General features: G+C 42.5%; 1 protein-coding gene across 1 annotated transcript; it reads right to left on the bottom strand.

Moving 5' to 3' along the window:
• Positions 1-35879: 35879 nt before the first annotated feature.
• Positions 35880-71659, bottom strand: RSAD2 (radical S-adenosyl methionine domain containing 2). The gene is made up of 6 exons (XM_029595818.1): positions 71042-71659; positions 59650-59811; positions 54867-55096; positions 47550-47699; positions 40543-40575; positions 35880-36462 (listed from the first exon to the last, which is right to left on the bottom strand). Exons 1-6 carry the CDS (start codon positions 71382-71384, stop codon positions 36298-36300), a joined length of 1083 nt encoding a protein of 360 aa, XP_029451678.1. The 5' UTR covers positions 71385-71659; the 3' UTR covers positions 35880-36297.
• Positions 71660-72089: the final 430 nt, after the last annotated feature.

The raw sequence follows: 72089 nt of genomic DNA, 5'->3' as shown, positions 1-72089 counted from the left end.
AGCATGTAAGAATGCGATTACATTGAACAGGGCATAGAACTTGGATCAAATAAAAGGGGGATAACGAAAAGGTTAAATTAACGATGGATACATAAGACATTGTGTTTTAAGCTGAAGATCTAGGTACCTACTGGAGTTAATTTAAGGACCGGGTACATTGAGTAAACTTGGATTGATCAGCTGCAAAGTTGGAATGCTAAACTATATGGATAGTCTGATTAGATAGTCTGATATTTAGCCTGCTGGCTAGTAAGGTGATGAAGGAGGTACGTCATTGGCATAAATGAAACGCTTGTTCGAATAGCCAAGTTTTTAGTCTCTTTTTAAAAGTGATCAGGCATTGTTCCGACCGGAGTTCTGGAGGTATAGAGTTCCAATGTGTAGGACCTGCTGTGGACATAGCTCGTTTACTTAGAGAGGTTTTGGTGTGTGGGGCAAGGAGAGTGTCTCTGTATGCTGCTCTCATCAGTCTGGAGGGTAAATGTGGTCGAAATGAAATGTTGAGTTCCAGTGGAATGAGCTTGTGGATGGTTTTTTGTATGATCGTTAGTGCTTTGTATAAGATTCTGAACTTGATTGGGAGCCAATGTAGGTTTCTCAAGATAGGGGTAATATGATCTCTTTTGTTGGTCTTAGTCAGAATCCTGACTGAGGCGTTTTGCAGCATTTGTAGGGGTTTAATGGTGTTAGCTGGGAGGCCGAGTAAAAGAGAATTGCAGTAATCGATTTTTGAGAAAATGATTGCTTGGAGTACTGATCGGTAGTCTTGGAAATGGAGGAGTGGTCTGAGTCGTTTTAGGACTTGCAATTTTAAAAAGCCCTCCTTAGCAGTATTATTGATAAATCTCTTTAGGTTTAATTGATTGTCCATGATGACTCCAAGGTTTTTCACTTGAGAGGAGAAGGATGGTTTACTGGTAGGGTTCAAGTTTGGCATTGCATAGTTACCGTCCTGTGAGATGAGGAGTATTTCCGTTTTATTGGAATTTAGGATTAAGTTAAGGCTTGTGAGCAGGTTATTGATGGATAGAAGGTAGTTGTTCCAGAATTCTAGGGTTTTTTGTAGAGATTCTGTAACCGGGATGAATATTTGCACATCGTCTGCGTAAATGTAATGATTTAATTTTAGTTTGGAGAGGAGCTGGCATAGCGGTAAAAGATAGATATTGAAGAGCGTCGGGGATAATGAGGAGCCTTGAGGGACTCCCAGAGAGGAACAGACGGGGTGTGATTCATTGTTGTTGACTCTGACCTTGTAAAATCTGTTTTGTAGAAAAGACTTGAACCAGTTAAGAGCGGTGCCTTTGATGCCGATGTCGGCTAGCCGTTCCAAGAGTATTGAGCCGTTTCACTGTGTCGAAGGCGGCTGATAGATCGAGGAGTATGAGTAGGCAGGATTGTTTTTTTTAATCAAGATTCATGAGTATGGTATCTGTTAAAGAGATTAATAGAGTTTCAGTGTTTCGGGCTTTGCGGAAGCCGAATTGCGAGGGTGCTAAGATTTTGTTTTCGTCCAAGTACTCCGACAGTTGCTTGTTTACCATTTTTTCTAGGATTTTTGGAGATGAAGGGGAGTTTTGCAATAGGTCGGTAGTTGGCAGGGTCTTCTGGAGACAGGTTAGGTTTTTTCAGAAGTGGTTTAAGAATTGCGAGTTTCAAGGGGTCTGGAACTGAGCCTTGCATTAGTGAACAGTTGATGATGTCTGCGATTGGTTTGGCGACGGTTTTAGGGATGGCGATGAGTAAGTTGGAAGGGATCGCAAACGTGGGGTGAGAAGCAGGTTTGAGCTTCTTTAGGACTGCTTCAATCTCTGAGGAGGAAGTCAGTTCAAAGTTTTCCAGATTTGTGTTCTGTTGAATATGTGCAGAGTAAAGGAGAGGGGGAGGAGGTCCCTTATTGGCATTTAAAGGTGTGATCAGATCGGTGATTTTTTTCTTGAAGTATGTTGCTAGCTCTGCTGGCGGCTTGATCGTCTGGGATGGTGGGGGGGGGGGGGGGGGGGGTGCAGATTTGGTGAGAGACGAGACTAGAGAGAATAAAGCTTTTGGATCGAAGATGAAGTGGTGGATTTTCTGTGAGTAAAAGTCTCTCTTTGTTTGTATGATGGATATCCGGTAGCGGTGCATGAGAGATTTGTATGCCTCCTGGTTCGATGAGGATGGATTTTTTCGCCATAGGAGTTCCTTACTTCTAAGCTCTTGTTTGAGGGTTTTAAGTTGTGGAGTGTACCAGGGTTTCCTGTTGTTCGAGTTTGAAAGAGTGTCTTTGGTAATTAAAGTGCAAGTAAGGTCTGCAATATTCTTCGTTATCTTGATCCAGGAGGATGTGGCTGAATCAGCATCTGAGAGATCAAGTTTGTTTAATGCTGTGGATAGGTGTGGGCTAATGGTGTCAGGGTTGCATAATTTCCTGAATTGAACCGAGGATTTTTGTATCGGTTGGGGAGTAGGTTGGTTGTTCTTCAGCATTATAGAAATCAACCTGTGGTCCGACCAGGGGACTGGGGAGCATGTCGTGGATGAGGTGGGGTTAAGGCTTTCGTTTATGAAGATTAAATCCAGGGTGTGTCCTGCTTTATGTGTTGGACCCTTAATGATTTGATTGAAGCCCATATACTTAAGCGTGGTGAGAAATGTTTCACAACTAGAGGATTGAGGTGATTTGTCCACGTGGAGGTTAAAATCTCCCAATATTATAGCAGGGGAGTCTATGTTTATGTGCTTGGCTATGAGTTTGATTAACGGGGACGGGTCCGATTCTAGGCTTCCTGGTGGGGCATATGTAAGGCAGATTTGAAGGTATTTAGACTTGAAGATCGCTACTTCGAGAGAGGTTGATGTGTTTGTAATCTGTAGAGATAGACCTAGTTCTTTCTTTGCAGCTAATAGCAGACCGCCGCCTCTTTTTTTAGGTCTGGGGATAGAGAATATGTTGTAGTAGTGTGTGGGGAGTTGAGTAATTAGTGCAGTGTCTTCAAGTTTCAGCCAAGATTTGGTAATTGCGCAGCAGTCTGGTTTTGTTTCTATTAGATAGTCGTGTAGAAGGTGAGTTTTTTTTCGAGAGTGATTGTGCATTGAGCAAAGTTAAGGAGAATAGTGTGAGGCCCAGAAGTTGGTTCAGGGGAGAAGTCATGATTGGAATATATCTCTTTTGAAAGAGGTTGGGTGTAGCGTGGTGTTTTCGAAGTTTCTCCGTTGGTTGTAAATGATCGGGATAGCGAACATGTGCATGATGAATACTGTTTGGGAGGCATGCTGGAGTTGTCAGTATGAATGCTGGGGAAGTTTGATTGCTAGAGGCATCTGGATGAGTCTGTGTGAGTCTGGAGAAGATTGGATGTGCAGTAGCAAGTTTGGAGATGTTTGGATGAGCGGGGAAAAAGATGTCTAGGTGACATCTAGATGGAAGTGCAGGAGAACAGTGGATGGATGCTTGAAGAGTCTGGGTGAATGCTGGAGGCATCTGGATGACTGCTAGCAACGTCTAGGTTAACGGCTGGAGTCGTCTTGATGAGTGCCGGAAGACGTCTGGATGGATGCTGGAAGCATCTGGCTGAAATGTAGGATGCGTCTGGATGAATGCGTAGGCGTCTGGGTGAAATGTAGGAAGCGTCTGGATGAGTGTAAGAAGCGTCTGAGTGAATGCTGGGAGGTCTGGAAGCATTGAGTAAAAGCTGGGGAGGCTGGATAGAAATTTGTAGGCGGCTGGATGGTTCTTGGAAAGAATGTCATAGATTGGAGTATTGCAGAAAGTCTGTTTAGGTTTGGAGGGCATGTGAGGACTCTGTTATGGGGGCCACTGTCTCTATGATTCTGTATCCTTGGGCCACTGGGCGTATCGAAGAGCAGGCCCCTTAGTTCGCTTTCCTATGGGTACACTATGTTGCAGGGCAAAATTTCTGTCTGTTTTGTATAGGAGACTCGGGCGTCTTCTCATGGGCCGACTTAGTGGGGGTGCAGTTTTTACTCACCAAGTGTTTTGTTTCTTTTTTTCTTCGGTTTATGAAGTTTCCAAGGTGACGTCTGCGGTGCTTCTGTGTATTATTGTAGGGTTCCAGTGGAGGTTGTAAAAGGATAGGAGGGGGTTAGTTGCGGAATGTGAAACAGGGGATTCAGCGCTGGCCTACGGATCTGCACGAAGGGGCGCACAAAGGGGCGGGCCCCTTTGTCGCGCTTCTTCGACGCGCGGCGCCTAGGATCGCGCTTGGGTTTTAAGGTATCCAGGATCTATGCCTTTCCCCTATGCATAGGCAGTTGGTATCATCCTAAAAAAGTGAAATTCATCTACCAGCTACCACACAAATTGCTTACAAGTCCTTTACAATATCACACATCTGGAGTGAAAGTTAGGAGCATGACACACATAAAGCAATTGGTACTAAATAAACAAGGTTGATTTCCAAAAAAGCCCAATGAATTAGTGATGGCAATGGAGGGTGATTTAAACTATGGATGATTATTTGATCTAACCGATAACCTGTAATACAAATTCAATAGTTTAAGGGAACAGAAGTTTATACCATTTGCAAGGTAGTCAATCAGTTTTATTTTAGCAGCCTAAGTATACAAGGTTTAATGTGATTAAATATAGTTTTTGTTTAATGTTTATAAGTTTACAGAGCAAAGCACTGTAATGGAAAAAGCATAAACTCATGGGTTATCTATAAGTCAACCTGCATTTGGCAAATACACAATGCCAAAACTAATTAACACAACTGAAAGATTAATTAAGCCAGTTTAATCTCCTGCAAAGATCCCGGACCTGTCTCACCGCACAGCATGGGGGAATCCAGAAACACTACTGTTGAAAAATGATGGGTTATCACAGTCTCAAGGAAACTAGAACCCAAAGATCTCCTAGTTTTCTCTGTGAGGTAGGTCAGCAGGAACAGGGTAAAGAAGGACTTTTTCTTACCAAAGTTCCAGCAGGGATTAAGGGGCAGATTTTAAATACTTGCGCGAGCGCATACTTTTGTTCGCCGGGGTCGGCGCGCACAAGGGGATGCACATTTGTGCAACCTGCGTGCGCCGAGCCCAGCGCGAGCTGCCTGTTCCCTCTGAGGCCGCTGCAATTTCGGGGTGGCCTTGGAGGGAACTTTCCTTCGCCCTCCCCCCACCTTCCCCTCCCCTCCCTTCCCCTACCTAACCCACCCCCCGGCCCTATCTAAACCCCCCCCTTACATTTGTCGGCAAAGTTACACCTGCTGAAAGCAGGAGTAACTTTGTGCGCATCGGCCAGCTGCCCCACTCCGTGGTCTGGTCCCGGGGGCTGTTCCGGAGGCCGCGGCCACGCCCCCGGAACACCCCTGGGCCGAAACCACGCCCACGTCACCACCCCTAAACGCCGCGCCCCGCCCCCTAAACACTGCGTCATCCCGCCACGCCCCCGCCAGGAAGCCCCGGGACTTACGCACGTCCCGGGGCTCTGTGTGCACCGGCGGCCTATGCAAAATAGGCGCGCCGGCGCGCGCAGGGCTTTTAAAATCTACCCCTAAGTCTATTCCATGTTACCGTTGCTAATGGCAGTGGCTATTCTCTAAGTGAACTTAATAGCAGGTAATGGATTTCTCCTCCAATAACTTATCCAATCCTTTTTTAAACACAGCTATACTAACTGCACTAACCACATCCTCTGGCAACAAATTCCAGAGTTTAATTGTGCGTTGAGTAAAAAAGAACTTTCTCCGATTAGTTTTAAATGTGCCCCATGCTAACTTCATGGAGTGCCCCCTAGTCTTTCTATTATCCGAAAGAGTAAATAACCGATTCACATCTACCCGTTCTAGACCTCTCATGATTTTAAACACCTCTATCATATCCCCCCTCAGCCGTCTCTTCTCCAAGCTAAAAAGTCCTAACCTCTTTAGTCTTTCCTCATAGGGGAGCTGTTCCATTCTCCTTATCATTTTGGTAGCCCTCTCTGTACCTTCTCCATCGCAATTATATCTTTTTTGAGATGCGGCGACCAGAATTGTACACAGTATATAAGAAATGTACACAGTACAATGCAGTTCCTAGAATCTAATGTTGATTTTGATTGGATGTCACCACTATTCTGAGTCCAGATGTATGTGAATATTCTCACTGTGGAAATGGGATTCATCAGTGGACATTTATCAAACTGGTTTCATGGCTAGATACAAAGTTTCCAGCAAAGAAATGATCAGCAGTTCATGCAACCAAGGTATACTAGTTCATGGGGAGTTGTAGACAGACATCTAATAGGGAAAAACAATTGCAGTTTCTTCTCTAATTCACATTCTCATATGAAGTTGCTAAGATCATCACGTGGCTGAAAATATCATCTTTGTGTTGCTTAGGCCTGCACTTTGGTTCAGTTTGTGTGTACAGCTGTAGGCTCAGGTTCCATTGTGTACATCATTGTTTCAATTGACTGGTTTCTACCCTACAACAGCAAGTCTTATGATGCCCTCTTTGTTACCTGCCACCACAGGTTAGGGCTGTTCAGCTTGGGGAAGAGACAGCTGAGGGGGGATATGATAGAGGTCTTTAAAATATTGAGAGGTCTTGAATGAGTAAATGTGAATTGGTTATTTACATTTTCGGATAATAGAAGGACTAGGGGGCACTTCATGAAGATAGCAAGTAGCACATTTAAGACTAAATGTAAAAAATTCTTTTTCACTCAACGCACAATTAAGCTCTGGAATTTGTTGCCAGAGGATTTGGTTAGTGCAGTTAGTGTAGCGGGGTTTAAAAAAGGTTTGGATAAGTTATTGGAGGAGAAGTCCATTAACTGCGATTAATCAACTTGATTTAGGAAATGGCCTCTGCTATTACTAGAATCAGTAGCATGGGATCTTCTTAGTGTTTGGGTAATTGCTAGGTTCTTGTGGCCTGGTTTGGCCTCTGTTGGAAACAGGATGCTGGGCTTGATGGACTTTTGGTCTGACCCAGCATGGCAATTTCTTACGTTCTTACATTGTTAAGCATTACTAGTCAGAACAGCATGACATAAGAGATGTCGTTTATCTCTGGCTTATACTAGTTGTACAACTGGGGAATGTATACATGTAATTGTGGCAAAAGTGTGCATGTACATGGAATGCATGTACTTTTGTACTCTGTTTTATAAAAGTATATCGGGCGGATTTTCAAAGCCCTGCTCGCGTAAATCCGCCAGGATTTACGCGAGCAGGGCCTTGCGCGCCGGCGCGCCTATTTTCCATAGGCCGCCGGCACGCGCAGAACCCCGGGATGCGCGTAGGTCCCGGGGTTTTCGGAAGGGGGCATGCTGGGGGCGTGTCGGGGGGTGTCGGGGGCGGGGCTGAATGACGCGGCATTTTGGGGGCGGGGCGCGGTGTTTCAGGGGCGGGCCCGGGGGCGTGGTTTCGGGCCGGGGCATTCCGGTGGCGTGGCCGCGCCCTCCGTAACCGCCCCCGGGTCCGGTCTCGGCGTGCCATCAGCCTGCTGGCACGCGTGGATTTACGTCTCCCTCCGGGAGGCGTAAATCCATGGATAAAGGTAGGGGGGGGGTTTAGATAGGGCCGGGGGGGTGGGTTAGGTAGAGGAAGGGAGGGGAAGGTGAGGGGAGGGCGAAAGAGAGTTCCCTCCGAGGCCGCTCCGATTTCGGAGCGGCCTCGGAGGGAACGGAGGCAGGCTGCGTGGCTCGGCGCGCGCCGGCTGCCCAAAATCGGCAGCCTTGCGCGCGCCGATCCAGGATTTTAGAAGATACGCGCGGCTACACGCGATTCTTATAAAATCCAGCGTACTTTTGTTTGTGCCTGCTGCGCACACAAAATTACGCGATCGCGCAGTTTTTCAAAATCTAACCCTATGTGTATAACTTAGGCACTAACTTTTTCACCTCTTCAATATGTAATTTACCAGCAATTAGGCGTGGAAGGAGATATATAACATCTGGACATTTCCTCGGCCCAGAACACCACAATACCTGCCAGAAAGGGATTATTAAGAAAGAATGGAGAATAAAACAGAGAATATCATAATGGCTCTGTATCACTCCATCGTGCAACTTTATCGTGAGTATTGTGTGCAGTTTTGGTTACCACATCTCAAAAAAGATATAGCAGAATTTGCAAAGTTATAGAGAAGGGTGACCAAAATGATAAAGGGGATGGAACAATTCCCCTATGAAGAAAGGCTAAAGAGGTTAGGACTCTTCAGCTTGGAGAAGAGTTGGCTGAGGGGAGACATGATAGAGGTCTATAAAATAATGAGTGGAATGAAGTGAGTAAACATTGTTGTTTACTCTTTCGAAAAGTACAAAGATCAGGGGGTCATACAATGAAGTTACTAGTTAATACATTTAAAACTAATAAGAGAACATTTTTTTTTACTCAACACATAAGCTCTGGAATTCATTGCCAGAGGATGTGGTGAAAGCTATTAGTGTAGCTGCATTTAAAAAAGGTTTGGACTAGTTCCTGGAGAAAATGTCCATTAACTATTATTAAGGTAAAGTTACAGAAATCTACTGCTTATTCTTGGAATAAGCAGCTTGGAATCTATTTACTCCATGGGATCCTGCCAGGTACTTGTGACCTGGCTTGGCCACTGTTGGAAATAGGATACTGGACTTGATAGACCTTTGGTCTGACTCAGTATGGCAAGTCTTATATTCTTATGTTCTCTGCTGTGCAAACCCAGTTTCCATTCCCAGGAAATAAACATGCTAGTGAAGGAGATGATGAAAGTCCAGACCTTTCTATATAGAACGTCTTTAACCAGAGTCCATTCCTACTAGAAGAAGATGTAGAAAGCTATTAGGAACAAGATTAATGCAGTTTTCCACAATAATCAAAATGTTGAGGACCTGCGCCCCAAATGCCATGACCTGCACCATAAGGTAAAAGATAAGTAGGCAAAACTACTTGCTGAGAGCCCCTCAAATCACATTTATTTATTTTAAAAATGTTTATTACTCAGTTTCCAGTATTGCAATTCATTGTATCATTTTTACTCCAGCAGAAGACCAGGTATTCAGGACTATTACTGAAGTGAGTGTTGTTGGGGTCAGCCTGCAAGATAGCTTTGGATCTGAAGGTGCACACAGTGTGTGTTTCCAGTAGACATTTAAGGGATGGAAGACATGGTCACAAGAAGAACTAACTAGATGATTATATTCATTAATACATGTATATAGATTACAGCTGCAGAGCTCTACATATAAACCATAAAATTGTGCTTTCTTAACATCAGATACTGTTTTTGTCTCCACTACTTCCACTGGGAGGTTTCCATGCATCCACGACCCTCTCTATAAAGAAATATTCCTGAGATTACTCCTTAGTCTACCCCCTTTCAACCTCATCTCATGAACCCTCATTCTGGTGCTTCCTTTCCATTGAAAAAGGCTCACCTCCTGTGCATGGAAACCTCTAAGATATTTGAATGTCTCTATCATATCTCACCTGTCTGTCTCTTACCTATCCATACTCATCCCTTTACCTGGTAGCAAACAGCCACTCGGCAGAGTCACTTGTAGTGCCAACATTACTTGTGCACCCAGGGGAGCATTAATGTGAGTTTTTCTCTGCAGCATATGAAACATAAGAAATGTCATACTAAGTCAGACCAAAGATCTACCAAGCTGCATATTATGTCTCCAACAGTGGCTAAACCAGGTCACAAGTATCCAGCAGGATTCCAAAGAATAATTCCAATCCTTTTTACTCATAAACAGGGATAAGCAATGGCTTTACCAATTCTACATGTCAAATAACAATTTATGGACTTTTCCTCAAGGAACTGTTCTAACCCCTTTTTAAACCCAGTTACAATAACTGTTTATACCATCCTGGCAACAAAGTCCACAGTTTAATTGTCTACCAAGTGAAAAAAAAAACTTTCTTTGATTTGTTTTAAATGTACTTCCTATTAGCTTCCTGGTGTATCGCCTAGTCCTAGTATTATTTGAATGGGTAAATAACCATTACCTATTTACCTATTCCACTCCACTTGACATTTTATTGCCCTCTATCATATCTCATCTCAGCCATCTCTTCTCCAGGTTGAAGAGCCCTAAACTGTTTAACCTTTCCTCATGGGGCAGCCATTCCATCCCCTTTATCATTTTGGTCACCCTTCTCTATACCATTTTTGGTTCCTCTATATCCTTTTTGTGATGAGACAACCAGAACTGCACACAGTATTCAAAGTGCCTTTCTAAGTAATTCCTAACATCCAATATTTTTATTTTTGACTACCTCTCCTAACTTGGCTGAGGATTTCAATGTATTGTCCACTGGGGATGTGCAGAAGAAAAAAAAATATTGTTTGTTTATTTGGTTCATTGAGACCCATATTCATTTCACTAGTTTCATTACGAAAAAAAAATTCATTTATTTGTTTAATTCATTTTATTTGTTTTCCATTAAAACCAATGGGGGAAGCTGTACAGTCTAGTCTGGACTTCAGTATAGTGATTTCTTCTCACAAGTTACATTAAAATTGATTTAAAAAAATCATCAGAAGGGGAAAGAACTGCAAGGTATTTTAGAGTGTGGCAAAGTGGCCTCAAAAGTGACATAAATAATAGCCTAAGGCTCTGCAAAAGGATAAAGGGGTACCAGGCTTTCAGGATTGGCAGGAGTTCTTTAAAGCAAAATGAGTGGTGCAAAGAAGGAGAAAGTTCACCCCAAGGTGCAAAAAGAGGATGGCAGCGCAGCAATAGTGTCAAGAACTCTTGATGGCATCATGAGAGGCAAAGTGGCACCAAAAGTGGCATCAGCACCCTAAGGCTCTATGAAGGAGGAACAAAACAGAAAATGTAGCAGGAAAAATTCCAAGTTACAGATAAAGGGACCTAGAAACAGAAAGAGTGGTATCAAGATTTCAAAAGCATAGAAGAGGTGCACAATATGACCCCGACTGGCAAGAAGAACGCAAAGAGTAAGAGCTGCAGTATGCCAGGAAGGTACAGCGGCAGAAAGAAGTTAAGAGCCCCAATGTGTAAAATCTGTGCATGGCATCAAGGACGAGTGAGTGACACAAGGATCCAAAGGTGTAGGATGAGGGGCATAGCATTAAGGCAGAGTGGCATGGGAGATGCCAGTCATTCTGCTGGAGCATACAGTCTATCTAAGAGGGGGATGTCTTCCTCTGAAAGTATGGCTGCATCTTGCGGATTCACCAGTTCAGTAGGATATGTTTGTGTCATGCATGTTAAAGGTAGGTAGGTATCCAAGTGCACTGTACAGTGGAACTGCGAATGGGCCATGAAATCAGTTATGGTTCATGAAACAGTGCAGCAAGTGTGCAAAAGACTGGAGCAAGAGATGACATGAAGGTGATTACCATGTATGAAGAATGGTATTAAATAGGGATGTGCATAGTTTTTTTGATGGATGAAAATATTGTACGATATTTTCTAATCCATTATGTATCAGGGGTCCCTGAAAATGTGGTTTTCTTATTATTTTTTTTTGGGGGGGAGGAGAAAGGGCTCACAGAAACCCCCCCAAACCCACCCCGACCCTTTAGATCTAATTATTTACAATCCTCCACCCTCCCGACCCCCCCAAAAACCTGCCTAAAGTCCCTGGTGGTCCAGCAGGGGTCCCGGGAGCGATGTCCCCCTCTCAGGCTGTCAGCTGCCACTAATCAAAATGGCACCGATGGCCCTTTGCCCTTACCATGTGACAGGGGCTATCAGTGCCATTGGCTGCCATGGTAGGAGCAATGGACGGCCAGCGCCATCTTAAACAGTCTGCACATTCTATAAGAATAGACAGAGTAGTGATTCGTTGATTTAGAATAATGCTTCACTCTGATATGTTCCCTTAGGTTATCTGGTTTCCTTGCCAACAGTTCTCGGTTACTCTCTGATCTCACACATGTCATAAGCATGAAGGCTGGTTGCTCTGGAAACTCCGATATACTAAAAACAGAAAAGCAGATATCCCTCAAATGAATCAAAAAACAACAACACAGAAAAAGGATATAAACAACAAATGTTGTAATCAAACTTCTTAAAAATAAATTAAAGAAAAATCAAATCAAACAAAAAGAACATGGCATCAGAATTAAATGGTGTCAATCAGTGTATATCCACCGCCTCTCACCACATAAAAGGCCCCAAGCAGTATTAGCTTAAAACACCTGGTTTGATTCATTTGCCGGTTCTAATAACTTATACCTTTCTGAAACTAAACTGAAAAATCCTTTGAAATAAATCATACATAAGAACATAAGAGCAGAACAAATTGCCATGCTGGGTCAGACCAAGAGTCCATCCTGTTTCCAACAGAGGCCAAACCAGGCCACAAGAACCTGGCAAGTACCCAAACACCAAGAAGATCCCATGCTACTGATGCCAGTAATAGCAGAGGCCATTCCCTAAGTTAATTTGATTAATAGCAGTTAATGGACTTCTCCTCCAAGAACTTATCTAAATCTTTTTTAAACCCAGCTACACTAAGGGCCAGATTTTCAAAAGGTTACGTGCTCGGCCTATTTTAAAAAGGCCTGGCGATGTATGTAAAGCCCTGGGACGCATGTAAGCCCCAGGGCTTTACAAAAGGGGCGGACCGGGGACGGGAAGGGGCGGTCTGGGGGTGGTCCAGGGGCCTCCGCACAGCCACTGGGCCGGGGATCGCTGAAGTAAGTTTTAAAACAAAAGAAAATAAGTCATCAAAGGTAGGGGGGAAAGGGCAGGGAGGTAGGGGAAGGGAAGGTGGGTTGGGGTAGGAAAGTTCCCTCCGAGGCCGCTCTGATTTTGGAGCTGCCTGGGAGGGAACGGGGTGCATGCACAGGTAGCACGCGCACATGTTTGCCCGCTTGCTCCTTTTTAAAATCTACCCCTAACTGCACTAACCATATCCTTTAGCAACAAATTCCAGAGCTTAATTGAGCATTGAGTGAAAAAGAATTTTCTCCAATTAGTCTAAAATGTGCTACTTGCTAACTTCATTGAGTGCCCCCTTGTTCTTCTATTATCCAAAAGTATAAATAACCAGTTCACATCCACTCGTTCAAGACCTCTCGTGATTTTAAAGACCTCTATCATATCCCTCCTCAGCCATCTCTTCTCCAAGCTGAGCAGCCCTAACCTCTTTAGTCTTTCCTCATAGGGGAGCTGCTCCCTCCCCTTTATCATTTTGGTTGCCTTTCTCTGTACCTTCTCCATCGCAACTATATCTTTTTTGAGATGCGGTGATCAGAATTGTACACAGTATTCAAGGTGCGGTCTCACCATGGAGCGGTACAGAGGCATTATGACATTTTCCGTTTTATTAACCATTCCCTTCCTAATAATTCTTAACATTCTGTTTGCTTTTTTGACTGCTGCAGCACACTGAGCTGACGATTTGAAAGTATTATGATGCCTAGATCATTTTCCTGGGTGGTAGCTCCTAATATGGAATCTAATATCATGTAACTACAGCAAGGGTTATTTTTCCCTATATGCACTTGTCCACATTAAATTTTATCTGCCACTTGGATGCCCAATCTCGCAAGGTCCTCCTGTAATGTATCACAATCCGCTTGTGATCTAACTATGAATAATTTTGTATCATCTACAAATTTGATAACCTCACTCATTATATTCCTTTCCAGATCATTTATAAATATATTGAAAAGCACAGGTCCAAGTACAGATCCCTGAGGCACTCCACTGTTTACACTTTTCCACTGAGAAAATTGACCATTTAATCCTACTCTCTGTTTCCTGTCTTTTAACCAGTTTGTAATCCACGAAAGGCCATCGCCTCCTATCCCATTTCTTTTTAGTTTTCTTAGAAGCCTCTCATGAAGGACTTTGTCAAATGTCTTCTGAAAATCCAAATATACTACATCTACTGGTTTACCTTTATCCAAATTTTTATTAACCCTTCAAAAAAAATGAAGCAGATTTGTTAGACAAGACTTTTCTTGGGTAAATCCATGTTGACTATGTTCCTTTAAACTATGTCTTTCTATATGCTCTATGATTTTGATCTTTAGAATAGTTTCCACTGTTTTTCTTGGCACTGAAGTCAGGCTCACTGGTCTATAATTTCCCAGATTTATTTAAATTTATTTATTTAAATTCTTTTACTATACTGATACTCAAGACGAAGTCTTATCGTACCGGTTTACAATAGAACAGGGGGAAACCAGTTAACAACTATATAGAAGGTAAAGTTACATTAAACAGGGAGCAAAAACATGGGAGCTGGAAGACGGAAAGATTTTAAACGATAACAACTGGAGAGTGATAAAATGGTCAATGAAAGACAATAGAGTAGCGAGACATAAACAGAATGATTGAGCTCGGCTGTAGATTTATCTTAGGCGATTATTAACATAATATATCTTGTGGAAGGAGGAAACATGGAGAGGTAAGCAAGGTGGGGTGGTGGCAGGGCAGGGACTGAGAAAGGGGAGGGGGGGTAGGAGTTGGGGAAGAGGTCGGAGGGTGAGAGTCAATGTTGGTTGATAAAGGTTCCTTCAACGGTAAGCTTGTGTGAACAACCAGGTTTTCAGTTTCTTTCTGAAGGAGAGATGGCATTGTTCCTGGCGTATGTCTGGGGGAAGCGAATTCCAATGGAGCGGACCCGCAGTCGAAAGTGCTCGTTTATGAATGGAGTTGTGGACCAAAGATTTGTTGGGGGGGGCCTTGAGAGAACCTTTGTAGGCGGATCTGATCGGCCTTGCTGAAGTCTGTAGTTCGAGAGGGATGGTGATCACCCCTGGAACCCTTTTCAATATTATGGTTACATTGGGCACTCTTCGGTCTTCAGGTACAATGGATGATTTTAATGATAGGTTACAAATTTTAACTAATAGATCAGAAATTTCATTTTTGTGTTCCTTCAGTACCTAGGATGCATACCATCCGGTCCAGGTGATTTGCTACTCTTTAGTTTGTCAATCTGGCCTACTACATCTTCTAGGTTCACAGTGATTTGGTTCAGTTCATCTTAGTCATCACCCTTGAAAACCATCTTCGGAACTGGTATCTCCCCAACATCCTCATTAGTAAACACAGAGGCAAATAATTAATTTAGTCTTTCTGCTATGGCCTTATCTTTCCTAAGAGCCCCTTTAAACCCTCAGTCATCTAACAGTCCAACCGAGTCAATCAAAGTTTTCTTGCTTCAGATGTATTTAAAATAGTTTTATTATGAGTTTTTACCTCTAAGGCCAACTTCATTTCAAATTCTGTCTTATCAATGTTTTACATTTAACTTGACAATGCTTATGCTTTTTCCTATTTTTTTTCAGATGGATCCTTCTTCCAATTCTTGAAGGATTTTTTTTTGGTTAAAGTAGCCCCTTTCACCTCACCTTTTAACCATGCTGGTAATTGTTTTGCCTTCCTTCCACCTTTCTTAATGCGTGGAATACATCTGGACTGTACATCTAGGATTGTATTTTTAAACAATGTCCATACCTGGTGAACGCTTTTAACCTTTGTAGCTGCACCTTTCAGTTTTTTACTATTTTTCTCATTTTATCAAAGTTTAGGGATGTGAATCAGGCTTCTGACGATTGAAAATATCGTATGATATTTTCAAAATCATCAGAAATCGGGGGCTCCCCGAAACAGATAGGAAAACCCCACAAAATTGTTCATGGGGGATTCTCTTATCGTTTTGGGGGAGGGCGGGAAAAACGGCACACAAAAATAACCCCTAAATCCACCTGACCCTTTAAAACTAATCCCTTAGCTTCCCCCACCCTCCCGACCCCCCAAAAAACATTTTACAGGTACCTGGTGGTCCAGTGGGGGTCCTGGGAGTGATCTCTCGCTCCCAGGCCGTCGGCTGCCATTAATCAAAATGGCGCCGATGGCCCTTTGCCCTTACCATGTGACAGGGTATCCATGCCATTGGCCGGCCCCTGTCACATGGAGAGAGCACTGGATGGCTGGCACCATCTTTAATAATGGCGCGGGCCATCCAGTGCTCCTACCATGTGACGGCTACCAATGGCACGGCTACCAATGGCACGGATACCCTGTCACATGGTAAGGGCAAAGGCCATCGGCGCCATTTTTATTAGTGGTAGCCGATGGCCCGAGAGCGGGAGATCGCTCCCGGGACCCCCACTGGACCACCAGGTACCTGTAAAAAGTTTTTAAGGGGGTCGGGAGGGTGGGGGAAGCTAAGGGATTAGTTTTAAAGGGTCGGGGTGGGTTTTTTGTTTATCGCCTCGGGCGCAGCCGATAAAAAAAAAACCCGATCAGGCCGGACCAAAAGAAAAACCACGATGTGAATCGGAACCGGAATCAGAACCGATTCCGGTTCCAATTCACATCTCTATCAAAGTTTCCCTTTTGAAAATGTAATGTTAGAGCTATAGATTTACTTATTGTCCCCCTTCCAGTTATTAGTTTAAATTTGATCATATTATGATCACTATTGCCAAGTGGCCCCACCATCGTTACCTCTCTCACCAAAATGTGTCACCCACCACTGACGTGTGAAACAACTCCAGAAAAAATGTATGTAAAAAATATATTTAAAAATTACTGAACACACCCAAATGCCCAAAATGTTAAAAAATTACTTATCTGACAATGTCAATGAAACCCATAGACAAATTGAAGCCACAGGTTGACCTTTTCTCAGGGCTTTCCAGGGCTCAAAACTCTTATGCTTGAAATAGATCTTAAGACAATGAAACTGATGGAGAAAAAAAATCCTGTGCAATTGAGGAATTTGAAGTGGGGAAAATGTCTGACACCAAGCTATTTAGTGCCTTAAAAACAATTTATCAATTTGTAATAGCAGAATGCTATAATGAAATTATATCACTTGCTTAGTCCACTGAACACTCAGGGTAAACAGCAATAAAGTATTTCCAGAGTTCAAGAAAGAACTAAATTTAAGGCAGTCCCTCCTTAGAACAGGAAGAGAAAAAGACCAAACTACAGCTCTAGATAATTAGCTTGCTCTTTCACTTTCACCTGTATTGAGCTGAGGGTAGGATAACACTTTAGATAACTGCATCTGAAACTCCTTTTGTTATCTTGCAGAATCATCTGTGCTTAAAGCTAAAATTAGTTGCACTACTGTAGTGTTTTTGACCACATGCAGAACCCACAAAGACTATACAGTATAAAAAGCAGGCAAGGATCACAAGGAGAAAAGGGCAAGGAGATATTTTGTATATTACAAACACAAACATCATATTTTGAAAATAACCACAATTCAACTAAAATATGCCATTCTTTTCAACTGAAACATCCTTAAAACTAAAACCACTAAGAGTTCTAGCTGAAATAGAATTCTTTCCTTTCAGCTCCTATTTCAAATTCTGTTTACTGTAGCTAGAGACTGGTTAAAAATACAAAATCTCTTTCGTGCTCTAAGAGAGAGAGGTCGATGTTCAGTAAGCCAGCTAGTGGTAACCTAGCCAGCTAAATGTAAACAAACAAAAAGAGCTAGAATTTTCAAATATCAAAAACTTGTGCAGATAACTTTAAATATCTGGCTGTGGCTGGCTAGAACTATAGACAGCTAACCTTGTATCCAAATATTGCCATATAGCCAGACTATTTAGTTATCCATCTGTATATTCAATATTGGCACTTAGCTGGACAACTGAGTTATCTGTTTATAGATATAAAATTGCCACTTAGGCCTGGATTCACTAATACCGCCGGGCTCTTTGAATCACGCGATACAGGGGGGCGGGGAGGCAAAGCGGGGTCCAGGCCTGCGAAAGCTGCAGCAATCGCACATCTGCATTGCGATCGCTGCTGGCTTTCACACCCAATAGCGCCATCATAAAAGGTGGTGCTATTGGGCGCGAAATTGGCAGCGAAAAGGGTTCTTACCTTTTCGCTGTCCGCAATGTCTTTGAGGCATCTGTCCCGGTGCCGCCCCGATTCCTCCAGTTCCGGTCCTGACGCCGCCTCGACTCCGCCCCCCATTTAGTGATCATTTGCGATCACTTTGGAAAATGACCCCCTTAGTTGCATAAATTTGTTGTCCTGCAGTACGGCCATGATAGGGAAGTATGTCCTCTACTGGATATGTTTTCATGTTCCAAAATAGTTGCCTGCAGTGAAAAACCAAATTTTTTGGAGGAACTAAAGGAACTTCTGGCCAGGCTGCTGCTAAGTCCCAGTAGAGGGAACATTTTGGCCAGGATAGCTGCCTGGAAAAAAATAAGGTGGGTCTTCAATAAGTAAGAATCATATGCATCTGGGGTACTTGTATTAAACTGTGTAGAAAGGTGGAGTATCACTTGTAGCGGAGCTGAACTACAGGGCTTACAACCATTTTGCCTCCATCCTAATGGGCTTGCTAACTTTAGAGATGGGGGTGGGAGTGGCTCCCATGTTAGGAGCTGTGCAATCAGGGGACGGCACAATGGTGATGATGGGGAACTGAGTAATCACAGTTTAGTCATGGCCTGGCCAAACATGTATCCTGTGGCAGATGGTTGCTGAGATGTACTTTTGACATTCACGTGACACAGCTCTCACTTGCAGATGAGCATAGGCCTTTGGAGTGTGCCAGAGTGAGCTTGGCCTGAAGATCAGGTATGGTGGTCGATAGGGGTATAAAATTTTACTTTATGTGCCTGTAGAAATACAAAACGATCTTGCTTTCTGAGCGGTAGCACTCCAGGAGACCTTACAATGTGTTTATGTTCGACGGAGCTTAGAGGAGGGGTGAAGAGTCATGCGCTATCTGGTGGAGGAGAACAACGTACATGTTTGTTTTACATGTAAACTGCATTGATCTGTTAATTGAGTTGTGGTATAATCAAGCTGAACATTTAACTTAGCTAAACAAAGTTTATGTAAATAGGTGTTTAAGAATTGTTTTCAGTGTCCAACAGTGATGGGCTATTTCAAAATGTTTATATACCATGCTGTTTCTGCCAGGCAAACCTCAAACCCAAGGGACTTAGAGGAGCTGAAAGCCAAATTTAGGCAGCTCCGGAGGAGGAAGCCCGGTCTGATCCAACAAGCTTGGGAGAAACTTGAGACTGCAGAGAGAGAGAGGGTAAGTGTTTCATGTTTTAGTGGGCCTGTGAGTATTTATCTATTTCTAGCAATAAGAAGCTGTTTTTATCACTTAGATGTAGTTCTTGGGTTGCTCTGTAGCGCTTTGAGACAATTAGCATGGGAATGCTAGTTTGCTGGAAAAGTATACCAGGCATTGCCCTTTACTAAAGATTGTCTTGAAAAAGTGTTCACTGCTCAGGAAAAAAAAAAATACTTGTGATGCTGAACAACCTCAATCACATAAAAATGTACAAGTACAATCTGACAGAGGAAATAAAGTTCTAGCAAACTGCTCTGGCTGCACCCAAACAAAGCTTTAGGTTTTCCCCACATACTGGTTAGAATCTTATGTATCAGCTTTGACACAATCTGTGGTCATTCGGTTTATTTCCCATGTTTTAGCAAGCCAAGCTCCATAGCTTCCTGCTTCCTTCACAGGTTTAGCCCTCATAATAAACCTCCCCTCTCTGTGACAGTAGCTATGATCAATAAGGTAGTAGCTACAATAAAACATCCAGCTGAGTTTTTTGACGCTTTCACATTATGTATGATGTATTTGTTAGTTCATATTACTATATGATTCAGGGCTAATAAAATATAGGATTTTGCTGCAATCTGGTCATCTAACGATCACAAGTTTAGCCTTGCCTGGGAAGGAAAAAGTGTGCACTACAGCCTTAAGAGCTTTCATTCACCTTAGTAAAGGAGAATGGCTGGTATACTTTTCCAGCAAACTAGCATTCTCATGCTAATTGTCTCAAATCGCTAAAGAGCAAACCATAACTATATCTAAATGATACAAAACAGCTTCTATTGCTAGGAATAGGAAAATACTCACAGGCCCACTTATCCTCTGCACACTTTTTCCTTCAAAGGACCTGACCTGACTGAAATCTGATTTACTCTGCTACACAAAGAATGATCATGCCAATAGAGATGTTTATGAAATACAAATATGGTTAGGCAGTACATATTAGTCTAGGGTTTAGGTAGACATGTAAAAGTTGAAATGTGAATGAAAATGGTCAGCTGCATTTATCCAAGAGCGCACAGTATCTACATCAAACTGAATTGTTGCTACTTTGAGGGAAAGATGTCAGATTGTAAATCATGAATTCAAAAAAGACCTGTTATATGGATGTCAATTGTCTGAGTGTAGCTTCATACGATGCTGTAAAACATGCAGCTATCGTGACTGTGAAGCCTGTGTATAGGCTTTAAAAATCATTAGGTACCCCAGTGTTGGAATGCGAACTTTTGTAGTGCTCACTGTCCACTGTGCAATTGTTGCTTAAATGATCACGTGGATACTGTTGCAATATTCACTTATCTCAAATTTGTAGTCGGTCTTGCCTCAGCCGACATCCTGATGTTTCGGAGGCTGGCTCCTTCTTCAAGGGCTGGATGTGCGCAAGAGAGACCCGTATTCCAGTGAAACATTAGATGTTGTGACAGTGAATTTGATTACTGTGCCAGCAATGTTCAACTTGTTAAGTTTGTTTAGCGGTCCGTGAAGCTCCGTGAAAGACAGGCGGCTGCTCCCACGACTCTGTGCTGGCCAGCACAGAGTTGTGGGAGCATTACATTGCTGGCACAGTAATCAAATTCACTGTCACAACATCTAATGTTTCACTGGAATACGGGTCTCTCTTGTGCACATCCATCCCTTGAAGAAGGAGCCAGCCTCCGAAACATCAGGATGTCGGCTGAGGCAAGACCGACTACAAATTTGAGATAAGTGAATATTGCAACAGTATCCACGTGATCATTTAAGCAACAATTGCACAGTGGACAGTGAGCACTACAAAAGTTCGCATTCCAACACTGGGGTACCTAATGATTTTTAAAGCCTATACACAGGCTTCACAGTCACGATAGCTGCATGTTTTACAGCATCGTATGAAGGTACACTCAGACAATTGACATCCATATAACAGGTCTTTTTTGAATTCATAATTTTTTCATGTTATATTGTTCGGGTTTATAAATTTAGATTGTAAATCATGGCACTAAAGAGCTTTATCATGGGATATTTCTGACTAGGCTCTCTCAATTAGGCCTGGATGGGACAGTTATATCATGATTTCAGTCACATCTAATTGATAGACAAGAGTGTCCATATGAGTTTTGACTCATCAGGCTAGATTCTGATTACATCTGGTGTCCTGCAGGGCTCAATATTAGTGCTGGTTCTGTTTAACATTATATTGGCAGCCAATGTGTGAAGTTATGCAGGTTAGGTGTTTTTTGTTCTTTATCTACGCTGATGTGTATTTTGCATTCCCACCTATTACGGTAACGACTATAAAGTTTTGTTTGAAACCTGTATGCAATCAGTAGAGATATGGTTGACAGAACATATATGTAATGTCTCTAAAACCTCTATTGCGTGGATAGGAAAGAAGACAGCTGATTACTGTCTACTACAGATTATCAAGTTTTGCAATTTCTGATGTTCAGTGTAGCCCAAAACTTGGGGGTTTTATTTGACTCGAATCTCTCTTTAAACAATCATATAAAACAAATAATCAAGCTAGCTTATTTTAAAATGAAACTACAGAAGCCATTTAAAAGGCTGTTGCTTGGTGATTTATTTAGATCAGTTCTACAAGCCTTGTTATACGGGCAGTTAGACTGTTGTAATAGTCTATCTCAAAAAAGCTTAAAGGTCTTGCAAATGATCCAGCATGCTGCTGCTTACATGTTGTCAGGAGTAGCTTGTACAGAGCATATTACACCAGTTATGCACAGCCTAAATTGACTACCGATTGAGTTTAGAAGGCGATTTAAAACAGTTGTTTTAATTTACAAATTATTGTATTCAAGTGCGCCTTGTTCCCTAGCAATTATTCTAAAGTTGCACTCCACTGAATGTCAATTACATTCCACTAATACTCAGTTATTGACGAGCAGGGAAAAAAAAATCATTTTTGTTTTTCAGTTCATTTTTGGGAGTTTTTTTCCCCATGAATTTTGGTTCATGGATTGCTTGATTCATTTCATTTGTGTGAAAAAAAAATGAATCAAGCAATTAAATAAAAAACCCCAAATGGCCAAAAAACAAAAATGAGCCCTCTCTCCCATCCTCTCGGAAAAACACCGGCGCTAGGATCCCCCTGGCCCCCACTTACCCAGTGGGAGGGGGGATCACCATCTCGGACTAGGCTGAAGACTTGGCATTAGGGTATGTCAAGGCTTCGGCCTATCCCTAGGCCCGATAGCCAGGCCTCAGCCTAGGCCAGTGCCTGGACCAGGGTCGATGCTATGGCCCAGTCCAGAGGCCAGGTCCCAACACAGGAACCTCAGCCTGAATCCAGGCCCAATGCTGTGACCAAACCTAGAGGCCAGGCCCCAATGCTGGGGCTTCAGCCTGGACCCAGGCCTGATGCTGCAACTCAACTCGGAGGCTGGGTCCCCAACACTAGGACCTCGATCCGGATTCCGGCCTGCACTGCAACCAGACCCGGAAGCCAGGTTCCGATGCCGGGGTCTAAGCCTGGATCCCTGACCGATGCCACGACCCAACCAGGAGGCTGGGTCCCAACACTGGGACCTTGACCCAGACCCAGGCCTGATGCTGTGACCCGACCCAAGCCTCAGAGCTCCTATTTAGCTCCTCTTCAGGCTTTGGCTTGCGTGTCGAAGAAAGAAGAGGACACCTGAAGAGGAGCTCCGAGGCCTGGGCTTGACCCTGTGCCAAGGTCCAGGCATTAGATGCCAGCCTCCTGGCCAGGTCTTGGTGTTGGGCCGTGGTCCAGGCTGCGGCATCAGGCCTGGGTTCAGTCGTCAGGACCCGGCCTCCAGATTGGGTCGCAGTATCAGGACCTGGCCTCTGGGCCAGACTAGTGAATTGGGCCTGGGGTTGGCCCTGGCCTAAGCCGAGGCTCCAACATCGGGACCCAACCTTTGCCGGATACCCAATGGATCAGGTAAGTTTTTGTTTTATTATATTAATTTTCTGGGATCTCGGCCAAGGCCCCGGCATTAGCTCGTGCCTCCGTCAAGACTCCTGCATCACACTCGAGCCTAGGCCACAGCACCCTGCTTTGGACCTCAGCCTATGCCCTAGAAGAGTCCCTGTCTTTGGGCCTAGACTGAGGTGCCGGCGTCGCAGCTGGGCATAGACCACAGCCCCTGCTTTTGGCCTCGACCTATGCCCTAGGCGAGGCCCCAGCTTTGGGACTAGACCTAGACCCAAATCATTAATTGAAAATGAAATGAATGAATAAGGTTTGTTTCATTCAGGGGAGGGGCCCCCAATTAATTTCAAGACCCCCTGAATGAAACAAATTAGCCTTATTCGTCACATTTTGCAGTTTCATTTTAAACAAATGGACATCCCCATTGACAGTTCCCTCAGTCTGGGCATATAAATTGCAGGTATCATGGGTACATAAGTGTTGGGAATCCCCCCTTATCATCAGGTTTGCCTTCCTCTCCGCAGTCTGCTCCATCCTGGTCCAGGCCACATCGGGGCCTTCTCAAAGCGTTCTCCCCATGAGGGAGACGCCGCCGGCAGCTTCAGGCAGCTCCACCCCCTAGGCGCGCGTGTGCACGTCTGTCCAGGACTTAAAGGGGCCGCGGCAGGAAACTTCGGCCCGGCCCCAAATCCCACGTCATCACCAGGAGCCTATATATAGGCTGTCTCAGCCCTCTTTACCTCACCTTGGCTTCTAGTTGCTGATCCTGCTTGTTCCTGACTCCGTTCCAGCCTTCCTGCCTGCTCCGTTCCTGCTCCCGTGTTCCACTAGTGAGCTATGAACATAAACAGGACTTGTGTTGAATTGAACATCGGTAGAGGAAAATGAAGAATGATAACTTGAAAATTATATATATAAGAATCAATGTCATGATGAAAAGATAGCCAATTCTTTCTAAAATTGAAAATTCTTTAAATAGCCCATTAGAACTAGTTCATATTGTAAGACAGCTAACACATGTGCTTTATCCTTGTCCTTTTGGATTAATAAAGACAGCATAAGATGTTTTATACAAGATAATTCAGAGTATTGTGAATAAAGCTTTAGCTGAAGCTGTCCTCCCTATAACCGGTACAAAAAGATTTGACAGTAGATTCAGCAGAGTCTCCAACTATTGACCAGTCCCAAATATCCTTGTGCTAGGTAAAATTATTGAAAATGTGTTTTGTCACAACTAACATGATTATTTGAATAGATGTGCTGTACTAGACGCCCAACAATATAGCAGCCCTAAAAACCATGGGACAGAGGCGTTACTATTAACCCTGGTAGATTTTCTGCATCACGAAGTAGATCAAGAAAAGTCTGGTATACTGATACAATTAAATGTAATAGCAACAGTCAACACCATACAACATAATCTACTGTCAAGTTGTTTAGCCCACATTGGATTGGAGAGTACGGTTCTTGCCTGGTTTGAGTCATATCTAGCAGACAGACAGCAATGGGAGCAGTATGGGGAAGAGTATTCTGCTTGAAATTAGATGTTAATAGGTGTTCTGCAGGGATCATCATTATCCTCTGTGCTGTGCAATATTTATCTTTCACCATTTTGTACTCTAAGGGGGTTATTTTCCAAGCCTCTTTATGGGTTTTTCACATGCAAAAAGCACTGTAACGCATGGTGCGATGCTAATTTGGAAAAGGGGAGGAGTTTGGGCCGGGATTTCTGACCTAGTGGGCTGGCTTCGCAATTTGTGAAGCCACATCGTACAGCTTTAACGCGTGAAATAACTACATCTTTTTCATTTGTGTTAAGCTGTGCGAATTGGCTTTATCGCACTTTGCGATGTTTTCGCAAATAGCGTTTTCAGAATTTTAAGGAGAGTGAGAGAGAGAGAGATGAGATTTGTTCAATGTTCTCTCAACCTAGTGTTGCGTCCATCTGTCTTCGACGGCTTCACCCTGCCTATGGCAAATATCCTGGACAAAAAGATGCTTCTTCAATTTCATCCGATGCATCCACACAAACCTAACCCTGGTAAAATGGCTGGAAGCTGTCCTTTGAAGGTGGGTACTGTTGCATCCGTCAGTCTTCGACGGCTTCGCCCCGCCTACCTCTCTCTACTTGCGGCTCCTCCCGCTCACCTTGGACTGATGGCCGCCGCGGCTTCTGTTTGCTGACCTCTCTGGTGTCCCTGGACCGGCTTTGGTGCTGCCTCCCGCCGTGCTCCTTCAAGGTACCTCTAGGGCGCGTGCGCGCATGCCACCCTCATCTTTATTTCCACATTGGCATGAACCTCAGGGGCATCCCCCTGTTCTGACATCACGACTCCAGGGTATATCTGCCTACTACTTTTGCTAGCTCATTGAGTTAGCAACTTCAGGATTCATACGGATGGGATTTGCTCTCCATTCCTAAGCTACTCTGCCACTCCAGCTCTAACTGGAACTCTTACTACCCTTTGGAGGTCACTAACGGGGTACCTGCTCCTTGGGGACCTCTCTGCTTCTTTCAGGTGCTATCAGGAAACTGGTACTCGCTCCTCGAGGGCCCATGTTCCCTCTGTTGCTGCCTGCAACTTGGAAGAACTAACTACGGTCACCACCTGTGAGTACAGAAACATCTCGCTCTACAGTACCACTTCGCCAGAATCAGGTACTCACTCCTCTAGGGCCTGCCCTCTGCTCCGGTGCCAGACCTCTCGTCTAGTGGAAACTCTGCTACTGCTAGTGAGTACTAGGGGTGTGAATCGTGTGCTCGATCGTCTTAACAATCGATTTTGGCTGGGGGGGAGGTAAATCTTATCGTCGTGTTTTTTTTTTGTTAAAAATCGTTAAAAATCATAAATCGGGGGAGGGCGGGAAAACCGGCACACCAAAAAAACCCTAAAACCCACCCCGAACCTTTAAAACAAATCCCCCACCCTCCCGAACCCCCCCCAAAATGTTTTAAATTACCTGGGGTCCAGTGGGGGGTCCCGACGCAATCTCCAGCTCTCTGGCCACTGCTGCGTTGAGAAATGGCGCCGGTGGCCCTTTGCCCTTATCATGTGACAGGGCAAAGGTAGCGCCGGCGCCATTTTGGTTCCTGACTCCTGACGTCACGCGTGCAGGAGATCGCCCCCGGACCCCCGATGGACCCCCAGGGACTTTTGGCCAGCTTGGGGGGGTCTCCTGACCCCCACAAGACTTGCCAAAAGTCCAGCGGGGGTCCGGGAGCGACCTACTGCACGCAGGCCATATTGCCAATCTTCAAAATGGCGCAGGCGCTACCTTTGCCCTTACTATGTCATACGGGCGACCGTCGCCCGTATGACATAGTGAGGGCAAAGGTCACGCCGGCGCCCGTATGACATAGTGAGGGCAAAGGTCACGCCGGCGCTATTTTGAAGATTGGCAATACGGCCCGCGTGCAGGAGGTCGCTCCCAGACCCCGCTGGACTTTTGGCAAGTCTTGTGGGGGTCAGGAGACCCCCCAAGCTGGCCAAAAGTCCCTGTGGGTCCAGCAGGGGTCCGGGGGTGATCTCCTGCACGTGTGACATAGGGAGTCAGGAACCAAAATGGCGCCGGCGCTACCTTTGCCCTGTCACATGATAAGGGCAAAGGGCCACCGGCGCCATTTCTCAACGCAGCAGTGGCCAGAGAGCTGGAGATCGCGTTGGGACCCCCCCACTGGACCCCAGGTAATTTAAAACATTTTGGGGGGGTTCGGGAGGGTGCGGGATTTGTTTTAAAGGTTCGGGGTGGGTTTTAGGGTATTTTTGGTGTGCCTGTTTTCCCGCGCCCTATTTAACGATACAATACAAATGCCCCTGACGATAAATCGGGGGCATTTGTATTATATCGTGCACTCTAACGATTTTGGACGATTTTAAAATTATCTGATGATAATTTTAATCGTTCAAAACTGATTCACATCCCTAGTGAGTACAACACTACCGAGTCTCTCTGCTCTGAGGGATCAGGTACTCGCTCCTCGAGGGCTTGCTCTCTCTGTCTCGGAGCTCTCCTATTCTACTTGGGATTCTAAATGCTAATTCTGCTGTGTGCTCATAACTCTCAGTCTCTTTCCACTACAGCACTGCTTACAGAGGATCCATTTCCAGCATTCTGTGAGAAACGTGCCCAGCCGGGCTCTACAACCACTACTCACTACTGCCACCTCTGGTGGTTCCATATACTGTTTAATAAAAGATTCAAATCTGTTTGTCTGTCCGGAGTTTCGCCTGATGTGGTACCTCACGGGACTTCCCCCCGTAGGCGTGGTCAGTTACCACAGTGTCCAAGGATCCACCCAAACACCAATAACCCTAACACCTAGCTTGATGGACTTTCTACCTGGGTAAATCAAGCTAGGTTGAGAGAACATTGTACAAATCTCATCTTTGTGTGAGTTTCCTCACTCTGAAGGTTATCAAATCTTCACAAGAGTGTACTGTTCTGTTCATACGTCTCACTCTGAATGTCAAAGTGGCCCCTAACCCCTACACTACTACCTAAACCTCACCTTGAGTAACTAGGTGGGCCTCATTTAGAGGTATAAATATCTAACTACTATGAGGGCCTTATAGCTAGGTTTTCTCTCTCACTCTCTCTCTCATCACAATTCGCAGTAATACCTATTTGAAGTGTTAAGGTAGCACACAATAAATAGGCTATTACCATAAAACATGCCCCTCTTCCTTTCACATGCAATAGTTTGATGAATCCTGGCCTAAGGGATTGGGACTGTTATATTATATATATGCTGATGATGAACAATTTTACATCACCTGTAATAATGGCTCATTCCTGGGTCTTGAATTTCATTGCTATATGAATGAAATAAGTAATTGGCTGAAAATCAAACACTTACTTCTGACTGCGGCTAAAACCACATTAATATGGATTGGTAGAATCTCACCCCTGGATCTTTTAATTATATGGGTACAACTTTACAGATTACCATTGAGGTTTGCAATCTAGGAGTAGCAATTGACTCCAAATTAATTTTTGTTTCTCATGTTAGACTAATTGGGGCAGATTTTAAAAGCCCTATGTGTGCCGAACCTATATTGCATAGGCCCGGCAACGCGTGCAAGCCCCGGGACATGCGTATGTCCCGGGGCTTGAAAAAAAGGGCAGGGTGTGGGCAATCTGGGGTGGGGTCAGGGGCATGGCCAGAGGCCTCTGTAGGCAGGCGCAACTTGCAAAACAAAGGTATGGGGGGTTTTAGGTAGGGCTGGGGGGCGGGTTAGGTAGGGGAAGGGAGGGGAAGGTGGGGGGCGCGGAAGGAAAGTTCTCTCTGGGGCCATTCTAAAATCAGAGCGGCCTCGGAGGGAACAGGGAAAGCCATCGGAGTTCCCCTAGTGCTTGGCGCTCGCAAGGTGCACACCCTTGCGTGCGCTGACCCCGGATTTTATAACATGCGCACAGCTGCGCGCACATGTTATAAAATCGGGCGTAGATTTGTGCGCGCCACGTTGCAGGCAGAAATCTATGCCCGCGCGTAGGTATTAAAATCTGCCCCATAATTAGAAAGGCTTTTTTTCAAGTTAAAGGTGTTGATGACACTAAAGCTTTGATTGTCTTCCGTGATGTTTCATACATTATTGCAAACCATCTTATAAGGACTAATTGTAATAGTCTATATTTTGGGTTCCCAAAGTATCATTTGTACTCTATGCAGTTTTTACAATTTGCTGCAGCCCATTTAATATTCAATATAAGTCGATTTAATCACATCAGTCTGGCACTTAAAGAACTACATTGGCTCCCTGTAACTCAAATAATTCATTTTAAGATAGTGGTCACAGCTTTTAAATTACTAAATAGTAAGAATCCTTGTTTATTGGCTAAAGTACTAAAAAAATATGTACTGCAATGAGCATTTCACTCACAAGATACGAACCTTTTGGAAGTATCATCTCTAAGAAATTATAGACTACAATCTACATGGCTGAGTACTTTCTCATATGTTGCTCCTCTATTATAGAATACATTATCCAGAGAGCTGCATTTCATTCAAGATATTAAGTTATTTCGAGAGCAAGTGAAGGCTTTTTATTTTAACAATGTTTTTAAATCATAATGTTAAATGTAAATTGTGATGCTATTATTTTGTTTACTGTGTTATTTTAAGTTGCTTTTAGTTGTATCCACGTCAATCATAAGGTGGAGACAGTGGATTATAAGAATAGTTAAATACATAATTAAAAATCAATTAAAAAACCTTAGACTTAATAGGCATCAAATAAATATTTTTAAAAATCTATTCAAATTTAAAAAGCCTTAAATTGGGAGGTATACCTACTCCTTAATCAGCTTTTAAAACTTTAGCAACTCAATAAAATTAAAATGCAAACAGAAGTCCAGCAACAAATTGGGGGCTATCCAGTTTTTTGCACTGAATGCCACATATATGATTATCTAGCTTTGGTGAAAGGTTGAATATGTGCATCTAGTATAAAGAGCTCCTGGCTTTCTGGAGGTCCAAGTGGCAGACCTGGAGTTCCTAAGGAAGACAGGGTTGCCTTCAGAGATATACCTTCAGGGATATAGTAGAGCAAGGCTCCCATTATTGGAAGCTCTAGTTTTCAGGAAACATGTAGGGATTGGGTCCAGTGGGTGGATAGCAGGTTTAATTTTTGTAATTATTTGGTTCGTTTCAAGTTTTGATACTGTGTTGAATGTGTTCCATTTTTTTTTGCCTATGTTTTTCTTCTTGTACTTTTGTTGGTAAGCCGGTGGAGAATTATATTTTCAACCTATTGATTTTGTCTAGCAACGATGTGGCATATTCATGGCAGGAGTTCTTTGTAAAGTTGTGGTTATTTGAGATTGATGTTGATGAGTCCTTGATTAGGTTTTTGAGTGCTTTGAATAGTAATTTTGAGTTAAATATAACACCATGAATCTGTTTAGCATAATAGTCTTTTTTTGCTTTATTGATTAGTTCACGGTAGGGATGTGAATCGGCCTTCGGACGATTGAAAATATCGTCTATATTTTCAAAATCGTCTGAAATCGGGGGCTCCCCCAAAACGATAGGAAAACCCCACGATATTGTTCGTGGGGGTTCTCTTATCGTTTTAGGGGAGGGCGGGAAAAACAGCACACAAAAATAACCCTAAACCCACCCTGACCCTTTAAAATTAATCCCTTTGCTTCCCCCACCCTCCCGACCCCCCCAAAAACATTTTACAGGTACCTGGTGGTCCAGTGGGGGTCCCAGGAGCGATCTCCTGCTCCTGGGCCGTCGGCTGCCACTAATCAAAATGGCGCCGATGGCCCTTTCCCTTACCATGTGACAGGGTATCCGTACCATTGGCCGGCCCCTGTCACATGGTAGGAGCACTGGATGGCCTGCGCCATTTTTAAAGAAATGGGATAAATTGCTCTATTTTCCTGTGTGGCCCCATACATATGAATATATTGCAACACAGAGTTGTACATTAGTATTTAATAACCTGCATGTATGAGGTACATGCAGATTATAAAATACAAGAATGTCTACCACCAAACATACGTGCTTATGTGTGGTTATTTCATGAATACTTGCAGTACTTTGAAAGCTCTTACTTTTCCTACCTATTTTAAAAACATATGTGTGTATATTTTATTTTATGCACAAAAAAATTGTGATTTGCTCACTTAAAACCCTGTTTACATACACCTCAGTGAAGATTAAACTTCATTTGGAGTGAGGAAAGACTCACAAAGATGAAATTTCTACTATGTTCTCTCACCCTAGCTTGATGGACTCTATAACAGGGTACCATCAAGCTAGGGCAAGATAGCATAGTACAAAATTTAATCTTTGTGAGACTTTCCTCACTCCAAATGAAGTCAAATCTTCACCGAGGTGTACTGTGCTGTTCGTACATCTCATTCTGCATGATAAACTGGCCCCTAAAACCTAAACCACCACCAACACCTCACCTCGAGCTATTAGATGACCCTCCTATAGGCATATAAATAGTTGCATACTGTGAAGCCCTCTCTCTCTCTCTCTCTGTCTCTCTCCCCCCCCCCCTCCCAGAAATGGCTGACATGCAATTCTAAAAAAGAATTGGGTTAGGGCCCTTTTGGGCATATCACACAGCTAAGCACCAGGAAAAACGGTGTAGTTATTTCTGATGTTAAAACTGTGTGATACTCTCATTTTAATAATTCCTGCCCAAACTCCTCCCTAATCCTGCCCCTTCCTGAAATTTGTATCTGTGCCGTGCGATAGCATTATTATCGCATGTATTATGGTGTTAATGCATGCATTAATGCATTATCATGTGCATTAACGCCATAATGCATTTTGATGAATGAACCTGTAAGTTAGATTATTGTTTTCATTGAATGTATGTATCTTAAATGCTTTCATAAACTTCATAGAGTGTAGGTAATTCAGTGATACTGGAACTACAATTCTTTCAGAAAGAAATCCAGTTAATTGAGATGGAACTGTGGGTAATGTACAAGAAGATGATAAATACAACACAGCCAGAACTTGACTTTCTGTAATACACAAAAAATATTTATGGAATGTTTCTACAAAGAGAACTTTTCATCAAATACACTTTTTGCAAACATCATCATCCAAATAATACAACAAAAATTATGGAATATATTACTTTTCTCATGCAAGCCATCAAATGTACATTGATATTTTATAAGAAAACTGTAATCAAAATAAAAAAGTAAATACTGCCTATGGTACAGTCCTCAGGAATTTTAATCACATAGCCCTCCCAGGCTTGACAAACAATGAATCTGCCAACAATAAATTAGTCCTTTCTAATTTGTCTGCAATCATATACTATATATACACAATTAGCAACTGTATTAATATGAGAATGTTTTTTATTGAAGATATGATAGAGGTGTTTAAAATCATGCGAGGTCTAAAACGGGTAAATGTGAATCGGTTATTTACTCTTTCGGATAATAGAAAGACTAGGGGGCACTCCATGAAGTTAGCATGTGGCACATTTAAAACTAATCGGAGAAAGTTCTTTTTTACTCAACGCACAACTAAACTCTGGAATTTGTTGCCAGAGGATGTGGTTAATGCAGTTAGTATAGCTCTGTTTAAAAAAGGATTGGATAAGTTCTTGGAGGAAAAGTCCATTACCTGCTATTAATTAAGTTAACTTAGGGAATAGCCACTGCTATTACGAGCAACGGTAACATGGAATAGACTTAGTTTTTGGGTACTTGCCAGGTTCTTATGGCCTGGATTGGCCACTGTTGGAAACAGGATGTTGGGCTTGATGGACCCTTGGTCTGACCCAGTATGGCATGTTCTTATGTTCTTAAGATCAGCATAATCTTTGGGTTTAAAATGTTAAAATAAATATAATAAATAATTTAAATTCCAAAAATATGTTTTCCATCAACCAATACAGTAAATGTCCTTTGAAAGGCAAAATGCAACAGATATATCTATGCATATTTATTTAGGGATAATGCGATCTATGGAATTACACTCAAAATATTATCAAAGTCAGACTGTATGCCTTGTGCCTTAGGAATTGGATTTATCTTTGCATTTGTTAAATATTTCCACTGAAACATTTTAAAACTGGCGTATGACCATGCACCAGTAACCTGGCATTGCTCTGTATTACTTTGAATTGAAGCAGTATGTGTAGAAAGAGAGAAATGGGATAAATTACTCTATTTTCCACTACATAGTAATGATTAAAAAAAAAGAGCGACTGATTTTTTTACTGACTTATTCAGCTCGGTTCTCTTATCATATTTTCTACATATCCCTTTTGCAGTTGTACCTCTATTTTCTACAAGAGACATATGCCCAATGTCATATGAATTTTGCCCTTTGTTCAAAAGGTCATGACATTTAAAATAGTTAAGTACTTATAAATTACTTCTACTGACTCTGAGAATACATCTAAAGATCCTGTTCAGGAATTCTTCCATACTATAGGCATAAAAAATGAGGAGAAACCTTGATGTCTATTTGATGTACCAAAAAGCTTATCTAGTATAAAATATAAAAAGAGAATTAATATAGAAGGTAAGGAAATACTAGGGCAGTAGCAGGAGTACCAAGAGTGAGAGGCAATGGCCACAATTTGAAGAGAAAAAAGAAAACATAATACATTAGAAAGATGTGATTTGAAAAGAGGAGGGAGACTAAACAAGACAAAGAAGAGAAAGGGTGATGCTCTACATTGTCAGGAAAAAGAAAATAAGACAATTAGCCAAGGTTAAGGAAAAGTGTGACGTACACTTATTCATTTTACAAACTAGAATTATAAAGAAGACAATAAATGAATTTAATATCAGGGTAAGCAATTTTGAATTAAATATTAAATGAGTCAAGATGCTAGTGAAAAGCAGAGGTATATACAATACTGTATGTAAGCTAAACAATACTATATATAATAGGGTAAAACCTATTGATAATTTAATGGCATATTTTGTTGCAATTTTCACAAGCCAATTTACACGGGTAAAGTAAATTAACACATGTAAAACCTAGTTTTAAGCATGTGCATGGATTTGTAAATCAGGTCTCAATAGAGGCTGATTTTTGCATGTGTAAATGCACTTCACCCATATTAATTGGCTTTTGAAAATTGCTACAATATATGCCATTGAATTATCCATAGGTTTTACCCAATTTAAGTGCACCTAATCCGGTAGATTTTAAAAGGCCTTCATGCGTAAAATCCGGGGTGTACATGCATGGCCAGGCCACGAGCGTAAACCCCGTTATGTACACAAATGCCGGGCCTCTTCATAGGGGCGGGGTGGGGGGCGGTCCGAGACAGCACCATTGAACTCTGTCCCGAAGACTCATGCAACAGCAGCCGTCCGGCACGCGCAACCTACTTCAGCTTGGGATCTGAAGTACATGATAAAACAAAAAAAAATAAGAAAGATAGGGTTTAGGGGGTTAGGGGGATGGGGAGGAGAGGGGAAGAGGGAGGGAGTTTAGGTAGGGGGGTAGAGAAGTTCACTTCCAGTCCGCTCCTTAATTGGAGCCGACTGGGAGGGAACTGGGGAAGGTTCGAATGCGTCGCCGTGCGCAGTTTGCAAAAATTCTAACCCCCCCCCCCTTGTATGTGCCACCTGCACATACACACACGGATTATAAAATTTAGATTTTATAACATGCGCACGCCGGGAAGCACACACATATGGACATGCATATGCACCTTATAAAATCTACCCCAATATGGGTATATGGCTTTTGAACATTGCTACGATAGTATGTTATATTTCCATGTGTAACATCTTTGAAACTTCACCTGTTATTGAATAATGCATTAACATGCTGCAATATGCTCATAAAAATGTGCATCATTTAGTAAAATGCCTCACAGTGAATTTCCGGATATGTGATATCCTTTATAGGTTTTCTTTCTTGAAAGAAATTAATCTAGCCCTAATTTGAATGAATATATTTATTTCTATCATTACTAGTAGACTGTTCAACATATTCCCTATTTTCTGTGAAAAATAGTGCTTTCTAATACTCATCTTTTATACTTTTCCTATGCTTTGTAAACTTGATTATACCTGACTTTACCAGTTTAGCAATACTATATCATCCACAAAGTAAATGCAATAGAGGGTCACAAAGCTTCTCATCAATTTCTCATTAATCTTCTTATCTCCAAATTCAAAATGATTAGTGGTATCAGTTTCTTTTCAGAGCCTTACCTGGTATATCATTTATTCATTTTATTACATTGCATTTTACTTCCTTAAATCTCTTCAGTATTTGACACAGGCAAGTGAAAAACTGAACATAGGGGATTATTTTGCAGTACTTCATACAAGAATGTTGTCAAATGCACGAATAAATCACACTAAGGCCTGGATTTTCTAAGGTTGCAGACCTTAGAAAATCTGGCAGTAACGGGGGCGAGGGGGCGAAGTGGGGTGTGGGCTGCGAAAGCCGGCAGTGATCGCACCTCCTCGGTGCGATCACTGACGGCTTTCGCACCCAATAGCGCCATTGTAAAAGGTGGTGCTATTGGGCGCGCTACTGGCAGCGAATAAGGTTCTTACCTTTTCGCCACCAGCGAAGTTTCTGCCGCGTCCGTCCCGACGACGCCCCGACTCCTCCTCTTCCGGGGCCGACTCCGCCCCGATCTAGCTATCGCACGTGAAAAGTCCCTTTTCACGTGCGATACGCTACGAAAATGACCCCCTAACTTCGAAAGCAAACTTATGCACATATGTTTGCTTTGAAAATCATCCTACCAAAGCTGTTTGCAAGAAAGGTTTGGAAAAATATATGAAAATCCAAAGGCATGCATATATTTCCAAACCTTTCCTCAACTCTAGCCCTGGTTACATCTCTGCTCAGCCCAGACAAACTTAGGTGCATGCAGGACATGTGCAAGCAAGTTTACCATTGCATCAGGAGAGCAATTTTATAACAATCCTTTTCTTTGAGTAAAGCATGGTTTTACACATGGAAATGAAAATGACCTTCTTTGATTCTAAGCATCTAAGATGTTTATGCCACATATTTAACATGACCTTTTCAAATTCTCATTTTTCCTTTTGCTTTCCAAATACAAATCCATGTGACTCCTGGTACAAGAGCAAGAAGCCTGTGCCCATGAACAGCAAATTTTTATTTTTTTTGTTTGAATAGAATAACTAGAGCTAGATGCATCAAAATGCTATAATCATAGAGTTACTGTGAATTTGAGTGGTGGGGGGAGAGAGAAAGAGACTCTGTAGAGCTCAGTATGTAAGTTTACTATTTATACCACTGTAAAAGGGGGCACTTATAACTCAGGGTGAGGTTTGGGGGTGAGGTAGGTCTTGGGGTCAGTTTCACATACACAGTCAGAGGTACGGACAGCAAAGCTGCCATCAGTGAAGATTTTCTGTCATTTGGAGTGATGAAAAGTAAAAGAGGAGCTGATTTTGTACAATATAGTCTCTGTAGAGGAGAGACAGAAAATCTTCACTGATGTCAACTTTGCTGTTCATTCCTCTGACTGTGTATTTAAAACTGCTCCCCCAAACCTACCCCACCTCCCCAAACCTCATCCCGAGTTATAAGTTCCCCCTCTCACAATGGTATAAATAGTAACCTTACATATGGGGCTCCTCTCTCTCTCTCACTCGCTCTCTTTCTCTCTCATTAAAACCCATATTGCTGTGCATTACTCTATCACATTTGACATTAGGAGCCGCTCATTACCATTAATTCCTCCCACTTACATAGCAAATGCGAAATTTGCATACTAACGTATGTTGCGCTGTTTAATACTAGCATCAAGACCCTAACATGAAATGGTAAATGACCCAGGAAGCTTGCTTTGAAGCATTTCACATTTTCCGAGAAAAGTCGGTATTAATGGGATAAATACAATACTGAAACTCTTTTCTGGCAAATGCTTGATATAGCTCCATCTTCTGTTTTGTTGATTAGAATTTACATAGAAAGAGTTCACAAATGCGGGAACTTGGTCACCAATCCAGCCTCAGGTCTGCTTTGCTCCACACATATTTCCCTCCTCGCTGTAGAAACATTTTCTCATCAAATCCACTGAATCTGATGGCATTTTCAACACCTACATCCAGAATAGACTTGGAAGGATCTTTTCGTCCATTCCTACAGTTCAGAAAGCGCATCTGCAAATTTAATAGACAAGATAAAGAAAAATTAATATGTTGCCATCCTTCAAAATAAAGAGGATTTTATCAAATTACAAACCAGGCTGACAACTCTAAAAGGTATTATTATATATTGTTCCTGTTCTGGTTCTTCCCATTCAATTAGATTGCATTTTATCCTATGTACATAAAAACAATTCTTTTAAAAGTAGATTTTGCAATATGCACGAAGGTGTCTTATGTGTGTGTGGTTCGCCGCGCACACACGGACATGCCGATTTCATAACATGCACGCATTGACACACGCGTGTTATAAAATCAGCTACCTGCACGCATATGCGAGCCCGATTTTATACTGGTGCGTGCATGGGCACGTGAGTGCCGACTCGTGCGCCACAAGGGGGGGGGGATTTTATATCATCCATGCGGTGATGCAATCGAGCATTTCCCCAGTTTCCTCCCAGTCCGCTCCAATAAAAGAGGGGACTGGGAGGGAACTTCCTAACCCCCGGCTCACCTGCCTCCCTTTTCCCCTATCCTCCCCAACCCCTAAAATGTACCTAACTATCCTTCTTTTTTTCTCTTTTTCAACTTACCTGCTCTACAGAGCAGCAGTAAGTTGCGAGTGCTGGCCGGCTGCTGGCGCACACTTCAGCGGGACAGTGCTCAATGGTGCTGTCCCAGCCGGCCCCTCCTCCCAAGCTATGGTAAGCAACCCTACCAGGCCATGCATTTCCACCCCCAGCCCCTCTAAATAATGAAGAGGTCCAGCACTGACCTGCCACTTCCCTCTGACTGCTCCCCAGTTCTGCATTTGTAATGTTTAAGTACTCCTTCTCAGGCTTCCCTCCCTCCCCCTCCTCCCCCACCCCCAACCCTAACCCTCCTACCCTCCTGATACCTTCAGCCTGTAAGCTCTTCGGCCTGCATTGCAGTAACTGCTTACCACAACTCAGGCAAGGTGCTTTGCGCTGTTGCTATGACAACGCACTGGAAGCGTAGGCTTCCAGCATAGTTCCCTAGAACAGATATAGTGGAAGCCTATTTTTCCAGGGTTGCTTCCCAGCGACAGCAGAAGGGCCGGACCCTGGCCATAATAAGCTGCTACTGTGATCTTTTCTGAAGACCTCACCGGATTGGTGGGAGGTGAAGAGGGGGAAGGGAATGAAGCCCCGGGAGGAGGGTTTACACATTACAAACATGGAACCAGTGAGTGGTGGAGGAGGAAGCAGGCCAGCACTGGACATCTTCTTTTTTAATTTATTCCAATCGCTTTAGAGGGGTTTAGGGAGGTGGAGATTCTTATCTTGATGTGGCCACTTGCTACAGCTTGGGGCTGGGATCGTCTTTTGGGCTACTTGGCCTGTGAGCTTTTTTTTTTTTTGAGTGCTACAGTACCACTATATTCTTTTTGAATATTGCTAGTTAAAGTGAAAGTAATCTGGCCACACGAGGTCAGATACCTTTAGTCTTGCCAGCAGGCATGTCTCGAGTTAGCCGAATAAATATCAGAGTTAGCTGAATAAGTTAATTGGCTAACTCGACCCTGCCCCAGAATGTTCCCAACGAGCCCCTTTCTTATTCGGCTGAATCTTAGCCAGGTAATGACTTATCCAGCTATATTTTAGCTCAATAAACAAGTGGAATATTTAGAACTTGTCATTAAGTACCTGATTCACTAAAGAGTGTATTTTAAAAGGTTCAGGCGTGTGTTCATGTGCTCACGGTTCCTGCACACGCATGTTATAAAATCCGCGAACCGAGAGCACATGCACACTGGATTTTAAAAACCGCGTGCATGTGCGGGCAGCATGCACGGGGGTGGGGGGGGGGATTTTAGAAGATTACGTGAGGCGGCAAAATCAGTCCTTGCCCCGTTCCCTCCCAGTCCGCTCCAATTAAGGAGTGGACAGGGAGGGAACTTCCCTATCCCCCTATTAAACCCCCTCTCTCTTCCCCTCTCTTCCCTCTCCTCGCCAGCCCCTTAACCCATCCCAAAAACTTACAATTTTTTTGTTTCACTACTTACTGCTCCAGAAGTGGTTTGCGCGCACCTGCTGACTGCCGGCGCACACTTCCCTGGGACAGTGGCTAATGGCCGCTGTCCCAGTCGGTCTCCATCCTACCCCGCCCCTCCCCTTCCTGCCCAGACCATGCCCCCCAGCCTGCCCCCTTTTCATGGCCTGGCAATTGTGTGCGTATCGTCATTTATGCATGTGGCCGGGCCCTTTTGAAAATGCACGCGGTGTGCGCAGGGCCTGGCCACGGGCATATAAGAGTTTTTCCCAAAGACACAAGATGGGGGAAGAGCTTTAATGAATCTGGCCCTTAGATGGATGATTTGTGAGTTATCCATCTAAATGGCTTTGAAAACTGACCTCACTGTTTTTCAGTTAATTACAAGAAAAATGCATTCTGTTAACAAATATATTCATGCAAATGTCATTCATCTAACCCATGCTATAATTACACAATGTTGGGTTCCATATTAGGTGCTACAACCCAAGAAAGAGATCTAGGCGTCATAGTGGATAACACATTGAAATTGTCGGTTCAGTGTGCTGCAGCAGTCAAAAAAGCAAACAGAATGTTGGGAATTATTAGAAAGGGAATGGTGAATAAAATGGAAAATGTCATAATGCCTCTGTATCGCTCCATGGTGAGACCGCACCTTGAATACTGTGTACAATTCTGGTCGCCACATCTCAAAAAAGATATAATTGCGATGCAGAAGGTACAGAGAAGGGCTACCAAAATGATAAGGGGAATGGAATGGCTCCCCTATGAGGAAAGACTAAAGAGGTTAGGACTTTTCAGCTTGGAGAAGAGACGGCTGAGGGGGGATATGATAGAGATGTTTAAAATCATGAGAGGTCTAGAATGGGTAGATGTGAATCGGTTATTTACTCTATCAGAAAATATAAAGACTAGGGGGCACTCCATTAAGTTAGCATGGGGCACATTTAAAACTAATCGGAGAAAGTTCTTTTTTACGCAATGCACAATTAAACTGTGGAATTTGTTGCCAGAGGATGTGGTTAGTGCAGTTAGTATAGCTGTGTTTAAAAAAGGATTGGTTAAGTTCTTGGAGAAGTCCATTACTTGCTATTAAGTTCACTTAGGGGCGGATTTTCAGAGCCCTGCTCGCCTAAATCCGCCCAAAACCGGGCGGATTTAGGCGAGCAGGGCCCTGCGCGCCGGGAAGCCTATTTTACATAGGCCTCCCGGCGCGCGCAGAGCCCCGGGACTCGCGTACGTCCCGGGGTTCTCGGAGGGGGGCGTGTCGGGGGCGTGTCGGGGGCGTGGCCGGAGCGCACGGCATTGCGGGGGCGTGTCGGCAGCGTTTTGGGGGTGGGTACGGGGGCGTGGCTACGGCCCGGGGCGTGGCCGCGCCCTCCGTACCCGCCCCCAGGTCGCGGCCCAGCGCGCAGGAGTCCCGCTCGCGCGCGGGGATTTACGCCTCCCTCTGGGAGGCGTAAATCCCCCAACAAAGGTAAGGGGGGGGTTTAGACAGGGCCGGGCGGGTGGGTTAGGTAGGGGAAGGGAGGGGAAGGTGAGGGGAGGGCGTTAGAGGATTCCCTCCGAGGCCGCTCCGATTTCGGAGCGGCCTTGGAGGGAACGGGGGTAGGCAGCGCGGCTCAGCGCGCGCCGGCTATACAAAATCGATAGCCTTGCGCGCGCCGATCCAGGATTTTAGTGGATACGTGCGGCTCCGCGCGTATCTACTAAAATCCAGCGTACTTTTGCTTGAGTCTGATGCGCAAGCAAAAGTAGGCTGATCGCGCTTCTTTTAAAATCTACCCCTTAGAGAATAGCCACTGCCATTAGCAATGGTAACATGGAATAGACTTAGTTTTTGGGTACTTGCCAGGTTCTTATGGCCTGGATTGGCCACTGTTGGAAACAGGATGCTGGGCTTATGGACCCTTGGTCTGACCCAGTATGGCATTTTCTTATGTCCTTATGTTCTTATCTAGCATGGTCTTTTGCATACTGTGACAATATCTGTATATAATACTTGCTGCATATCTTAAAAAGAACAGTGCTAACTAAGTATAAAGGAATTCATAACTGATCCTGCATTCAGTAATAACTTACATATTCATCCAGAATGAGGTAAGAATCCCGCATCTATAGCAGATCAGAAAGAATAATACACAGTTAGTAAATAATCTAAGCATAGTCAATTCAGTTGTATTTGAACTTTTGATTTTTACATCAACCCCTAAGTAACAGGCATGAAAATTATAATCCATTCTAAGGCCTTTGGGTCAGATTTAGAGATTAAACAAAAAGCCTCACAAAATTGCAAGAATTTCATATGAAGAATGAATTTTATGTTTGTGCCAAATTTGATGCATACCAAACATTCCCTCCTTATATTTTGCATTATAAAACTGAAACAAAATCTACAAATATACTACAATTCATCTATCTTGCACAATTTTGAAATATCACATTTTGTCAATCATAAACCTGGCACCAGGCAAAATTTGCTTAGACTTGTGTTTGCTAAAAATTGCACAAATAGCATTGCCCACGTTTTGCTTAATACTTAAATCTGGCCATGACAGTTTATTCCCTTTTAACATTTTTTTAGATGATTCTGATATAAGGCAGTTGAATAGGCTATTCTGGATCTATCAAAGACTAGAGGTTGTCTCTAGAAAGAACATGCATTATGATTTGTATGAATATATATTATCTTATCTATTTTATGTATCTGGTTTTATGTATTGTTTTTATATATTTGTTTAAAATTCAATAATGTACACATTTTTATGTTCACTGCTTTGATTTACCACAAGAAATGTGATCCAACAAATAATTGAAATTGAAGTGTAATGACCTTTGCTTTAAGCTAAATCTATTGCCTTAACTCAGGAAAAAGTTATAATCCTTTCTACCCCTGCTTGTTGATTATAGGAGGTCCATATCTGGCTAAGAAAATTAGCTGGATAAACATATCTGTCTGACTTTGCCAGGATATTCAGTGGCACAGCTGCACCACTGAATATATCCAGATAATTTAGAGTTATTCAAAGACCCGATAGACCTGTTTAATAGCAGCTCTAACTTAGCCTAATAAGTCAGAATATTGCCACTTACCTGGCTATGTTACTATGATAATTCGCCATGCCCCAGAGCGCCCCCATCCCACACACCACTTAGACGAGAATAATTTAGCTGGATAAATAGTTATCCAGCTAAGCAATGGCTGCTGAACTCCATGGGAGTGTACTCGGATTCTGGGAAGGTTTCCAGAGACTTCTTCCGGAGAGCCATCAAGAGTAAGGATGTCTGAGGAAGTGGGAGGGTGTTCAGAAAGCCCGAAACACTACCATCCCCATATTTCCAGCAGGATCCTCAAACGGGAGCAGTAAGCAGGTGACATCTGAGCATTAGCATACCTGAGAGTGCCTGTAAAATAGGGGAGGCAGTCCCAAAGTTTTCTCATGGTGGTTATGCAGTAGTAGTTGTAGGTTTTGGTTATCTTTGTATAATAATGTACTTTTATTTTATTTTATTATGTTTTGCTATGTATTTTAACTGTTGAAACTTGTCATGAGCACTCATGTGTTTGGTATGCAATAAATGTAATGTAGCTAGCATAGTTCTGGATCTATCCACATGGACTACCCATATGGGCAAAGTTGGAGCCTTTTCTGGCTTAAACAAAAAGATTTTCCCTGTTCCCTAGACGGCTCAATTCAGAACTCTCATTAAGGAGCCAGCAGCACCTTTTTTATTGCAGTGCATTGCATTTGATAAAATGCCTTTCTTTCCATAATAGAAAACCAAGGTGATGTACAATTAAAAAGAAATAGTATCTAATAATTTTTAAATATGAAATAGAATAGCACAGTAGGTAAATAGAAAAATGGAAGATATTATTTCGCAAAAACAGAAACAGTGACAGTATTTAGACTATATTTTTCTTTCACTTGTAAACACCTGCACCTATATTACTTCTATAATAAATAGAAACCATTGGGAACACCAGGTCAACTTGTGAAGTGTTTTTTACAACTCAGTGTTCCCTGCTATCAAAGGTCTATTTCAGTATTAAATGTAACTTACAATCGTCTGACCCTATAACCTGGATAAGAGAAGGCTAAATAAGCATCTGCATCCTTTTCTCTTTCACCTAATCTCCTCCTGGAAGTGCTCAGATTGGAAAGTGAGAGACATAGTCACTCTTAGCCCCAGATCTGATTCACACAAAGCTATTTTAAAATGGAAGGCTTTATTTATGATGATTTCTAAAGAGGAATATCAACCTTGCCAACTCAGTAGTTACTGAGAATGAAATGCACCACAAGGCTGCATCAATTGGAAAACATAACTTGCAAATTAAAAGTCGTTTTCTCGAGCTGGCTCAGTGACAAGTGCTGCACATTGTCATTTGGAGGACCTGAATTTGATTCCTAGACCAGGGTTCTAGGTCCTGGGCTGGCCGGGGCCTGGACTGTTGCAAAGGCAGCGTTCTCCACCCCTGGGAGGGAGAGAGTCCCAGTTATTGTACAATAGAGACTTCTACAGACCTATTTGTGAAAATGCACCACTGTGATAACATGCAATAATGTGAATTAAGGGACAGTAACTTTCAAACAGGCGCACATGTACACGTGTGTATCTTGGGTGCCCAGAGACATGCACAGATGCGCATATCTTATAAAATAGGCTGGGTGCAAATAGGTTTGTGCCCAATTTTTTAAGTGGATGCACACAGCCACATAAAGTCGGGTATGAGCTGCGTAAGTAGGGAAATTTGATAACAGGCGTGTGTCCACACCATGACCAGTTTCATCAGTTCTCCCCAACTAGAACTAGGTCCTCCAAACCTCCCTGGTTCTTTAGCTTGTATTCCCCTTAAACCACTCAGGGATGTCTGTTTTTTATTTTTTTAACTTAACGCCTCCTCCATACCCTGTTTCCCCGAAAATAAGACATCCCCCGAAAATAAGACCTAGTAGAGGTTTTGCTGAATTGCTAAATATAAGACCTCCCCCGAAAGTAAGACCTAGCAAAGTTTTATTTGGGAGCATGCCCGTCGCACAGAACACCAGAGCATGCAGCTGTGATTTTTTTACCCTGCAGGATTCACAGTTAGTTGTCATCACAAACCAGCATAACCAGACAACTATTCAGAATATGATAAATGTTCATTTTTTTGTTCAACAATATATGTGAATTCTTCTTCATGGAAAAATAAGACATCCCCTGAAAATAAGGCCTAGTGCATCTTTGGTAGCAAAAATTAATATAAGACACTGTCTTATTTTCGGGGAAACAGGGTAGCAGATGTAAAGTTATGCGGCGCTGGACCTGGGCATGTACCCAGGCGCATAGGTACATGCGTGCACATCTCTTGGCCCCGCCCCAGAATGCCCATGCCCCACCCATACTACACCCCTTTTTTTCTCCGATGCGAGATGTGCGTGCATCTCCCCACTTTATAAAATCATGTGGACACATGTACGTGCAAGATGTGAACCATCTCCCGATTTTGGTACATGCATCTCTTTTAAAGTTCACCTCTTAGGGGTAGATTTTAATAGGTGCGCGCTCGTGTCCATGTGCGCGCGCTACCCGGGCAACCCACATGGATGTGCCAATTTTATAACATGCGTGCGTATGTTATAAAAACAGCAGGCTGCGCACACATGTGCGCCGGGCGCGCGCAAAGGGGAGGACAGTTTTGCAAAATTCACACGACGACGCATCGTGGCCTTTCCCAGTTCCCTACCCCCTACCCTAACCTCCCTTCCCCTTCCCCTCTCCTTCCCTTCCCCTTCCCCTCTCCTCTCCTTCCCCTTCCCCTCTCCTCCCCAATCCCTAATTCCTATCTTTTTCCCTTTTTTCTTCGGACTTACTTCAGGGCCCAACCTGAAATAAGTTGCGCGTGGCGGCAGCCAGCTGGCGTGCGAAGCTCCGGTACAGCGATCAATGCCGCTGTCTTGACTCACGCGCCTCCCCACCCCTGGCCCACCCCTTAGAAGAGGGCCTGGCTCTGGTGCGTGTAACAGAGGTTACGTGTGGCGTGCACAAAACCTGGCTGCGCGCGTAACCCCCAGATTTTATGTGCAGGTTTTTTTTTAAAATCGACCCATTAGTGAATAGGCCCCATTACAACTAATAGTTAATGCATGCTAATGTACTTTTCATGAACCAGCCTCTGAGTCATCAGACTTAGGGCTCTTGATTGATGGGTTCTGGACCTAGCCCTAGTATATGGCCCCTGGCCAAGAATTGTGACTACAATGACTGGACAAATTAAGTTGAAAGGAGGATATAAATAGGGGGAAAAAACATAGGCAGTTGCACATGAATGGTAATACTACAGGAGCCCAATGTAGGTTGGTTCTATTAGAGCTGGAAGCCCAAAGGAAAAAAGAGGAAACTTTTGGATCCAAAAGCTAATGTTATTTTCTCTGTAATTCTGGGCTTCAGATATGCCAAAAGAACATGTGTTGTTTATATCCTACAAAGTTTATGATCATGCTCCCACAGTCAGTCTCTACAATGGAGTTAAATGACATCTATAAACAAACCTTGAAGTCACAGATAAAATAACTTTTAAGCTAAACACTGCTTTTCTCATTTTGAGGGTGTAGAGTAAAATGATGCAGTGATCTGGGGACATTTCAACTTCTTTAAATGGGTAAATGAATGTTAAGAGGATAACTTTCAAACAACTGCACAGGCCGGCAAATATGTGCATATATGGCCGTGCATAGTTTTACCATAGTATTTTATAACCTATGTGTATCACAAAATATGCAGTTCTAATTAGAGATGTGAATCGGAACCGGAATCTGATCGGTTCCGGTTCCGATCCAAATCTTAAAATTTTTATCGCCCAGCCCGATTTGAGTTCTGATTATCGGCTGCGCCCGATCCGATAATCAAAACACCCTCCCGAACCCCCAAAAAAGGTTTTAAAATTACCTGGTGGTCCAGCCGGGGTCCGGGAGCGATCTCCTGCACTCAGGCTGTATTGCCAATATTCAAAATGGCGCCGGCGCTACCTTTGCCCTGTCACAGGGTAAGGACAAAGGGCCATCGGCGCAATTTTTATTAACGCAGCCGATGGCCCGAGAGCGGGAGATTGCGCCCCCGCTGGACCACCAGGTAATTTTAAAAGATTTGGGGGGGGGTCAAGGGGGTCATTTTAAAGGGTCGGGTGTTTTTTTTTTTATCGGGCCATCGGCGCCATTTATATTAGTGGCAGCCAAAATGGCGCCGATGGCCCGAGAGTGGGAGATCACCCCGGGACCCCCCCCACTGGACCACCACGTAATTTAAAACATTTTGGGGGAGTTCGGGAGGGTGGGGGATTTGTTTTAAAGGGTCGGGGTGGGTTTAGGGGTTGGTTTGCTGTGCCGGTTTTCCCACCCTCCCCCTCCCCCGATTTATGATTTTTCACGATAAATCGGGGGAATTTCTATTGTATCGCGACTCTAACGATTTTTGACGATTTAAAAAATATCTGACGATTTTTTTAAATCATCAAAAAACGATTCACATCCCTAGTTCTAATTATGTGTGACTACATGCAATGCTTTGAAAGCAAGCATATCATTTTATTGAATATGGGGCGGATTTTCAGAGCCCTGCTCGCCTAAATCCGCCCAAAACCGGGCAGATTTAGGCGAGCAGGGCCCTGCGCGCCGGTGAGCCTATTTTACATAGGCCTACCGGCGCGCGCAGAGCCCCGGGACTCGCGTAAGTCCCGGGGTTCTCCGAGGGGGGCGTGTCGGGGGCGTGTTGGGGGGCGGGCCCGGTCGTCGCGGCGTTTAGGGAGCGTGTCGGCAGCGTTTTGGGGGCGGGTACGGGGGCGTGGCTACAGCCCGGGGCGGTCCGGGGGCATGGCCGCGCCCTCCGTACCCGCCCCCAGGTCGCGTCCCGGCGCGCAACAGGCCCGCTGGTGCGCGGGGATTTACTTCTTCCTCCGGGAGGTGTAAATCCCCGGAGAAAGGTAAGGGGGGGGGGGGTAGACAGGGCCGGGCGGGTGGGTTAGGTAGAGGAAGGGAGGGGAAGGTGAAGGGAGGGCGTTAGAGGATTCCCTCCAAGGCCGCTCCAATTTCGGAGCGGCCTTGGAGGGAACGGGGGTAGGCTGCGCGGCTCGGCGCGCGCCGGCTATACAAAATCAATAGCCTTGCGCGCGCCGATCCAGGTTTTTAGCAGATACGCGCGGCTCCGCGCGTATCTACTAAAATCCCGCGTACTTTTGTTGGCGCCTGGAGCGCCAACAAAAGTACGCCAATGCGCCTTGTTTGAAAATCTACCCCTATGTGTACTTTTCCTACCTATTTGAAAAATATGGGCCTGATTTTAAAAAGCATTTACTCGAGTAAAAACCAGGTTTACTGGTTTTTACTCGAGTAAATTTACGCATGTAACTCCTTTTGAAAATTACCCCCAATATGCACATATATTTTACTTCCAAAAATAAAGTGGGACTTACGTAAATCATTATTTATGCTTGTAAGTCAAAATATTTTAAAACATGCGCGTGTAAGTGAAATTACCAATTTTACCAATTACTCCACCAATTAAATAGAAACGTATGTATGTAAATATTGGCCCTGCCCTAGAAAACCCCGGACCATTGCCTTTTTACGCACGTATATTTGTGCATGAAAAGAAAAATACACACCTATGTTTGAGGTTTATAAAATTGTATGTACATGAGTAGATGCTACTTGCGCACATATATGCTACATTTTTTTTGCATAATTTGAAAGTCTTTGAAAATTCATCCCTTAGGATATAATATTAATAAGGATGAAGTCCATGAACGATACTGAGATGAATGATAGAGGGTTGTAGCCTGAACTGGTGTCTTCCAGTTTTCAAAAGGCTCTCAGCATGGATATGTCCACTTCTGTTCAAGGGGGAGAAGAGGAATTTATGGATAGAAGTAAGTAAGGCATGAGAAACTCACAGTGTTGGACTGTCTTAAACCACTTGACTGCCTAATCAGAAAAGGGAACATGGAGTACTGCAGCTGTATTTTAAGAAAGGGCAGAAATACAAACATGCAGACTATACCATGCAGTTTATAAGGATTACTTTTGATGTTCTAATTTATACAATACCTTCTGATTGGATTCAGGTACTAAACATGAAATTCCTCTATGACGTTCAAGAAACAGATTGAACTCTTCATCACTAATAATAAATCTCTCAGCTTCTCTTAGAGCATCTTCACCTGAATTCTCTCCTTCAATGATTAGGCATTGGAATACCTGAAAAGTAAAAATGAGTGATTTCACATGTAATAACATAAAATAGGTCCTAGCTAACATACCTCACATGGTAAGAAAACCATTGTATTTGTTCTTATTTATTTAATTTGAATTTTTTACTCACCTTTTTCAATAAGAAATTCACTTAAGGTGAGTACAACATATTAGAATGGCAGCATACAAGAAGAAATCAATAGCAGCTTTGCAATAGAGAAGGTGCACAGTACAGATTAACACTAGAAATGAATCAAAGTACTAAGTAAACCTAAGATAACTACACAAACTTTAAATCTACAATAATACCTAAACTTAAAATAAATGCACAAATGATAAGTTGTAGCAGCACATTCAATGCACTCCAAATGATGGCCTGACAGTTAATTGCAGTCAATTTAATTCCATACATGTGTGAGGAGAGGTTCAGCTGCTTTCTAGGGTGGAGGTAATTATAGGTTTAGCATTACAAGTCTGACAGTAGAGCCAGGTTTTTAGGCCTGGATTTTCCATTCTCGCAGAGAATGGTGAATCCAGTGGTAACGGGGGGTGGGGGGGGGGGGCAAAGGGGTGGGCGGGCCTGCAAAAGCCGGCAGCGATCACACCACTGCGGTGTTATCACTGCCGGTTTTCGCACCCAATAGTGCCATCATGAAAGGTGGTGCTATTGGGCGTGCTCCTGGCGACAATAACGTAACTTACCTTATCGCCGCCAGCGAAGATACCGCCGCGTACGCCTCGTCGTCGCCCCGCCTCCACCCCTGGCAAGCTATCGCACGTGAAAAAGTCCCTTTTCGCATGCAATAGGCTTAGAAAATGACCCCGTAGTTCCTTCCTGAAGCAGGCATAGTCATGCATTTGGTGAAGCTCATCTGGGAGAATTTTCCATAGGGCAGGTACTGCTCCCGAGAAGGATCATCGGCAGTAGCTGATCTTTTGATTTTTTTTTTTGCGGGAGTTGTAATGGAGGCACCAAGTGAGGATCTTAGTAGTCTTGAGGGCATGTATAATGACAGACCTTCTTTTACGTAACTATATCTGTTTCCTCTTAGAGCCTTGAAAATCAATCTCAGGGTTTTGAGTTTGGTTCTCCAGGGCACTGGCAGCCAGTGTAGTTTGTGTGTTTTGTATTCTATCAGTTGTACAGCAGAGTTTTGTATTATCTGAAGTTTGTGAAGGGCCTTATCTGAAAGACTCTTTTGGTGAGCAATGCAGTAATCCAGCCATTTGGTACCTGTGGCATGGACTACTGTGATTAGATTTCTCTTCATTACCATAGGGCATAATCTTCATAAGTTGCGCGATGGGAAGAAGCAGCCGTTGACTATTGCCTGGATTTGTGGGAGCATGGCAATTTCTAAGTCCAGTAGAACTGCAAGGGTTTTTATCAGTGTTTTTAGTGGGAGCTCATAGATTCCAGATGAGTTTTTCAAATCAGGGACTTCTCAATGCATATTGTATTCAGAGAATCTCTGTTTTGTTTGGATTCAGATGGAGTTCTTGATATTAATATAGAGAAAGGTGTCAAAGAACTTATGGCTTAACCATGCAATATAACAATTAGTGCTCTATTCAGATGTACTCCAAGGATTAATGGACCATCATAATAAGCTTTACCGGTTATGTCACCTTCATAACGTTTTACTTAATCATAGGACCGCTGATTAAGTAAACAGCTAAGAAGGTGACATAACCAGTAGAGATTATTATGATGGTCCGTTAATCCTTGGTTCTTGTTATTAAACCACATTTAGTTATAGTTAATTTATATGGCTGATCACTGCAGGACAAGTCTTGCAAGGCCAGTTATATGAAGAAGTACAAACTTTAAGCTTTTTCCATTGGGAAAGGTTCCTTGGATGGCATTCTTTATAAACCTATCTGACTTAGAGATGATACATTATGATATCTAGAGGAAGACAAAACAAATGGATCCTGTCTCCTCTCTGCTACTTAATCACACTGGAGATTAGAAAGATCTATTGAAAATGTTATTTAAACAGTTTTGAAAAGCATTTATAACTCTCCAAAATGCAATTAAAATGTCCTTACCCACAAGGAAGGCTGAAAAGTGCAACTATACTAGTAGCATACATTATTTATTTTTAGAGCTATATGATTACATGCTAAGATAATGGTTACACAAAATTTAAAACACAAATACAGAAAAGTCACTTGAACTCTCTGATAAGTGCAGTAACCACAAATGACATTACATCAGTTCCAAAATGTAAATTCTGTTATAATGAAATTCCTTTCAGTAAGTTGCTGTATGAGAGATTGCTATATACTCACTCTCATTTGAGATTAGCAGTGACCTGTTTTGGCAGAAAAATCACGAACAGTCACCATTAATTAAAAGAGCAGAGCTTGGCTAGATATTGCTCCTACCATGTGACAGAGGCCGGCCAATGGCACTGATAGCCCCTGTCACATGTAAGGGCAAAGGGCCATCGGCGCCATTTTGATTAGTGGCAGCCGACACCCCGAGAGGGGGACATCGCTCCTGGGACCCCCGCTGGACCACCAGGGACTTTAGGCAAGTTTTTTTTTTTTGGGGGGGGGGTTCGGGAGGGTGGGGGATTGTAAATAATTAGATCTGAAGGATTGGGGTGGATATGGGTTTGTTTTTTTCTGTGTGCCCTTTCTCCCCCTCCAAAAAAAAACGACAAGAAAACGACATGAAATTTCGTGGGGATTTCCTATCATTTTCTTGGATCTCCGATCCGCAACAAAATAGGAAATATCATCTATATTTCCTATTTCGTCTAAAACGAATGCACATCCCTACTTAATACTGTTTTATTGTCTGGGCTTCTGTCCTTGAAAATAAACTCCAATAATTACCCAGAAAAATAATGAGGCACATTTTTCTACTGATTTTCTCCTGTTTTTGTTCTTGTCATAATTGTTCTTGTCATAATAAACCCTGATAAATTCCCAGGAAAGTTTAAAAAAATAAAAAACAAAAATGAAGGTCCCTAACCATGAGGAAAATACTGCGGCTTAGTAAGTGACTCCATTATTAAGCTAAATTAGAGTTGGTGTGAATCAACAGAAAGATCTATTATAAGGCAGAGCCAACATACATCTTTTAAACAATGGAAGATTAACAAATTCTCATCTTGAGAATGCAAGGAGTGGGCCAGAATATAACTGTGAAGCAGGTCCCTCAAATAACTAGGAGATAACTCCCTAAGTTGATTGGACTGTCTAAGGCAGGGGTGCTCAAAGTGGTCCTTGGACACCCCTACCAGCCTGTCAGATTTTTAGGATATCTCTAATGAATATGCATGAGATTTATGTGCGTGCACTACTTCTTATATATGTAAATATTTCTCATATATACATTATTCATTAGGAATATTCTGAAAATCTGACTGGCTGGGTTGTGGGGGGGGGGGGGGGGGGGGGGGGAAGAACTGAAGATCAGTTTAAGCAACCCTCATCTAAGGAATGTAAATATAACTTAGCATAACATAAAAATCAAGAAAAGGACTTTCCAGGGACACTCTCCTCTCTAAAAGTATTTTAAAAAGTCACTTCAATTTCTCCTCCTCTTTTATAGTTTTCCTAGCTATGAATGATGATATTATGAATAGGTGCACATTGCAATGTAAGAACCATTTGAGTCTTTTATATAGCTTTCTCCAGATGAAACTGAATAAAGAAACATTCCCTCCCACAACTATGGTCAATTTTAATTCACACTTAAAAATAAAATTAGGTAGACCAAGATAGCAGATGCCTGCTGAGATAGTGCATGGGCATGGTGTTGAATTTCTTCGATAAAGTTTTCTTTCCTATCTTGAAATGGTCAAACTCAAGGATAGAGCCCATGTTTTCCTGCCTGCACAGTCCACCCCAACAGCATCTGGTCTGTTTTGTCATGTGGTCTGGTGCAACATCAGCTGTTCTCAGTGGGAGCTTGTTCAGGGCTGTGGTTTGGACAGGTATTGAATCACTGCTCTCCCCAGAGCTGAAAATGTCTTTGTCCCTAGTAGAAATGGCCCTGTGGTTCTGACAAGAGGTTTCACTATGCAGTCCCTCTGGGCGACCTCAGATGACATCTGAAAAATGATGGGAGGGGGGCTCTCTCTCTCTCTCTGTTTTCCAGAAATGATGATAGTAGCAGAGGTGCTTGACATGAAAGAATCAACTTTAGCGAACATAGGGGGTCATTTTCTATCGCTTATCGCGTGCAATAGCTTGCTGGGGCGGAGTCGGGGTGGCGAGGAGAGGAGATGGGGTGGGGAGGAGGCAGATTCCGCGTTGTCTTCGCTGGCGGCAATAAGGTAAGACATATTATCGTCACCAGTAGCCTGCCCAATAGCACCACCTTTCACGGTGGAACTATTGGGTGTGAAAGCCGGTAGCGATAACACCGCGGTGGTGCAATGGCTGCCAGCTTTCGCAGGCCCGCCCCCCGTTTTTTTGCTGGATTCACCATTCTGCGTTAGAATGGTGAATCCAAGCCATAGTCATCATTCCACTTGCAGAACAGAAACAGGTAGCTCAGAAGATGAGAGTGAAAATGGCAGTGGATCCTAGAAAGCCTCACATGCATGCTGTTAGAATTCTGTCTGCTACATCAGTACAAGGAACTGAAGCTAAGGCAAGTCTTTCTTCTTCTATAATTCCTTTGTCAACTTTGGTAAAGCCAAGGATGGTAATACTAGACAATCTTTAGGAAGTGATTGCTGGCTTGGGGAATACATTTGTGGCCCATATTAACAACTTTTCAACACAATTTCAAATTTTCATGGGTAAAATAACTCATTTGGAAGACAAGATGTAAGAAAACACCAAGCAGTTAAATGATTGTAGAGAAGATACAGAAAATTAAAGATCAAGAGGAATGCTTGATGAAGAACAATATTTTTCCTTGTAATAAAATTTAGTAAATATTGTTAGGTATCAAAAGCTAAGATTTAGTAATTTTCCTAAGACACCAGTGGTGACTCCCATAGACTTGTTTAGATGCTATATATCTCTGCTTTAAAAATACCTCAACAGTCCCTTCCCCCTATGTCTAGAATATACTGTCTCCCTCCCTTTGTCAAGAAAGGTGAGGAAGAAGTTCAAATCTCCCATGTGCCTTTTGCGTGTTTGAACTTAAAAATACAGGTTTTGGAAGGGGATAAAGAGAAATCTCTTTCCATAACCTTGATTGTTAACTTTGTTTCAGATGAGCTCTTCATTTGTTTTCAAGCTTAGGGAAACATAGTTCCTGAATAGTAAAAGTAGAACTTTCCCGGATGTACTAAACATAGGCAATTTCTTCTTTTAAGACCAAACACTTTTACGATTGGGGTTCTGTTTTGGTAAACATTTTCCCTGCAAATGTGTTATTAAATATCTACGCAATGACAAAGAGTTCAATTAATGGGGAGGGCTAAGCAAAAATGTTAACAAAAGCTGTCCCTTGTACCAATAAATATATTATTTCATGATCCCCTCATTTACTAGTGATGTGCATTTGTTTTTCCCGAATTAGGCAATTTCAACGAAATTGCCTAATTCGGTATGGCTCGGGGGAACCGAAAAGCAAAAGAAAATTTCCGAAATTTCAAAAAAATGTGTTTTTTGTGTTAGCGTGCACACTATCGGGAGTTAGCGTGCACTAACACGAAAATTGGGGCCCCCTGAAACCCCCCCCCCCCCCCGAACTGCAGGAAATATGAAATTTCCTGCGGGGGTGGTGGGGGGGGGGGGCCCAAAACAAAGCTCAAGACGATAGGGATTAACAAAGCACATCTCTGTCATTTACTGCCCTTTTTTTTAGTAATAAAGGGCTTTAGGACCCATTTGCTGCCTCGTCTCCCATTTCCACTGCTCCAAATTAAGCTTTATGCTGGTCCTGATATGAAGGCTGAAGAGGTTAGGGCTGTTCAGCTTGGAGAGGAGACGGCTGAGGGGGGATATGATAGAGGACTTTAAGATCATGAGAGGTCTTTAAAGAGTAGATGTGAATGGGTTTATTTACACTTTCGAATAATAGAAGGACTAGGGGGCATTCCATGAAGTTAGCAAGTAGCACATTTAAGACTAATCGGAGAAAATTCTTTGTCACTCAATGCACAATAAAGCTCTGGAATTTGTTGCCAGAGGATGTGGTTAGTGCTGTTAGTGTAGCTGAGTTCAAAAAAGGTTTGGATAAGTTCTTCGAAGAGAAGTCCATTAACGGCTATTAATCAAGTTTACTTAGGGAATAGCCACTGCTATTAATTGTATCAGTAGCATGGGATCTTCTTAGTGTTTGGGTAATTGCCAGGTTCTTGTGGCCTGGTTTGGCCTCTGTTGGAAAAGGATGCTGGGCTTGATGGACCCTTGGTCTGACCCAGCATGGCAATTTCTTATGTTCTTATGTTCTTAAGATGCAGGTGGATAGTAGACCTCTGTTTCTTTTTTCCTTTCATGATCATTATCTGATATTACCTGGAATTATATTATCCTCCCATTTCAATTTGGTGGATTGGTCACATTGACGGAATAATTTTCCTTTTTTTCTTTTGAAATATAGTTTTTTGCTGAATTACTTCTTAAATGCTGTCATGAACAAGATGTTTATTCTAGGTGTTGTACTTTAAAGTGATAAAAAATATGTAATTTTAAAAGAAATACAAAATAGGATTATGAAGAGCAAGGGATACTGGCATTTTGGAATGATTAAATATTTGGGGAGTAAGAGTTCTTTTCCATTAATACAGATGATGCAAAAGTAGACTTTCTGCAGGTATGTATCTTTGTACTTGCATGGTAGGTAAAATAACTTTTAATTTAAATACATTTTCCTCTATATCTTGAATGCTAGTTTCTGGTCTAATGCTCTTGGCTGTCACCAGAACTCTGTTGGGCCCTATCAGGGAGCAGATTATGTAGCATAGGATCTGATAAACAGAGTGATGGTTAGGTATAATTCATAGTTCTTGATGCACTCATAAGCTAAATTTCAGAGGAACTTAAACTGTTATTGTACCAACATCATGTTGACAAAGCTATGTAATAAGCCATAGATTTATATATCTACTGAGATTCTAAAAGAAATATACAGCAAAACAGCAACAGCTAATACTTCTTTCAACCAATCGCACTGTAAAGATTTTCTCCTTCAGGACACTACATAGAAAACCATTACAAAATTTTCAAATAGCAAAATGGTTTTTAACTTACCTTCCAGCGGACAGGATTGATTGCCTTTATCTGTTCATTCATATTTTCTTCAACATTAAATCTGTTAATTACAGAATTTAATTTAAATGCCACACCATAATCTCTGCACCACTTCCTTAGTTTTAGCAGATTTTCAATGTGATTCTTCTTTCCTTGGCCTCGGCCAATTAACACATTGACATCCTCATCAAAGCTGTCACAGGAAACAGCAAGAATATCTAAATGTTCACCTGAAAAAGCAAGGCACATAAAAATCCTGTTTACCATAGCATTCATGTCCCTAAATTTAAAATAAATTACCTTTTCAGGAAAGAGAATTTTAGTGTTGATATTTTTGAGACAATTTCTATACGTTTCATTGTTAAAAGTACTTATCTTTATTAACAGGGTAATTTTCAAAGGAAAATGTAAATGTAAGATACTATTGTAGCAATTTTCCAAAGCTCATTAACCGCATTAAGTGCAGTTATCACGGGTAATACCTTTTGACAATTCAATGACGCCATTTTGGATTGAGTAAGCAGCCGGCCAGGAGCCTAGGGGGCACTCCAGGCCCCACTAGACCTGCAGATATGCCTGGGGGGGGGGGGGGGGGCGCAGAGGTGGGCTAGGGTGGATTAAGGGTTTGGAGGGATTTGGCAGGCTGCTACTATGGGGGGAGGGGGATTGCATATTTTGATAGGAAAATAATATGGCTTGAGGTTTTATGAGGTAAGCTGCATTATTTTATTTACATAAAATTACCTAATAATGAGCTACTTTGCATGCATTTGAAGGCTTATGCATGTAAAGCAGCTCATTAACATACTCATAATAACATAGTAATGACAGCAGAAAAAGACCAGATGGTCCATCCCGTTTGCTCAGCAAGCTTCTTATGGTAGTAGCTGCTGCTCTGCGCTGGTTATCCCCAAGCCTTATGTTAAGGGTAGCAATATTTACAATCTAAACCAAGCAACTGACAAGCCTATTACAAAATTGTTTATACAGGGTGTGCAGCCTTCATGATAATTTAGACAATGCTGCTTAAACGTGCTTTGCTTTTTGGACTTGGCCCTAGAAGCAGTCCTATGCTTATCCCTACTGTCTGCATATCAGTATCACAGGCTGTAAAAGTCAGAGCCTAGCATTGGCTGTCATCTCAATCTAATTCCCCTCCCCCCCCCGCCAACAAAGCAGAGAGCAATGTTGCGGTTGCATCACAAACCTTGGGCTAATTGGTTAAGGGAAGTAATCCCCATGCTTTCTATTAAGGTTAGTAACTTCCACTCCATGCAGGTTACCCCCCAAGCATTCTTCCATTTCCAACCTCTAGTCTTTAGGGAACTACAGGGTTTATCCCTTTTGAATTTGTTTATTATTTTTGACCTTGCTACCTCTTCTAGAAGGGCATTCCAGGAATCTACCACTCTCTCCATGAAGAAGTATTTCCTGATGTTTGTTCTGAATCGTACCCCCTGGAGTTTCGTTTCATGACCCCTAGTTCTACAGTTTTCTTTTCAATGGAAAAGGTTCAAATATTTTGGGTAAAATATTGCATGATATTGCTGCAATAGGCATTTATCATATGATAAACTGTTTTTTGTGTAATAAATACTAACAAATTTAATTTACAAGAAAAAGGAGAATGTGATACTGACTGTAACATAATAAAACAGTAGAAAACAGTAGAAAAAGACCAACTACCCCATCTAATCTGTGCAGTTATTCTGATCTACTTGTTAAAGATATATCCCAGCCACTAGCCACAGACGTTTGACCACTTGTAGGATACTGCTGTTTATTTATTCCACTTCCATCTCACCTTCAAGCCAAGCAATAATTTAAAAAAAACACCAAAACTAGTGAGGCTGTTCACCACATATTCAGCTTCCAAGGGTCCCTGTGGCCTTGCTGGACAGTAACTGGCTACTTCCCATCTTCAGGCACTGACCCAGTTGGTTTCTGGGTAATTGTTGCATGCTGGTACTAGCCTGGCTAACCCATGACCTATGGTATTGCTATAACTCATTCTTTCTTATCTGCCTCTTGTTTTCTCCATATCGTCTTTCTAGACAGTAACTGGCCACCACCAACTTGCTGACACCAACCCAGTTGGTTTCTGAGGCATTGTGACCTGCTGGTACTAACCTGGCTACCCAATGGCCTGCTGTGTCACTTGGTTTACTTGACTTCTCAGTCTTATTTCAACCACTGCCTTCTACATCATACTTAAGGATGTCCAGATTCCATTGCAAGTGCTGGCCTCCCCACCTCCCCTGATAGGCTATCCCAGGCTCTGTCAAGTTCCTCTTTAATTCTTACAATCCCATACTTATTTTCAACATCCAGGCCCTCTTCTCTTTCTTACTACAAAGTTTTGTAACATCTATTCAGTCACGAAAACTAGTGAGGCCATTGCCCAAAAACTTCTGGCCTCCCTCTGCTCATTGATGCTTGTGTTCTAAGCATGGTCACTCCCTGCAGGTTTCTTCAGCCTACTTGGAATCCCAATGCAACTGTACCATCACTGTTAGGGTTGTAGCCAGGACTCTGTGCAAGTTCTCCCAGCCTTCTTGGAAGTCTAATGCAATAGTACTGCTGTTGTTAGGGTCATAAGCATGATAGGTTACACCAGGGGGGTAGTTAGAGTTTAACCATGGCAGCCTAATGAAGACCTACCACTGCTGTTGGAGTTTAACCAAGTCTGATGCAGTTGTATCTCTATTTTCTTATCATTAGCCTAGGTCTTCCCCTTTCTGGCCTTCCATATTTCATATGCCTGAGCCAACACTCAAACCCTCTCCTTCCTTTCTTTCACCTGTTACCCTGAATTATCTGCTTTCTGCTCTTAACATTGGGTTTTCTGTATATCCCAAGGATATTTCAATTGTGTCACAGTTTGGTTGCCAGTTCCTCCATTAGGCTATTCCAGGCATCTACTGCCTTCTCAGTAAAAACAGTATTTCACATACAATATTTTCTTTGCATCTTCTCCCCTGCAGCTTCAAATCATGAGCCCCTAGTCCTTGAATTCCCTTTTGTATGGAAGATTTCACCTTTCCATTCATTATCAAAGCCTGTAAAATGTTTGAACATTTATTTCATGTCTCCTCAGTCTCTTCTTTGAGGAAAGAATAGATAGAAACATAATAGATTGTCCATTCTCATTGTTCAATGTGTTCTAGGTTGTGGCACGATAATGCTGGGGCCCATTACCAGTGTTTGTTATCTGAAAGGTAGCTCCTATGCAAACTGGGGGCAATTTTCAAAGTCAATTATGCACATCAAACCAGGTGACATGCATGTGAATGGCTGTTATAAAACTGATCCTTGCTCAATGCGCATAAAAGTATGCATGTCACCCAATTTTGCAAATATTTTTAGGCGCACTGAGGAGAGGCATTCTTGGGGGGGGGGGGGGGGTTGCAACTTGCCTGCTCACTTTTTGATTTGAAAAAGTGAGGAAATAATTTTCAAAGCAGCTAACTGTGTAAATGTAACAAACTATCAAAGCAATTTTCAAATGCCCATTCACGCGCTTAAAATGCATTTACACATGTAAAACGTATTCACAATTCAATGGTATGTATTGTAGCAATTTTCAAAAGACCACTTACACACGTAAAAGTGCATTTACACATGTAAAGCACAGTTTTAAACATGTAAATCCTTTTGAAATTATCCCTATGCACTTAAGTAATTGCATAAGTTATGCCCTGCTTGGAGCAGGGCATAACTTATGTCCTGTGCATGCTCAGCTAATTATCTGAGGATTTTCAAAGCAAATTTACGCACGTAAGGTTGCTTTGAAAAATCCTTGGTAAAGTCGGCATGCGCCATTGTACACGCAGACTCTAAAGCTATGCAGAATGGTATAAAATTACTTTCTTTGTGCATTAAAAACTAGTTGGAAAATCATGCTGCATGGAGCACAGTCCCCTCTTACCATAAGGAGAGAGGAATACGATGGTAGGAACGTGAATGTGCTCTGCGTAGCATGACTTTCCAACTAAGTTGCTCTGCGTAGCATGACTTTCTAACTAAGTTGTGAGACCCTCTAGCCCTGTCAGCAGATGAGTACGCAGCAGCAGATAAGTGCTACTTGCCAACTCCCCCTACTGGCTTGAGGAGAGCATAGAGGGGGCAGGAGGAGGAGAGAGAATGATTTTGCGGCCTGCTCCCCTTCCTCTCCTGCATCAGCAGTTTTGGGAAGCAGCCCCCCCACTTTCCATGCCTATTCAGAGTGCGATCAGCTTGCTTGAGAGTGAGGACGGCCTAGGCAGCCCAGATTTTACCACTTCCCAACTGCTGGCACTCGAGGCTGTCACCTAGTTTACCTAGTGCTTAGGCCAGTCCTACTTGAGATTGGATTTCAAAAGGCAAGTAATTCAATCTAAAATTCAAACTCTCTATGGTGACTTCTCTCCAGCCCTTGGGATGGGCAAGGGGAGCTGTGTCACTCAGGTATAGTCACTTGGGGCACAGGAAGGAGGTTAAATAATGAGGAAAAAAAAACAAGAAATAAAAAAGAGGATAACTAAAAACCTAAAATCAGGTCGCTAGATCCCTGGATTGTGAATCACAGATCACAAAGCTGAAAAGCTAGTTTGCCTCACTTCATCTTAAACTAGAAATAATAAACTATGCTTTAAAAACAAGTTAGTTCTTAGATTGCATTTACAATTTTCATATGCCATCATTTCTAACAAAATAAAACAATGTGCATATCAAATAAAACTGCTGTATGTGCAAGCAGGAGAGAGCAGGCTTTTAAGGGTGATATCTAAGTTAAAGTTCTCACCATAATGCTTGAACCATTTCTCAGTGATTCTGCTCCCGTTGCTCACGATGCTGACACTTGGCACTTTTAGCTCCTCTTTGCAGAACTGAACTAACTTTCCTACAAATTCTCCTCTTTCAGGCAGAAATGGCTCTCCTCCAGAAAAGTTGATTTTTTCCATGCCTGCAAAAAAGAAAAGTTTATGATGTAATGAAACTTGAAGATTCTATAATCCCACTAAGAAAAATGTGTCCTTCATATTAGGATAAAAGTAACTTTCTCCTCCAAATATTCTGATATATGCTATTATTAGCAATGCCTCACCACACATGAATTACCTGACTGTAATGCTGCTAGGTTAAGGACAAATATTGTTAAACTCAGGATTTCCAAAGGGGCAGAGGGACAAGACCTCTTGGATACAAAAAGCAGGCATAATCTTGTTGGAAAGGAGAAACACAAAATTTACCAATCAGTTTAATAATAAAAACTGTTTACATCCCGTATTTTTCTAGAGCACTAATAACTACTATAAACAACTCATATTACTCTGATGAAAACAGCAAAAACATATACTATAGGTTCATGCTATGCAACCTTCTACTCGTTGGGGATGATATTAAGAAAAAAACGGAGCTCCTAAATTAGGTGCCATTTTCAACTGAACTAAGGGATCTAAGTTTTCAGCTGAAAATTCAGTTAAATTGAGGACCCTAAATTTAGGCCTATTATTCATTTTCTTAGATTTAGTGCCCTAAATTGGGTGTATAGTTCTGAAAACCACTGCTAAATGCCTATCTTTACTTCCTCTTCCTAACTCTGCCCTTGTAGGGACCTAAATTTAGAATCCTACTGAAACTAAGAGCCTAAATTTAGGTACTCAGCTTTAGTACATTTTCACAATGGCAAATTTAGGAGCCTAAATTCTTTGAAAATTGGCCCCTTCATTACTACTGGGAGAAGATACTTGGACAATGATTCTAACTTTCTAATAGGGAATTAGAGCTTCCTCCCACTCACTTTGAATGAAGGTTCAGATCTGCTAACACATGGCTTAAATGTACTTATTTAACCACTTTTGACCCTTTGGAATGTGATATTATTTAATTCTGGACTCACATAAAAGGATTTGGATTCATGGAAATATATCAGGAGCATTCAAAGCTATGTGCATCTTTGAATACGTTGAATATGTGTAAACCTGAAAATATTCATGTCCAAGTGTGGATCAAAAAGATTACTAGGACTGGGCAAGACTGTGTGGTAAATTTCAATGTGCCATGCATCTGCACATGTGCGAGTGTTTGCCGGCACGTGCACATGGATGCACCAATTTTATAACATGGGTGCATTTATGTGCGCATGTTATAAAACTGGCGACCCGCATGTACATGTGTGCACAATTTTATATTGACATGCGCATGTGCATGCAAATGCTGTTTTGAGTGGGTAAGTGGCAGGGATTTTAGTAGATGCGCATAGCAACACATTAAGCCTATTTAGCAGTTCCCTCCCAATTTGCCCCAGTAAAAGAAAGGACTTCCTAAATCCCCTACCTAACTAGCCTCTCTTTCACCCTACTAACCCTGACCCTAACTACCTTTTTTTTTTTAAATTTATCAACTTACACACAACCCATTGCAGAAGCAAGTTACATGATTGTGGGATCCCGGTGTGCACTAGTGTGCATAACTGACTGCATGCTGCAGTCCCAGCCCACCCATGCTCCACCCAGACAATGCCCTCATCCTGCCTTTTTTTCAGCCAAACTTTTTTCTGCATACCACATTCAATTTCAATTGCTATTCAGATGCCCAGTTTCCTAGTCTCGCTAGTCTTTCTGCAGTTCCTCACAATCCTCTGTTATTTTAACGGCTTTGAAAAATGTTATCTCATCTACAAACTGAATCACCTCACTTGTTGTCATTCCCTTTTCCATATCATTTATAAATATGTTTTAACAGCACAGGTCTCAGTACTGATCCTTGTAGTACTCCACTAATTACCTTTCTCCATTTGGAAAACTGACCTACTGTCCTACCGTCTGTTTCCTGTATTTAACCAGTTACCAATGCACAATAGAACATTGCCTCCTTTCTCAAGACTTTGTAATTTCCTGAGGAGTCTTTCATTTCATGGGGGACGTTGTCAAATGCCTTCTGAAAATCCAAATACCTGGGGTGGTCAGCTCCAGTCCGGAAAAGCTATAAACAGGACTTATTTAATACAAGGAATACATTTCTAGGCTTCCAACATGGTAGTTTTAAACAATGTCCATGCCTCATGCAAAATTAACCTTTGCCACTGCTCTTTTTAGTTTTGTCTTCCAGATTCCTTATTCTATCAGTCACCTTATTTGAAGTTATATACTGCTACAGTAATTTTACTTAATCGCCCCCCTCTAGTAATTATGTTAAATCTAATTGCATTTTGATCGCCATTGCTTAGCAGCCTCATCACAGTAACCCCTTGCAGCAGGTTGAGTATTCCATTGAGGATTAAATCTAAAGTAACTGCCCAACTGTTTCATGAAGCAGTCATTTATGGCATGTAAAAACTTAACCTCTTTAGAATGTCTGGATGAGACATTGAAATCTCCCATTATTATTATGTTGCCAAATATATTTGCCTTTCTCATTTTAGTTAGCATTTCCCAGTCTGTTTCGTCATCCTGGCCAGTGGATTGTAGTATAAACTCGCTACTATACTCTTACCCATCAAACATGGATTCCACAGCCATTGTGTTTCCCTCAGATATTTTGCCATGCTTGACTCTATGTCATCCTTTACATATAGTGTTCTCCTCCACCAATTCAATTTAGCCCTGTTACATCGATACAGTTTAAACCCTGATATCACATCCAATTTTATAACAGCTGGCATGTGGGGGTATTTTGTACATGTGTGATCAGACCTAATTATCAAACTAGGCCCACACATACCTTCACTTGGCAAAGGTGTGCATATTTACACCTGCTAGAGAAGAGGAATAAATGTCCATGTAGACATTTAAACACATACTTTTGAAAACTGAAAGTAAGTATAAATAAATACCCCACTCCAACACCACCCCGGCAATGCATCTTTGCCTACAAGTATGCACAAAATCACATTCATGAGTAATTTTATGCATTATCCCCCCCCCCCCAGGTAATTTTCAAAAAGCCATTTTATATGCGTATATGCTTTTGAAAATGACCTCTATAATGCCTATATCCTTGTACAATGTCAGGTATTTTAATACCCTGATCTTACTACTCATGACTCCAGCATTCACATCCAAAAATGTTAAAGTATTTTTTAAATTTGTATTTCTATTTCTAGATACAGGCAGCAAATTAATTTACATCGTGTACTCTTTATCTATATCCATATGGGCTACTTCAGTCTTTACTACAACCTCTCTACTGGTAAAATCTTTCTCTGTTTTGTAACTATTCTTTAAAGATACCTCTGTCTATACCATGTCATCTGAATGACTACTGGCTTGGCTTTCTCCATAATCTACTTGAAAAAGTTGCTCTATCTCTTTTTAAATTGTTAGCAGCTGAGTTTCACCCTGGTAAAGGTGGAGCCCATCACATTAGAATAGTCTCCCCCTTCCTCAGATTGTTCCCCAGTTCCTAATAAATTGAAAGCCCTCTTCCTTGCACCATTGTCTCATCCACACATTGAAACTCTGCTTCTTAGCCTGCCTCAGGGATCCTAAACATGAAATGGGGAGCATTTCTGAGAATGCAACTCGGAACATTTTGAATTTCAATTTTCACCTAAAAGCATACATTTATCCTCCAGTACTTCTCTCCTGCACCTTCCTATATCATTGGTACAGACATGTACCAGCATAGACAGGAACGCCCCAGCACTCTCTAAAATCTTATCTAGATGAAGCATATTTGCCATCTTTGTACCAGGCAGGCAAATTACTAAGTGATCTTGCCAGTCACCCAGCTATTTACATTCTTAATAAGTGAACTGACAACTATAACAGCAGTCCTAACCCATTCCTTTTAGGCACATGCCTCTGTAGACACATGCTCAGTATGAGAGGACAAGACATCACCTGGAATGCAGGTCCTAGTAGGATCACCTCCTGCCACACCAAGGTGATGATCTCCTTTCAGGTGAATTTGCTTCTCCAATAGCAGCTTATGGGCTGTTAGTCTGGAGATAGGACTGCTCCACTATGTCCCTGAAGGTTTCCTCTATATACTTCAATATCTATCTCAGCTCCTCCAGATCTACCACTCTGGCATCCAGAGACTGTACTCATTCCCTGAAAGCCAGAGCATGGGTGCAAACATACAACCTCTCGCCAACAGGTAAATAATCATACATTTGGCAATTGATCCAAAATACTGGACAGCCCCCATCTCATTACTGTACTTCTGTCTGATCTTAATTTTCTTTGAGCTGTTAAAGTTTAAAGTGGTTTAAAGGTTTTATGTCATTCTGTATAGTTACACAAGAATGTCTATACAGTACTAAGTTATTCTGTAAAAAACATAAAATGCCTATGCCTTATTTTGTTCCAATCGTTTATTGTAAACCGATGTGATATCTTGGATCGAATGTTGGTATATAAAAGTAAATAAATAAATATTAAGTATCTTTCAAATGTAAAGGTTTTTAATTTTGATAAGGGATTTTCAATCTGATTATTAAGTGTCTTTTAAACCTGTGAGAATAACTTTCAAATAACTGTGCATGGCAGTATATATGTGTGTATGTGGCCATGGGTAGTTTTACCATAATATTTTATAACATGTGCATATCATATATGCACATGTTATAAAATATGAGGTTTTTTACACCATAACATATGTGTGTATTAGAGATGGGTTTAGTTGCACTGGGTCGTGTCGGGTTTCAGTTTGGGCGCTTCGTGGGAAAATTCGTTTTCCCACAGATCGTTTTCCGGCAAAAACTAAGCTGAAACCCAAACCTGGAAAAACGAATCAACAAAAAAAAAATTCAAATCAGAAAAAACCCCACCCCAACCCTTCAAATTTACTATATTACAATCCCCCCACCATCTCGATTCTTTCCCAAGACTTATTAAAATCCCTGGTGGTCCAGTGGGGTCCCGCGAGCAATCTCTCCCTCCGGGCTGTCGAGCCTGCTATGAATCAAAATGGCGCCGATGGCCCTTTGCCCTTACTATGTCACAGGGGCTACCGGTAAACAAATGCAGGAGCGAGAAACTGCACTTCAAGCATTCAGCAACAACAGTCTTAAGACTTGTTTCACTTTGGTTTCACTTTGGTTTGTTGTTGTCTTATTACACATGCTTTCACCTTAATCTCTTTTTCAATTTATGTAGCGATGTATGCTGTTTATCTGTATCCGATGTTTGCCTTCCTATTGGCTGAAAGATTTTTAACGTTGTATAATTGGCTGAATTTTTTGGCGCCTTTTCCCCGGGTTCTTTAAATGTTTGGTTTCGCTGGCACAGCCCGCTCTCCTTGCAAATCATAATATTCACAAGCGCAGTGCTGTCAAGGCATGAATGTGGTTGGAAAAATTTCCTGCATGCTTTAAATCTTGGAGTATTTGATCCTGCTCGGTCCTTAATTATGTTCTTAATCGCGCTTTTTATGAATTTGCCTTTTGTTAGGACAAAGCTTCCTCCGTGTAGTTAATCTGACGCTGCTGCAATATGGTGTCATTTCCCGACTTCAGTTTAAATGGTTGCACATAAGGCTGTAGATGTTTTGCTGTAAGGGATAATTTTTTGGCTGTACGGTTTGTGATTGTGTTTAAGTTTGTTCATGAAGTATTCTTTCAAAAATTTTTCTATAGCTTTTATAATCGGGTGCCAAAGACCTGTATCTTTAATTTCTTTTATTTATTGTTATCCCCTTTTCTATTTTTTTACCTTTATAAGTTTGGTTGAGTTTACCAACCCCGCACACTATATATTTCTGTTTTTCTGTAATCCGCCTGCACTTGTCTTCCCGATTACTTTTTCACTCACTGTACTTTTGGACTGGTCACTTCGCTTATTAAATAGAGGTTTATCTCATTATGACTGGCCAAAAATCCTGGCGCCAATTTTTGGTTTCTTTAAATGTATAATCTGTTCCTTCTTTCTTTGTAAAATTGTATGTGAGTATTACTTTGAAAGTATTACGTTAAAATAATATGTGTTATGATTTGATTATGAATTTCTATCTGTGTTGTTCAATTTTGGATCCTTTGCCATGAGTTCCCCCCATTTAAATTGTTCTTTCTGTTACAGCTTATGAATTCCGCTTTAAATACGTCCCTCCCGATGCAGCCGCGTTTGGCGAAACACGGGTCCGTGTCAGGGAACCCTGTCTAAAACTGTGCCTGCTCAAAGCAATGGAGTTGCCGCCAATAAAAAGTTAATTTTACAACTACTCTTATGTTGTTTTGGGACTCATTAAACTCTACTGCATTTCCCGATTTGTTGTTACAGGGGCTACCAGTGCCATTGGTCGGCCCCTGTCACATGGTAGGAGCACAAGATGGTGCCAGCCATCCATTGCCCGACGGCCCGGAGGGAGAGATCGCTAGCGGGACCTCACTGGACAACATGGCTTGTAAAATAAATACTAGTGTAGATCTGCTCACAGCCATATGTGCATGTTTATGCTACTGCATGCAGTTGTTTGAAAGTTATCCTCCCAGACTATAAATGAGTGTCCTCAACTAAAATTGTTTTTATCTTCTAATAACAGAACATCTGAGATGGCTCTGTCTTTTACTTAAGATTTTGCTCTGTATCTTGTAACCTGTACTTAGGCCTGATTCACTTAACTTTTTTAACATAAGAACATGCCATACTGGGTCAGACCAAGGGTCCATTAAGCCCAGCATCCTGTTTCCAACAGTGGCCAATCCAGGCCATAAGAACCTGGCAAGTACCCAAAAATAAAGGGGCGTATCGCAAATTGCGATAACAGCTATGCAACGCACTATTAACCCAATTTGGGCTACATTGCCAGCATATATCGCGGTTCACGATGTTTCCGGACAGTCTGTTTCAGTATGGGAGGCCCACCTAGTAACTCGAGGTGGGGATTAGGTATGAGTGTAGGGGTTGGGGGCCACTTTGACATTTAACATGAGACGTACGAACAGAACAGTGGTCTCTTGTGAAGATTTGCTGGCCTTCGGAGTGAGGAAACTAACTCCAAGATGAGATTTGGGCAATGTTCTCTCCACCTAGCTTGTTGTTACCCAGGTAGAGAGTCCATGCTACCATTGCTAATGGCAGTGGCTATTCTCTAAGTGAAATTAATAGCAGATAATGGACTTCTCCTCCAAGAACTTATCCAATCCTTTTTTAAACACCACTATACTAACTGCACTAACCACATCCTCTGGCAACAAATTCCAGAGTTTAATTGTGCGTTGAGTAAAAAAGAACTTTCTCCGATTAGTTTTAAATGTGCCACATGCTAACTTCATGGAGTGCCCCCTAGTCTTTCTACTATCCGAAAGAGTAAATAACCGATTCACATCTACCCGTTCTAGACCTCTCATAATTTTAAACATATCATATCCCCTCTCAGCCGTCTCTTCTCCAAGCTGAGAAGTCCTAACCTCTTTAGTCTTTCCTCACAGGGGAGCTGTTCCATTCCCCTTATCATTTTGGAAGCCCTTCTCTGTACCTTCTCCATCGCAATTATATCTTTTTTGAGATGCGGCGACCAGAATTGTACACAGTATTCAAGGTGTGGTCTCACCATGGAGCGATACAGAGGCATTATGACATTTTCTGTTTTATTCACCATTCCCTTTTTAATAATTCCCATAGACATAGAATAAATGAAAAACCATAGTTATTCAGGCCCAGTAGAAAGCTAGTTCCTTTATAATTTTCAAAGAATTACAAAAAATTAAAATTCAATAACCTTGTTTTAAAATAAAGATATTACTCTAGCTATTTTCCAATCTATTGCTATTTTATGTTGCTTCCAACAAAGACTTTTCTTTGTTTAATCTAGTAGCTTTTCCATTTGTACTTTTTCAGGAATACTTCTTCTTCTTGTTCCATAATCAGTAAATCCACATCTGTATCCTACGTAGATCCGTTTGGAGCACTTGCTATATGTTTTGGATTATATCATAAACATTTTTAGTGTTCTATTCACTAATCCTTTTCAGCTACATTAGTCTGTGCTTAATCACTTTCAAAACTATTTAAGTGTTTAAACAAGAGTGTTTAAACAAGAGGTTTAAAAGATTTTCCAAAAACTGTTTAAATATATTCAACTGTTGACAAAAAGAAAAATTAATTTTCATTTTTATTTGTTTAAATGGTTTAATTATATACTTGTAATTGTTATGAATAAAGACCAAAACAGTATTCAGAATAGATAACCTTTAGTAAAGATATAGATGAAGAATGGGAAAATGTTAAGAAACAATAAAGAAGACAGCTTCTGAAGTTTTAGTGAAGAAAAATCAATTTGTAAATAAAAAATATTTAAAACTCCAAAATAATGAATTACAAAAAAATACAAACATATGCATGCTTATGTACTCATGTTATATAATTGGCGCGTCCATTTGTGCAGGCCGGGTAGCACGCACACATGGACGTGCGCGCGCAGCTATTAAAATCTACCTCACAGTATTTTAATGCTTTCTTCTTACAACAAATATACTAAATGACGAAGACAATTATACAATTGTGTATTAGATATGTGATTCAGCCAAACCTTTTGCGGGCCATCCATTGATCCTACCATGAGACAGGGGCCGACCAATGGCACTGGTAGCCCCTGTCACATGGTAAGGGCAAAGGGCCATTGGTGCCATTTTGTTTAATGGCAGCCGACGACCCAAGAGGGGGAGATCGCTCCCGGGACCCTGCTGGACCACCAGGGACTTTCGGTAAGTCTTGGGGGGGGGGGGGGGGCAAGTCTTGGGGGGTCAGGAGGGTGTAGGATTGCAATTAATTAAATTTGAAGGGTTGGGGGGAGTTTGTTTTTTTTTAATGTGCCCTTTCTCCCCCCCAAAAAATAAGAAAACTGCATGAAATTTCGTGGGTTTTCCTATCGTTTCTCGACCCTCCCGAAACACGACGAAATAGGAAATATCATCTATATTCCCTATTTCGTTGCAAACGAATGCACATCCCTATTGTATATAACTGAGTAAATCAAAATGGTAGCGCATGATATGGAGTGGCTATCTTAATAGGGCATGAAGAAATAGAATAAGAAGTTATGCTTGTGATTATGAGTATGAAAATCTCAAGTGACCACTTCACTGTAAATGGAGTATATGCCTCCTGAAGTAAGAAATGATAAGTAAACTGAAAAAGTTGATGAGGCATTACAGGAACAAGTGACTAAGGGGCGGATTTTAAGAGCCCTGCTCGCCTAAATCCACCCAAATCCGGGCGGATTTAGGCGAGCAGGGCCCTGCACGCCGGTGAGCCTATTTTACATAGGCCTACCGGCGCGCGCAGAGCCCCGGGACTCGCGTAAGTCCCGGGGTTTTCGGAGGGGGGCGTGTCGGTGGCGTTTCGGGGGCGGGACCGAGCGCAGCACCGTTTTGGGGGCGTGTCGGGAGCGTTTCGGGGGCGGGTCCGGGGGCGTGGTTACGGCCTGGGGCGGTCCGGGGGCGTGGCCTCACCCTCCGGACCCGCCCCCAGGTCACGTCCCGGCGCGCTAGCGGCCCGCTGGCGCGCAGGGATTTACGCCTCCCAGAGGGAGGCGTAAATCCCCCGACAAAGGTAAGGATGGGGTTTAGACAGGGCCGGGCGTGTGGGTTAGGTAGGGGAAGGGAGGGGAAGGTGAGGGGAGGGCGCGCGCCGGCTATACAGAATCCATAGCCTTGCGCGCACCGATCCCGGATTTTAGCGGATACGCGCGGCTCCGCGCGTATCTACTAAAATCCCGCGTACTTTTGCTGGCGCCTGATGCGCCAGCAAAAGTACGCCTATTCGCGCGGTCTGAAAATCTACCCCTAAGGGCCTCATTTTCTAAAGTATCGCAGACCTGCGATACTTTAGAAAATTGCGCTAATGTGGGGCGGGGGGGTCGACCAGGGGGGCGGTCCTGCGCTAGCCAGCAGCGATCGCACCGCGGCGGTGCGATCGCTGCCGGTTTCGCACCCGATAGCGCCACCATAGAAGGTGTAGTTATTGAGCGCGAACTAGGACACGGAAAGACCCTTACCTTTTCGCTGGCAGCGCCGTCTTCGCGGAGTCAGCCCCGGTGACGCCCCGACTCCTCCTCTTCCGGGGCCGACTCCACCCCGATTTAGGTAGCGCAGGCATGCGCTTCCTTCGCAGGCTATCGCAGGCTTGCACTAACAGCACAAGCCTGCGATAGCCTTGGTAAATAAGGCCCTAAATATACTAAAAGCAATTATTTAATTAAAGCTGGAGATCTTTGGGGGTAAGTCTCTCATCAGCCCATCTGCACAAGTTGCATCACTTTTCAAAGCCTGTATTCACTTTTAAATTACCCCCTCCTAAACTACTTGTACACAATTATGCCTGTCAATTGGTGTGAAGGACATTTTCAAGGAAATTACACATATCACTTTTGAAAATCCCAAAGTGTGTGAGTAAGCCAATACCCCTCCCCCAACTCCACCCCAGGTATGCCTCTGTTCAGTCCAGGTAAGCCGAACACCCATACAGAACACATGCACACACAGTTTCCAACTTATCATGCATGCTGTTTTATTATTATTATTATTATTATTATTATTAAAAATGTATTGCTCACACTTTTCACTGCTCAAAGCAAGTTACAGAAAAAAAATCCATACATTTAAATCACATAAAACAAGAAAAACAAGCCAAATGATCAAATCAGCATCTCGTCAAACTTGTGGAAATGGCTGAGAAAATGACTCTCTTGATGCTATGGTTGGGAGTCTATTCCCGTCTCATAGGGACATTTGGGGGAGAAGATTACAAACTAAAGAAATTTGAAAATTTAGGAGCCTATGTACTAAAGTTCCTTGAAACAGTCTACTAACGCAGGTTAACGCGCCAGTATTAGCAGATGTGTTACCAGGACCCTTACTACACAGTGCACTAAAAGGAGTACAGCTTTCAGTACTTTGTGCATTACAAGCAAGGATTTTTTTTCTTAACAGATGCATTTGCATTAGTGCAGCCATGGATGCATAAACCTAACTATACCTGTGGGTGGTGTGGAAGCAGTAACATATTTCCATGCCACTATACTGTGGTATCCAAAATAGGAATAGTGACAGGTAAACACAAAACTAGAAGAGAAAACAATTATATATATATATATATATATATATATATATATATATCAGTAAAACACATTTAACGCCTGAGACTACAGAGAATACAATAGGCTTATAATGAACAATTCTCAGGTTTCTAACCAGGCATGGAATGGCATCTTAAGCTAAGTTTTAGAAAGATGCAAGTAAACCGGCTCACCTGCTTCCTTCAGCATTGAAAGTCCTCTTTTGGCTTCTTCAAGGGGTAAGACAAAGGATGTTTTTGCTGTGTGGAAGCAGAAGCCGCATTTGTAGTTGCACTGCCTGGTGAGATGATAGTTGACGCTGGTGGGGATGACAGACATTTCCTGCTCTGGGTTTACGTGGATATTCTTGCTCTTCTGAGACGGGGCGCTTCTTGCACCCGCCACAGCTTTCTTCTTACCCCAGTCCCTGGGCCAGCTCCAAAAAGTAAGCATCTTCAGGATGAGCAACAAGAAGCCTAGCTTCCTCCCTAGAGCGATCAGTGTGTCTTTTAGAAACTCTGATGCAAAACACGACATTGTTTTATGGAAGCAAAGTCAAGCTTCTTTCACTGCCAGAGTGCTCTGTGTGGAGGTTCTCTTAGGAGAAGCATTTTCTCCCTCATTAAATATAGGTGTGTGTTGATACGGCATGTGATATGTTTCCTAAATACACACCCACTGTGTGCATCAGAGAAGTTTAAGTTTCACATTCTATTTACAGAAAGTGAAACTTGAAGGTACTTATCCCTAAGGTGAGCTATTTGACTTAGGAACCCTGGAAACTGGAAGCAGGATGGTTTACCTTCACATCTTTTCTTGTGTCAGAAAGATAAATCATTTTCCATTTCCCCCCATTTTACACAAGTTCTTTAGTTCACTATGAGGTAGATCTTTAAACAATACGCGATCGCGTACTTTTGTTGGCGCACCAGGTGCAAACAAAAGTACGCTGGATTTTATAAGATACGCGCATAGCCGCGCGTATCTTATAAAATCCTGGATCGGCGCGCGCAAGGCTGCCGGTTTTGGGCAGCCTGCGCGCGCCGAGCCGCGCAGCCTGCCTCCGTTCCCTCCGAGGCCGCTCCGAAATCGGAGCGGCCTCGGAGGGAACTTTCTTTTCGCCTGCCCTCCCCTTCCCCTCCCTTCCCCTGCCTAACCCCCCCCCCCCCTCCGGCCCTATCTAAACCCCCCCTTACCTTTATTTCGTGATTTACGCCTGCTAGAAGCAGACGTAAATCTACG

The sequence above is a fragment of the Rhinatrema bivittatum genome, chromosome 3 (assembly GCF_901001135.1).
Source record: "Rhinatrema bivittatum chromosome 3, aRhiBiv1.1, whole genome shotgun sequence".
NCBI classification, from domain to species: Eukaryota; Metazoa; Chordata; class Amphibia; order Gymnophiona; family Rhinatrematidae; genus Rhinatrema; species Rhinatrema bivittatum.
Note: the sequence above shows the minus strand (reverse complement) of the source record. Positions and strands in the feature narration are given on the sequence as shown.

Excerpts from the sequence above, each read along its gene's own strand:
- RSAD2 (XM_029595818.1), bottom strand. The coding sequence starts at position 71,384 with ATGTCGTGTTTTGCATCAGAGTTTCTAAAAGACACACTGATCGCTCTA. Across the intron at positions 47,700-54,866 it reads TCAATCCTGTCCGCTGGAAG|GTATTCCAATGCCTAATCAT; the intron begins GTAAGTTAAAAA and ends TTTACTTTTCAG. Across the intron at positions 36,463-40,542 it reads ACCTCATTCTGGATGAATAT|ATGCGCTTTCTGAACTGTAG; the intron begins GTAAGTTATTAC and ends TTAAATTTGCAG.